The sequence below is a fragment of the Nicotiana sylvestris genome, chromosome 6 (assembly GCF_000393655.2).
Source record: "Nicotiana sylvestris chromosome 6, ASM39365v2, whole genome shotgun sequence".
Lineage (NCBI taxonomy): Eukaryota > Viridiplantae > Streptophyta > Magnoliopsida > Solanales > Solanaceae > Nicotiana > Nicotiana sylvestris.
This window is the reverse complement of record NC_091062.1, coordinates 114,764,785-114,836,298: the sequence shown is the minus strand read 5'-3', so window position 1 is coordinate 114,836,298 and position 71,514 is coordinate 114,764,785. Positions and strand designations below refer to the sequence as shown.

Sequence of the window (71,514 nt, the reverse complement as noted above, 5' to 3'; positions counted from 1 at the left end):
TTCACGTGGCATCGTGATACGTAGGCAATTCTCATCGGATCCGGTCACATTTTTGTAAATAACTCAAATAAGAGAGGGATGTGAAAAAGAGAGCCAAAGAAAAACCAAAAGAAAAACGAAAAAAAGCAAGGAAAGAGAGGAAAGAAAAGAGTGGAAAATAGGAATAAGAGGAGAAGTACAAAAGCCAAAAGTGGAAAGAAAAAGAAAATTGGGGAAAATAAGCAGAGCCGGGATGAAACATGCAACCGTTGCGAAACATGTAGAAACACATTTAACTGTATAGGTGCATCACACCCCAACGAGTGATTACCTATATGTTAATTGCTTCAATCTGACCGGTTTGTTAACTCTGTTAGTTAGGTTCTATAGTAAGGTGGTTGGTTTTCTGGTAGTCTGGCTTCACATTCATACTTCACAAGGTCAAAAGGAAGCATTGAAATGTCTTCGGAAATTCCTCTGCCAACAGTTCCTATTCCAGAGGATAGTCCGATCTCGACCATCCCAACTTCTGAGTCAGCAACTGCTGAGGAAAATAGAATTCTGTGTCTCCGCATGATGGAAATGTGGGACGCATGGGCCAATGGAAAAGAACCACCAAGTGCGATCCCTGGATTCCCTGATCTTTTTCTCAGGGCAAGTGGGACCTCCAACATCCCCATGAGTTATCCAAATACCCCACTAGGGTATCCTACCATTTCAGCCCACTTTGCTGGAACACCTTCTGAGTCTCGCCCCTAGGTGTTAGCTTCAAGTGCAGCTTCAAACATATTCACTGCTCCAGCTTGTTCAGCTATGGCACAACCTGCTTTACCTAGGCCTAACTTTGATTCATCTTCCTTCACATTTCAAGCACCATCTTTCCCACTGGAACCTACCCAGTTTACTACCAATGCTTACCCTCAGCCGCCCCGGTACGAGTTTACCGCAGGGCAGGAAAAAGCCGAAAAAATACCTGAACAAGAGGAAATTACCAAAAAGATGAGAAGCATGGAGCAAAGTCTCAAAAATATACAGGGTCTGAGTGGGCAAAAGAGCGTATCTTACGTTGACCTGTGCGTGTTCCCACACGTACATCTACCCTTGGGTTTCAAAGCCCCAAAATTTGAAAAATATGAAGGGCATGGGGATCCCATTGCCCACCTCAAAAGGTACTGCAACCAGTTGCGGGGAGCGGGCGGAAAAGAAGAGCTTCTTATGGCATACTTTGGAGAGACTTTGGTCGGCATTGCTTCTGAATAGTATATGGATCAGGATATATCTCATTGGCATATCTGGGACGACTTGGCTCGGGATTTTGTCAGGCAGTTTCAATATAACATCGACATTGCCCTTGACAGGAATTCATTATCAAATCTAAAGAAGAATTCCTCGGAGAGCTTTCGAGAGTATGCTGTCAAATGGCGCAAACAAGCGGCCAGAGTCAAGCCTCCAATGGACGAAACAGAAATGGTCAGTGTCTTCCTTCAAGCCCAAGAGGCTGATTATTATCAAAACATGATGTCTGCAATGGGAAAGCCGTTTGCCGAAGCCATCAAAATCGGTGAAATGGTTGAGAATGGGTTGAAAACAGGGCGAATCTTGAGTCAGTCTGCTATAAGGGCTACCTCCTAAGCAATCCAAGGCGGGTCTGGAGGAGTAGCAAACCGAAAGAAGAAGGAAGAAGTATCAATGGCAACTTCGAGTGTAAGAAAACCCCGTTCGGCCAGACTTCATTTCTCTGAAAGAACCCCACAACACTACTACCCCCATCAAGATGCGGCCTATGCTATGGATCTTCAGCCATACGCAGTGATGAATGCACAACCACATGCTAGGCCACAACAAAAATTTCACCAAAACTGAACTCAATTTCCCAGAAATCAACTTCCTCATCAAGCTCAGTATAATCCCCGACCTCCACAAAATAATTTTCCCTACAATGCCCGTACTCGGGAGTCGCCCAAGAAGACGAACTTCACACCTATTGGTGAGTCATATTCTAGCTTTTCCCTAAATTGGTCCAAATGGGTTTGTTACAACCCGTACCCCCAAATAGGCAAAACCCAGAGTCACCCTCTTACCAACCTGGCGCTCGATGTGCATATCATTTTGGGGTGGAAGGGCATGACACTGAGAGCTGTTGGACTTTGAAAAGGGTTGTTGAAAATCTCATAGAACAAAAACGGATAGTGTTAAAGGATGAAGACATTCCTAATGTGACCAACAACCCATTACCGGCTCACAACAATGGACCGGTTATTGGAATGATCTGCGAAGATAAAGAGTTTGATCCTGCCTTGAAAGCCATCATTGCAATCGCCGACGTCGAGAAAAATCCAAAGGCTGATGCAAAGCAAGAAAAAGGGGAGAAGAAGAGTAAACCCACCCCTCAAAATACAGAAAAAACAGTGGAAACCAAAACTGAGGTAGTACCCTCGAAAGATGCCATCCTTTATGTGCCCCGGTGTCCTAGGAAAGGACAAGTGACATTGAGCCCTCCAAGAAGGTTTGAGCTGAACAAAGGATCTAAAATGTATGTGCCAAAAGGGACTTATGTGGTACGAGGGCCAATAATTTCACCAAGGCTGAATGAGCCCGTGGTTATTGGCCGCGCGCCGCAGAGGCCCATGACAGATCCTACTACCATCCCATGGAATTATAACGAGGCGGTAGTAACCTACAAAGAAAAAGAAGTCCTGGGAGAAGTAAATGAAACTAACCCGGCTGAGAAATACCTCAATCTGGAGGAAGTGAATAATGCCACGAAGAAGTGTTTCCCACTCAAGAAGCCAGTTAGTGCTGAAGAAGCAGAGTTCTTCAGGAAAATGAAAACTGCGGACTACGAGATAATTGACCAACTCCGAAAGTCTCATGCTCAGGTCTCTTTGTTGTCTCTATTAATGAATTCAACTGAACATCAGAAAGTGTTGATCAAAACCCTCAATGAAGCTTACATTCCGATTGAAACTACTGTGGAACAACTGGAGAGGATGGCAGAAAGATTCTTCACAATCAATCAGATCTCCTTTAGCAAGAATGACCTGCCCTCGGAGGGGGCCACCCACAACAAAGCCCTCCACATAACAGTTAAATGTGAGGGGTACTATGTGAAGAGAGTCATGGTGGATGGCGGTTCCGGAGTAGATATTTGCCCTCTCTCAACTCTGCAAAAAATGGATATCAAGATTGAGAGAATCAGTCCCAACAACATATGTGTTCGTGCCTTTGATGGCATCAAAAGAGACACCATAGGCGAGATTGATTTGATTTTGACTATTGGACCTGTGGATTTTGAGGTGACCTTTCAATTCCTAGACATGGATACTTCTTATAATTTCCTCTTGGGAAGGCCTTGGATTCACACGGCAGGAGTCGTACCTTCCACTCTCCACCAGATGGTGAAATTGGAATATGAAGATCAGGAGATCATAGTCCACGGAGAGGATGAGCAATCGATCTATCGGGTCCCGTCGGTCCCATGCCTCGAAGCTAGGGAAGGTAGTGAACATATAGTCTATCAAGTTTTCGAGGTTGTGGTCGCAGACCAATATAAAGAAGGAAGCCCTTGCCCTCAGCCTTTTCTCTCAAAAGCGTCAATTATGGTTGCCAAGGAAATGATCAGGCATGGTTATAAACCCGGGAAGGGGCTCAGGGCATCATTGCAAGGTATCACCGAACCTATCACCTTACTTGCCACCAAGAAGTTCTTCGGTGTGGGTTTTCATGCCACAGAAGCTGATGTGATGTGGGCAAATCAACGAAAGAGCAATGGTTGGGTTTTATCTCAGCCAATTCCGCATCTCTACAGAACATTTGTCAGGCCCAAGTACAATGAAGAAGAAGAAGATGAGGCCTTCATGGCCGAGGAAATTGAAGAAATCTGTGGGGCTATGAGGCAAATGCTGTATGAAACCCACATAGTTCAGCCGGGAGAAGGCTCAAGCACCGTTGAGGTGCTGTATATGGGGCCCAATACCAAGTTGCAAAACTGGAAGGCTACTCCGTTCCCAATCAGGCGGGAATCCCGATAGTCTAGTCCTGCCACCTTTTCTGCATCAGGAGTTATTTCAGGGTGTAACTCGGATGTTTTTCTTTTAGTTTCCTGTCTTTAAATGCTAATGTAAACCCTGTTATCTTCAAAATTCAATGAAATGAAATTAATATTTCATTGTTCATCTCTCTTTATTCTTTCTGATTTTGTTACTTTTTCTTATTTCTTCTTTTAGTTCTAATAATGCGGCTTTAAATAACATGACATGCTTGCGGACTTCATGCCCAGATCCAAACATGCTGTCTAATTGTGAAATAATGAATCAAGAAATGGAATATGATGAAGAAGAGGCTTTTAAGGAAATAAATCGAGAATTGGAACAATTTGAGAATAAACCTAAGTCGAACTTAAATGAAACCGAGCCGGTTAATCTGGGTAGCTCTGAAGAAATCAAAGAAACCAAGATAAGCATTCACACAGATGAAAGAACTAGGGACGCATTGATCCAACTTTTGTTTGAATTCAAAGATGTGTTTTCTTGGTCATACGATGACATACCAGGATTAAATGTCGATTTAGTGGTCCATAAGTTGCCAACCTACCCCGATTATTCCCCTGTCCAGCAAAAACATAGGAAGTTCAAAATTGATATCAGTGACAAGATTAAATAAGAGGTCACAAAACAGTTAAAGGCGGGAGTGATCCGTGTGGTCCGGTACACCACATGGCTGGCTAACATAGTTCCCAAGCCAAAGAAAGATGGGAAAATTCGGGTGTGCATTGACTATCGAGATCTGAACAAAGCAAGCCCTAAGGACAATTTCCCTCTACCAAACATCCACATCCTTGTTGATAACTGCGCCAAACATGAAATACAGTCTTTTGTGGATTGTTATGCAGGATATCACTAGGTGTTGATGGATGAAGAATATGCGGAAAAGACAGCTTTCACCACACCCTGGGGCACCTACTGTTACAGGGTCATGCCTTTTGGTTTGAAAAATGCCGGGGCAACTTACATGAGGGCCATGACTGTCATATTTCATGACATGATGCATCAAGAGATAGAGGTGTATGTGGACGATGTGATCATCAAATCCAGAACCCAGGACGACCATGTTCGGGACCTAAGAAAATTCTTTGAGCGGCTACGTAAATATGAGTTGAAGCTAAATCCGGCGAAATGTGCATTCGGAGTTCCGTCTGGCAAACTCTTGGGATTTATAGTCAGTCGGAGAGGCATCGAGCTAGACCCAACAAAGATAAAGTCTATTCGGGATTTGCCTTCTCCAAGAACCAAGAAAGAGGTTATGAGCCTGTTGGGAAGGTTGAATTACATTAGCCGATTCATTGCTCAGTTGACTTCAACATGTGAACCCATCTTCAAGCTGTTAAAGAAAGATGCAGCGATTAAATGGACGGATGAGTGTCAAGAAGCCTTTGACAAAATCAAAGAATATTTGTCGAACCCGCCAGTCTTGGTCCCACCTGAACCGGGAAGGCCTCTGTTCTTGTATCTGACAGTCTTGGAAAATTCCTTTGGCTGCGTCCTCGGGCAACATGATGTGACCGGAAAGAGAGAGCAGGCCATCTACTATCTGAGCAAGAAGTTTACCAGCTATGAAGCCAAATACACTTTGTTGGAAAGAACTTGCTGCACTCTAACTTGGGTCGCTCAGAAGCTTAGGCATTACTTGTTGGCCTATACCACTTACCTCATTACCAGGTTGGACCCTTTGAAGTACATATTCCAGAAGCCGATGCCCACAGGGAGGTTAGCAAAATGGCAGATCCTGCTCATTGAGTTTGACATATTCTATGTCACCCGCACGACAATAAAGGCCCAGGCTTTAGCAGATCACCTAGCTGAAAACCTTGTGGATGATGAATATCAACCTCTGAGTACTTACTTTCCAGATGAGGAGGTGAATTCAATCGAGATGACATCATAAGACACCGGTGCTTGGAAAATGTTCTTCGATGGAGTTGTGAACGCAAAAGGCGTTGGAATTGGGGCAATCCTGATCTCACCCACTGGTCAGCACTATCCAGCCACATCCCGACTTCGATTTCTCTGCACAAACAATACTGCCGAGTATGAAGCCTGCATTATGGGTATGAACATGGCAATCGACCAAGATGTCGAAGAATTGTTAATCATGGGAGATTCAGATCTGATTATCCGACAAGCTCAGGGATAATGGGAGACTCGAGATGTCAAATTTATTCCCTACAGGCAACATGTGGAAGATCTTAGCAGGCGATTCAAGTCAATAGAGTTCAGGTACATCCCTCATTGTCACAATGAACTGGCCGATGCACTTGCTACTTTGGCCTCGATGCTGCCATACCCAGGAAATGCCCACATTGATCCCTTGGAAATCCAAATCCGGGAAAGGCACATTTACTGTAATACGGCTGAGGTAGAACCAAGTATTCAGCCATGGTATCATAATATCAAAATATTTCTGAAAACTAAAGAGTACCCCGAGCAAGCCAGTGGGGACCAAAAGAGAACCATCAGACGGTACGCAAGTGGTTTCTTCCTGAGCGGTGATGTTTTGTACAAAAGGACTCCGGACCTCAACTTGTTAAGATGTGTTGATGTCAAAGAAGTCGGAAGAATCATGTATGATGTACACGCAGGAGTGTGCGGACCCCACATGAACGGGTATGTTTTAGCAAAGAAAATCCTGCGAGCGGGCTATTACTGGATGACTATGGAAAAGGACTGCTTCAGTTTCGTCCGAAAATGTCACCAATGTTAGGTGCACGGTGATTTTATTCATGCACCGCCTACAGAACTGCATCCCATGTCAGCACCTTGGCCATTTGTTGCCTGGGGTATGGACGTCATTGGGCCGATTGAGTCGAAAGCTTCAAATGGGCATAGATTCATATTGGTCGCTATCGACTACTTCACAAAGTGGGTTGAAGCAATTACCCTCAAATATGTCACCAAGAAAATTGTAGTAGACTTCGTGCATTCCAACCTCATCTGCCGTTTTGGTATTCCTGCAACTATCATTACGGATAATGCTCCAAATTTGAATAGTCATTTGATGAGAGAGATATGTGAACAATTTAAGATAACGCATCGGAACTCTACTCCTTATCGTCCCAAAGCCAATGGTGTCGTCGAAGCAGCAAACAAGAACATCAAAAAGATTTTGAGAAAGATGATTCAAAGTTCCAGGAAGTGGCATGAAAAGTTGCCGTTTGCATTATTGGGGTATCGCACTACTGTGCGCACATCGGTCGGAGCAACCCCGTACCTTTTGGTTTATGGCACGGAAGCCGTAATACCCGCGGAAGTTGAAATCCCTTCTCTCCGGATCATTGCTGAAGCTGAAATTGAAGACAATGAGTGGGTCAAAACCCATTTGGAACAGTTAACCCTGATCGATGAAAAGCGAATGGCTGCAGTCTGCCACGAGCAGTTGTATCAACAAAGAATGGCTCGTGCCTACAACAAGAAAGTGCAGCCTAGAAACTTTGAAGTGGGGAAACTCGTCTTAAGGCGTATTCTCCCCCATCATCATGAAGCCAAAGGAAAATTTGCTCCTAACTAGAAAGGCCCATACATCATCAGAAAAGTGTTGCCAAAAGGGGCATTGTATCTGGGAGACATTGAAGGAAATTACTCTGAAACAGCTATAAATGCAGATGCGGTCAAAAGGTACTATGTCTAATCCTTCTGTAGCAATAACATTATCCGATTGGGATGACGAAGACTTTCATTCTCGCTACCCCAAAAACTCCAATCCTTTGCTAACCCTTTGAGCCGTTTACCTTTCTTTCATTACCCTCTTTGGAACCTGAAAGTGTCATTAAAAAAAAGAGAGAAAACAAAACAAAACAGAAAAACAAAAGAAAAATAAAAAACAAAGTTTCCTGAACTACATTCGACTTGATTCCGAAAGGATACGTAGGAAGCCTCTCCCTGGGGTTCAGTCACACCAAAACAAAAATCCAAATTTCCCCAAAAGTGAAATTGGGGCAGACGTTATAATAATTCGGCGATGATCCCGCCCGAACGGTTCCAAAGTTGTAATTCGATCCAAGTTCTTTTTACCCAAACCTGTTTCAAGTCCTTTCGATCAATCGGCAAAAGGTTTTTCAAAATTAAAGAACGTAGTTGCATGGATCTGATGCAATCAAGATGAGAGAAATAAAATGAGAGAGTCTTATTGGTGAAAACCTACGGGCACCATAAGGCAATGGCGAGCAGAGAAATCGAAAATGAGAGAGTCTTGTTAGTGAAAACCCGTAACGAGCACTATAAGGCGATGGTAAGAAGAGAAATGAGAGAGATCGATTGGTGAAAACCCACAAAGGGCGTCATCGATCGAAAAGAAGAAACCCCTCACCACCATTGGTATTGAAAGAGTCCTGGCAAGGTTTCTCGGTTTTGAAACACGGGTCGCAATGGGTTTATGAGAAGATAGGATATTTGTGCGGATCGGTTGTCTAGTCCAAGAAGTATGTCATGTCTATTTGAAGTCTGCATGCACCTCAGATAAGTCCGTCCTTCCTCCCCGAAAGGGATGCTTCTCTTTTAAATTCATTTTCTTGTCCTTTGTTTACTTTTCCTTGAACCTCTTTCGGTCTAACTTTGTTCCGTAACTAATACAAAGAAAATGTGGCAAGATTGGTTTTACAGAGTTCTGCTTGATAAAAACCAAGTCCAAAGAAAAGTACCCCAGCCTCAACGGGTGCATCAAGTCGATCCCGACTGGCCATAATAGCCGATGCTCTAAAACCAAAGTTATTGAAAATGAAAAGAAATTCGAAGTCAAAGACCTAGAGGTGGATTAAAGTGAAAGGGCTAAAGCCCCGCACGGTTGAACCGCCGTTAAGAACGTTTTAAAAGTTGAGTTCCTCGGTTTTAGGAGAGAGATCAATCTTCAGCAAGCAGCAGAGGTTCTCACCAAAAGATCTAGGCCGAGATTAAGTGATCAAAAACAATGAAGGCCACAAAATCGACCACCGTTTCAAACTAACAGTTGTTCTTTGTTTGAAAAATTGAAACAGGTGCAATCCAAAGCAACCATGCAAAAAGCAGGTGCAACCAAAAGGAAATGCGCAAGGGTTAGAAATAGTTATGCTGCAATAATCAACCCAAAAGGGAAGTCTCCTCCTAATTCTTTCCTGCATTTTTTACTCATTTTCTTAAACTCAAAAATAAAAAAAATAAAAAAATAAAAATAAAATGAAGATTGATAAAAAATAAAAATAAAAAGAATAAGAAGATAAATTCAAAATCATGGTAGCATAGGGTCTCCAATCTCTAGCTACGTCCTTTCCAACATAGGATCTCATTCCCTAGTCGACGCCAGCATAACCTGGTAATCTTTTCCCACCTAGGGTCTCATTCCCTAGTCACTGCCAGCATAACCTGGTAATCTCTTTTAGTATTGAGTTCCACTCTCTAGTTGATCCCCGACATAACCCGAGGACCTTTTCCTTTCTCCGGCATAACCCAATGACTTTCCCGGCATAACCCGTGGATCTCCCCGACATAACCCGAGGACCCTTTTTCTTTTCCTGCATAACCCGATGAACTTTTCCGGTATAACTCGTGGACCTCCCTGTCATAACCCGAGGACTTTTTTTTTCTTTCGCGGCATAACCCGTGGACCTCCCCGGCATAACCCGATGACCTTTTTCTTTTCCGGCATAACCCGATGACTCTCCCGGCATAACCTGTGGACCTCCCTAGCATAACCCAAGGACCTTTTTCTTTTCCTCCCGGCATAACCCGTGGACTTCCCTGGCATAACCCAGGGACTTTTTTCTTTTTCTCCCGGCATAACCCGTGGACCTCCCTAGCATAACCCAGGGACCTTTTTTTTTCTTTTCTCCCGGCATAACTCGTGGACCTCCCCAGCATAACCCGAGGACCTTTTTCTTTTCCGGCATAACCCGATGAATTTTCCGGCATAACCCGAGGACCTTTCCTTTTTCCGGCATAACCCGATGAATTTCCCGGCATAAACCGTGGACCTCCCCGGCATAACCCGATGACCTTTTTTATTTCCGGCATAATCCGATAACTTTCCCGGCATAACCCGATGACTTTCCCGGCATAACCAGTGGTCTTACCCGGCATAACCCGAAGACATTTTTCTTTTCCGGCATAACCCGAAGACTTTCCGGCATAACCCGATCATTTTTTCCAGCATAACCTGGTAATATTTCCAACTTGGGGCCTCCGATCCCCATTTGATATCATTTTAGATATAGGGTCTCCATTCCTTAATCTCTTTTTCTCTGGGATACACAATCCCGATTTTATTGCTTTCAATAAAAGAAATAATTTAGATTTTGTTGCAATAACTCACAAAATTTTCCTAGTGAAAACTGGGGCTGAAAAATTTCGTTCGTTTGTTTGTTTTGGTGCCTAAGCAGGTTTTTACCTTGAGGGACAAGTTTCGAGGCGACCAAAAAAAGAAGTCTCTTTTCAAATAAAAGAAAAGAAAAACAAGAAAAATGAAGTGAGCTCTAAAGTGCAGAAGCGGAGAAAAGATGCGGACTGCTCAAGATAGGATTGAAGTCACAAGCTTCGCATGTCCTGCCTTGATCCAAAAGCTGAAGAATGAACCAGCGATTGCAGCTAACGAGCATCAAGATTCAGATCGGAGTCCAACAGCAAGAACCAGCTAAGACTCAAGATCAAGCTTCAAGAGACTTATAGATGAGAATCTTGTAACTCATAGTTGATAGACTTAGCTAGTTTAGCTTTTTATTTTTCCATTTTTTTTGTGTAATAAGGAGCTCAGCAAGCAGAAACAGCAGCAACAGCAGTGAAACCATAGTTTCCCGGTAATCCCAGCTACAAAAACTTTCAGAACTACACCGACATGATTCCTTTATAGCCAAGGATATGTAGGCAACCTCCGAAGCAAGGTTCGGTCAAACTTTTTCAAAATGCTTCCAAATTGAGTTTCAAACGGACAAAAATTGCTTGTAGTTGCTCACTTTATCTTTGCCCGAAAACTCTTCATGTTTTTGAGCAAAGAGGGGCAGCTGTGAGCAACTTATTTTTGACCATGTTTGAATTTATTCCTACTTTTCTCTACTCACTACCAACTTTCCCCACTTTCTCCACTCACTACCCACTTTTCCCATTTTTCCCACTCATGTTCCACACTTTCCCCACTTTCTCCACTCACTACCCACTTTTCCCACTTTCTCCACTCACTACCCACTTTCCCCATTTTCCTCATTCTTGTTCCCAACTCTCCCCACTTTCCCCACTTTCTCCACTCACTCACCACTTTCCCCACTGTCCCCACTTTCTCCACTCACTACCCATTTTCCCCATTTTCTCCACTCACTACCCACTTTCCCCACTTTCTCCACTCACTACCAACTTTCTCCATTTTCCCCACTCATGTTCCCCACTCTCCCCACTTTCCCCACTCACTACCCACTTTCCCCACTCACTACCCACTTTCCCCATTTTCCCCACTCATGTTCCCCACTCTCCCCAAAAAATATTTCCTCCACCACTCTTCATCATTCTCTCTACCTATAACACACACATAAAGACCTCACCTTAAAAAAAATTATATATAGAAAAGGACGCATTTTACAAGAGAGCTCTCTTCTTCTTCTTGGAGTTTTTTTCCAAGCAACAGACAAATACAAAAGATCTCATCCTTTCTTCCCAAGAAAAACGGCCGCACACACTCATTTTACCACGGAAGCTTCTCTGAAAATGCACACCTGAATTCACACCCAACATTTGAGAGACTCACTTTGAAAGTTCTTCACACTCAAAAGAGCTGAAAGCAAAGGCTTCAAAATTTAAAATTTTCAGCTGGATTCGGGTAAAAGTTTGCTGCTTTGTTGCTACTGTTGAAATTGCTTCTTGAGCTCCTCATGTGATTTGGATTCTGCTTTTCTTTGGCTTATCTATTGGTGTCCGCTTAACTCTATTAGGTCAGTCCCAAATCCTTTGTATTATGTTTTGCTGAATGGCTATATAAAGTTCTTGAATTCCTTTTAGATTTTTGGATTTGCTCAAAAATACGATTTCTGCTATTCTAGTGTGTCATGGATGAATATTTGGTTTCCATTTGAATAAAGTAGTGTAATGAATCGAAAATGTTAAACTTTAGATTAAATGTTGACGAAGTAAATGCTGTAAAGATTTTGGAATCTATTATTTGCTTTGGGAGTCTTTACTCTTTTTCTTTAATTTCCACTTCTTGTCATCGAGGAAGAGAGTAAAATCCAAGCAAATTTGCTCTTAAATCGAGGATCTGATGGCCAGCAATGGTTATCTTTTAATAGCAAACAAGCCGTAAATTATATTCTATACTCCACTTTCAGAAATAAGATAAGCGGCATCATGAGGTATATAGTTTTTTTTAGTAGCAAAAATATAAAGATATATAGTATCACATGTTTCAAATCGTAGGCATAATGATTCCTCAATAGTTTGTTAATGAGTTGTTTGTGCACTCCAGCTTTTACAACCACAATCTACTTTATTTATTTGATTAGTTTAACGTCAAAATTTGCCCCCTATCCTCACTGCCTCACGTTTTCTGGTTCTTGGACTTTTTGCCTCCTGATTTATCCAATCCCTTTTTTACTAGTCTATGTATTTTCATGACTTGTACATTAAGTTACATAAGTCGAGCAAATTTAAATATATATCTTCCTTTTTTACAAAAACTTTTGAAGTATTTATATGTTCGTGTATGTATAAAAGAGATAGAAAACGCAAGCTAAAAAATTAGAAATTGGTTTGAACTTTCGTAGTTTACTTTAGGTGCGTTAATTGAATAATTATCATAGCTACGGGTACGGTTCCCGTAACGTAGTTTGTGACACCTAGTTACTAAAATTCGGGGGTACAGTTATGTGACCCGACCACAATTTAATCTTTAAAAAAAAATTTAAACATATTGTAGATCGAGACTATGGTTCTCGTGACATAATTCGCAATATATAACAATAATTAAATAAAAGCGGTTATAAGGTAAAAATGCACAATAGTTTAAAACATGTATTAAAATCAGATAATATGCCAATTATAATAGTTTAAGCGACCGTGCTAGAACCACGGAATCCGGGGATGCCTAACACCTTCCCCCGGGTTAACAGAGTTCCTTATTCAGAATTTCTGGTTCGCAGACTTCAAAAAGGAAAGTCGAAATTTTCCTCGATTTGGGATTTAAAATAAATCGGTGACTTGGGATACCAAATAAACTATCCCAAGTGGCGACTCTGAACAAAATTGAATAAATTAATCCCATTTCGAATAATGTCACTTTAATTGGAAAAACTCCCTTGTACTACCTTCGGGTCTGTAAAAAGGAGGTGTGACAACTATATCAATGAAATTTAAATAATACTCAATATATACTAAAACCTTACATCTTAAAAATCACATTAAATTAAGTAAAATATTATATAATTTTTTTTTGAAACTTTCTTACTATCTCTTCTTTTCTTTTCTTTTCGTTTTGTAAAATAAAATGCCAAGACTATTTTTGTATCTTTTAATTTTATGAAAACTAAGAAAAATTAAAAGTTGATAGTAAAAACCAATTAACTAAAATAATTGAAAATATTTTTTTTAGTTTTTATTTTTAAGATAAAATAAAGCAAAAGGTTTTAAAATAATCAAAATAGCGATATTAGGCCTAAAACCAATATCGAAGTACTAAAATGTATAAAATTTTGGGGAGAGTCAAAAATTACATGTCTACAGCTGCCCCTCTTTGACTGGAAACACGAAGAGATTTCAGACAAAAAATGACGAGATAGGTTTTTGACTCGACCCTTATTTGGAGAGACCAAAAACTAAAAGAAAGAAGAATGTAACCGAGCCCTAGTATTTGAGTTGCCTACATATCCTTGGCTATAAATGAATCAAGCCACGTATAGCTCAGAAGTGAGAAGAGCGATGAAGTATACCAAGGTGGAGAGCCGGTTGAGGTGCCGTCGAGGTTCTAGTCCTCGGTTCCTGCCATTACATCAAAATTAAAAGGAAAAATTACAGAAAAAATAAAAGAAAAATACAAGGTCCTATCAACTTCTTGTCTTGAATCTTCCTTGAATCCCCATTTGATCCTTAAACATGAAATTGAAAATTCAGCCTATTCTTTAGGTGTGCATCCTGCTGACATGAATTTGAAGAAAACTGGAAGTTGACCCTGTTCTTGAGGCGGGCTCCTGATGCCTCTTGTATTTGAGAATTGAAAGTAAATCTGAAATGAATTTCCTCGTTTTTCTAGGTGGGCGCATGCGGCTGACTTAAAACTGAAATGAATTCTCTCATTCTCCAGGTGGGCACCTGCGATCGACTTAAACTTGAAATGAATTCCCTCGTTCTCCAGGTGGGTGCCTGCCACTGACATAAAACTTTGAAATGAATTCCCTCGTTCTCCAGGTGGGTGCCTGTGACTTGCTTAAAACTTGAAATGAATTCCCTCATACTCCAGGTGGGCGCCTGCTGCTGATTTGAAACTTGAAACGAAATTCCCTCATTCTTCAGGTGGGCGCCTGCCACTAACTTATAAACTTGAAGTGGATTCCCTTGTTCTCTAGGTGGGCGCCTATAACTAACTTAAAATTTGAAATAAATTCCCTCATTCTCCAGGTGGGCGCCTGCAATCACAACAATATAGACAAAACAAAGAAAATTTTGTGCCCTAGTTTGTACCAGGAACATTTGTGAGTGTTAGTTGAATCCCATTTTTCGGGAGGGTACTGAAAATTTAAATCAAATCCCATTATCCATGAGGGTCTTGAAAACTTAAAGCCTGATCCTATTATCCAGGAGGGTCCTGAGAACTTAAAACCTAAATCCCATTATCCAGGAGGGTCTTGAAAACTTGAAACTAAGTCTCATTATCCAGGAGGGTCCTGAAAACTTAAAACTGAACTTACCTGGAACAAGCTTTCTTCATGGAGGATTCTTGTAAAGCAAACAAAAATTCTTGCCCCTGTTTCAAACAAAGAAAATCTCGCTAGTTTAAAAATGTGGCGGTTAGTTTGTGGCATCCTTGCTGAAGGTGTTTGCTTTTGCCACTACCATGCTTCATTCTGATTGGCTGCTTCGGGCTAACAAAGAATTTTTGACCTTTTGATTAAAAATGGACCACAAAATCTCTGAATGGTCTGAATCTATTGCACTCTCTTGTTGCATTGTGTTTTCATTCTGAAAGTTGCTAAACCTTTGTATTTTCTCAAAATTCCAAAATCACCTTACCGCCTGAACTTCAGTTATCACCATACTGCTCATTTTAAATCATGTCACTTGTGATGTGCTTGGCCGAACTCCGCTTTGTGCAATTTAAAAGCTGGTAGTAGGCTTTGGGATCCTTTCATGCTTGTTCAACAAGGGAGGACTTGAAAAAGACTCATAAAGACAGACTCAAAGGGCACAGTGAAGTGATTTTTGACAAAAGGAACGAAGGAAAATTTTGAACAAAGATGATTGTGTGAAGAAGAATGAGAGAAAAAGACTTATCTGTGTGAGGCGGCTAGCTCCAATGATCATGACATGCATTTCGGATTGATCAGCCTAATTTGTCCAACCAATCATATTTTCAGTTCATGTCATACCTTCATACTTCAAAATCGGGCTTTCAATGATTCAATTTCTCTATAACATCACGAGCCTCATTCGACTTGTAGTGCCCCGAAAGGTTTTCACTAACAAGCCTCTCTCATTTGTTCATCTCTCAACTCATCATTGCCTTACGGTGCCCGCGAGGGTTTTAACCAATAATACTCTCTCATTTTAAATTTTCTCTCAGCTCACCATCGCCTTACGATGCCCGTAAGGGTTTTCACAAATAAGACTCTCTCATTTTATTCATTTTTCATTTGTGCCCATGAACAAAATGTTACCCATGATGTAAATCATACCTCTATCTCACCTGACTTGACATCCTCAAAGATTGATTGGAAGGTCTTCCTTTGGACTGTTATGTAGGCTTTTGGGCAAGGCTAGGAAGAAAGGGTGGCATGAAGGCTCAAAATAACTTAAAATGAAAAGGGTTCAAAATTATAACTTTCGGAATTAGATCTTTTGCAAAACCAAAACTTCTGCCCCAGTTTATTTGGGTCTGGGGAATTTTAGATTTTTATTTTGAGGGGACCGAACCGTGTAAGGTTGCCTACGTATCCTTGAAAGAAATCAGGTCGAACGTAGTTCAAACAAAAGTTGTTTGTTTTTGTTGCTTTTCTTTCTTTTTTTCTTTTTCTTTATTTCTTTTCTATTTTTTCCTTTTCTTTTCTTTTCTCTTTTTTTCATTTTTCTATTTTTTATTTTTTCATTTTGTTTTTTATTTTTTTTAATTCTACTCCTGATTCCAAAAGAGGGGTATGAAAGCAAATAAATAAGGCTCAAAAGGGATAACAAAGGATAAAAGTGTTTGGGTAGCGGAACAAAATGCCTTCGTCATTTCAACTTTGAACATGCCAAGTATAAAATGCGAATGGAAATAAGCAAAGAATTCATACATAGTACCTCTTGACTGCATCATAATTGACAATCATATCTACACATTTGTCTTCTATATCTGTTAAATACAAAGCACCATTGGGCAACACTCTTGTCACCATGAATGGCCCCTGCCAGTTTGGAGCAAACTTGCCTTTAGCTTCAGCCTAATGAGGAAGGATGCGTTTTAATATCAGCTGACCCACTTCGAATTTCCGAGGACGCACTTTCTTGTTGTATGCTCTTGCCATTATCTTCTGATACAATTGACCATGACATACTGCAGCCAACCTTTTCTCATCAATCAAACTCAACTGCTCTAGCCGGGTTTGACCCACTCATCATCATCAATTTTAGCTTCTGCAATGATCCGAAGGGATGGAATCTCAACTTCCGCAGGTATAACTGCCTCAGTTCCATAGACCAGCAAATAAGGAGTTGCACCCACTGAAGTGCGAACAGTAGTGCGATAACCCAGTAAGGCAAAAGGCAACTTTTCATGCTATTGCCTAGAACCTTGCACTATCTTACAAAGTATCTTTTTTATGTTCTTGTTAGCAGCCTCAACAGCTCCACTCGCCTTGGGACGGTACGGAGTGGAGTTTCGATGCATAATCTTGAACTGTTAGCATACCTCTTTCATCAAATGACTGTTGAGGTTGGCAGCATTGTCTATGATGATCACCTTGGGAATTCTAAACCGATAAATGATATTTGAATGAACAAAATCCACCACTGTCTTCTTGGTAATGGACTTGAAAGTTACAACTTCGACCCACTTGGTAAAGTAATCAATGGCCACTAGAATAAACCTATGCCCGTTCGATGCTGCCGGCTCAATTGGTCCAATGACATCCATGCCCCAAGCAATAAATGCCCAAAGTGCAGACATTGTGTGTAACTCAGATAGGGGAGAATGAATCAAATCACCGTGTACCTGGCATTGATGACATTTGCGAACAAAACTAATACAATCTCGTTTCATGTGAGCCAATAATAACCTGCTCAAAGTATCTTCTTTGCCAAGACATACCCATTCATATGTGGCCCGCAAACTCCAGAATGTACTTCGGCCATGATAGTTCAAGCTCCTTTAGCATCTATGCACCTCAACAGTCATAAATCTGGAGTCCTCTTGTATAAGATTCCCCCACTCAAGAAAAATCCACTAGTCAGACGCCGGATGGTTCTCTTTTGATCACTTGTGGCATATGTTGGATATGCCCCTGACTTTATGTATTCCTTGATATCATGGAACCAAGGTTCGCCATCGATTTCCTCTTCAACCATATTACAATAATCATGTTGATCACAAACTTGGATATACACGGGGTCGACATAAGCCTTGTCCGGATGATGTAACATCGATGACAGAGTAGCCAAAGCATCGGCAATCTCATTATGAATCCTGGGAATATGTCTAAATTCTACCGACCTGAATCTTTGACAAAGATCATGCAGGCACTGTCGATACAGTATGAGTTTCAAGTCCCAAGTCTCCTATTCGCCTTGAATCTGGTGAACCAACAAATCTGAATCTCCTAGAACAAGTATTTCCTGGACTCCCATGTCTATAGATAACCTCAAACTCAGAATGCATGCTTCATACTCAGCCATGCTGTTGGTGCAATAAAATCGAAGTTGGGCTGTTACAGGGTAGTATTGCCCTATTTCAGAGATGAGTACAGTCCATATTCTGACACTTTTCATGTTAGCAGCTCCATCAAAGAAGGTTTCCAACCTGGCTTTTCCTTACAGTCAACCTCATAAACACACATGACTTCTTCATCAGGAAAATAAGTCTTCAGTGGCTCATATTCTTCATCCACCGGATTCTCGGCCAAATGGTCAACCAAGGCTTGGGCTTTTATCGTGGTCCGAGTCACATAAATAATGTCAAACTCTGTGAGTAAAATCTGCCACTTTGCAAGTCTTCCTGTGGGCATAGGCTTCTGAAAGATATACTTTAGAGGATCCATACGAGAAATGAGGCAAGTAGTGTAGGACGAAAGATAATGCTTCAACTTTGGTGCCACCCAAGTCAAGGCGCAACATGTCCTCTCAAGCAGAGTGTACTTAACCTCATAGGGAGTGAACTTCTTACTGAGATAATAGATTGTTTGCTCTTTCTTTCCCGTGATGTCATGTTGACCCAATACACAGCCAAAAGAATTATCCAAGATTGTCAAGTAGAGAATTAAAGGTCTCCCAGGCTCTGGTGGGGCCAACACAGGTGGGTTTGACAAGTACCTCTTAATCTTATCAAATGCTTCTTGACACTCGTCAGTCCACGTGACTGCAGCATTCTTCTTCAGCAGCTTAAAGATGGGCTCACAGGTTGTCGTGAGCTGAGCAATAAACATGCTGATGTAATTTAACCTTCCAAGCAAACTCATCACTTCAGTTTTGTTCTTTTGGCGACGATAACTCTCGGATGGCTTTGATCTTCGATGGATCCAGCTCAATACCGCGTCTACTAACCGCGAATCCCTGCAGTTTCCCAGAGGGGACACCAAATGCACATTTTGTTGGATTGAGCTAGAGGTTGTATCTGCGGAGCTTTTGGAAAAACTTCCTCAAGTCCTTGACATGGTCAGACTGATTCTTTGACTTTATGATCACATCATCTACATAAACCTCAATCTCCTTATGTATCATATCATGAAATATGGTAGCCATCATCTTCATGCAAGTTGCCCCATCATTCTTCAAACAAAATGGCATTACCTAGTAGCAATAGGTTCCCCATGGCATGATGAACGCAGTCTTTTCTGTATCTTCCTCATCCATCAAAATCTGGTGATATCCCACGTAGCAATCCACAAAAGACCCAATCTCATGCTTGGCACAATTATCGATCAGAATGGGAATGTTCGGCAATGGAAAATCATCATTTGGGCTCGCTTTGTTAAGATCATGGTAATCGACACATACCTTGGTCTTACCATCCTTCTTTGATACTGGCACAACATTAGCTAACCAAGTGGGATATCGAGTGACCCGAATGACCTTTGTATCAAGTTGTTTTGTGATTTCTTCTTTGATCTTCACACTCATATCAGTCTTGAACTTTCTTAACTTTTGCTTGACAGGAGGGAATGCTGGATCAGTTGGCAATTTATGAACTACCAAATCAGTGCTCAAACTCGGCATATCGTCATACGACCATGCAAAGACATCTTTGTACTCAAACAATGCTTTGATTATTTCTTCCTTAACTTGTGGTTCCAGATGCACACTTATCTTGGTTTCCCTAACATTATCCTAGTCTCCTAAATTGATTGCTTCAGTTTCATTCAAATTAGGCTTTGGTTTTTCTTCAAATTATTTTAACTCTTTACTGATTTTCTCAGATGATGCTTCTTCATCATATTTTGTTTCATCATCATACTCCACTTCTTGGATTATTATTTCAGAATTAGATTGGCTTTTTAGACTTGGCTGAAAATTCCTCATGCATGTCATGTCATTAGAACCAGCATAAAAAGAACTGTACAAAACAAAATGAAACCCTATTAGGAATAACGTAGAACAGAAAGTTGTTTTTCATTGAAAATAAAAGGATAGAAGGGTTTGAACATCAAAACAAGCAAAAAATAAAAATTTAGATTACAATCCTGGAATAACCAAAATAACATAAAGGAAAACAAAGCAAACTACCAAAACTCCTTCCGGGTGGGGAGAGGAGTAGTTTCCCAATTGCTAAGCTTCACATTTGGCCCAACGAGCTGCACATCTGCATTACTAGAACTTTCCCCAATTTCTACCATATTAACCTCATCGAACAGACTCTGGAACCTCTTGATCATCTCTTCATCAACATCGACTATAGGTTTCGGAACTAATGATATTGGACGTTTTGCGGCCCCTGGCTTGACAAAAGACTTGGAGATGTGTGGAATAGGTTTGGGTAGTGACCATACCTACTGTTTCTATTTTTTAGCCATTTTCACGTCCCTTTACTTAGGCGTGAATCCCAAACCAAATGTGCCAAAATTTTCATGTGGGCACACTGGATGCACAATACCTTGTAGAGATGAACCCAAACCTTTAACCGGCATAAAACCATTCTTCAACATTTCATTTGCAAATATGAGGGATGCTGAGGATAGCCCCGGACCTGGAATGCATTCACCCTCAGAAATCTTCTCAACAGACATTGTTTTGAAAGTTTGGTAGGCCCAAGGTCCTTTATCATCTTCAGCTTCATTAAAGGGAATAGACAGGTCATTATAAGCAGATATGTCATCGTCACCGTGCACTACTATTTCTTGCCCGTCTTATTCGAACTTTACCATTTGATACAGAGAAGACGGGACTGCCTTAGCCGTGTGTATCCAAGGTCTACCAAACAACAAATTGTAGGAAACATCCACATCTAACACTTGAAACTCCATAGTGAACTTGACTGGCCCTATCAACAATTCGATCATTATATCGCCAACAGAATCTTTTCCTCCCCCATCAAAGCCTCGAACACCTAAAATGTTCATGCGGATTCTTTCAGTACCGATTTTTAACTTTTGTAAAGTAGACAAAGGACAAATATTTGCACTAGAACCGTTATCAACCAGTACCCTCGAGACAACTGACTCCTCGCACTTCACCGTGAGATAAAGAGCTCGATTGTGTTCTGTACCCTCCATAGGAAGCTCATCATCTGATAAGGTGATCCTATTTGCTTCGAAGATCTTGTTAGTAATTTTTTCCAAGTGATTCACTGTGATCTTATCAGGAATACATGCCTTATTCAGAATCATCATTAGGGCTTTGAAGTGGTCATCTGAATGTATTAGTAAAGACAAAAGAGATATCTGAGCCGGTGTTTTCCTTAATTGCTCCACAATGGAATAGTCTTGTACTTTCATCTTTTTAGGAACTCTCAACCTCTTCTTCAGTGATCGGCTTCTTCACTGGCATTTGACTATCCTTGAATGGCTTGGCCTTCCTTAATTCTTCCATGGTAAAACACCTCCCAGAAAGAGTCAGTCCTTCAGTTTTATTGACTTCTTCCCCTACTTATTTCCCTTTATATGTCACTATCACCCGTTTGTAATTCCATGGGACAGATTTTGTATCAACCATTGGCAACTGGGTCACTGGTTTAATAACGACAGGGGTAATACGGGCCCCTTCCACGACTATGATAGGCTTTTTTTGGATCCTTGGCATGACCACCTTCGGCTTTTCTTGACTTGCTCCCACATCATTCGGAAGCCCTTTCACTACCAATATAGGTGGCTTCACGTTGAGCGTGCTTAGTTTCTTTATCACCCCTTCAACTGTCAAGGGAGTCACTTTTGTAGAATCTGGAGCCTTAACTGGATTACTTTCACTAGCACGAATCATCATGACGGACTTAGAAGAATTCTTAGGTTCTCCATCTTTACGAACTATTTCGATCATATGTGTCTCTGCATGGGCTGGCAAAGGATTTTGGTTGATATTTGGCGCTTTTGGGTTCTGGACTACAATTTTATTTGTATCAATAAGCTCTTGGACTGCTCTTTTTAAATGCCAACACTTCTCTGTGTCGTGCCCTGGGGTATCAGAACAGTATGCGCATCTGAGTGAATAATCAAGGTTCTTTAGAGGGGAATTTGGTATCTTTGACTCAATCGGCCTCAAGACGTCCAACTTCCTCAACCTTTGAAACAAACTGGTATAGGACTCTCCAAGCGGGGTGAAAGTTTGTTTCTGTTGCTGCCTTTCTCTTCTGTAATCTGGCCTTGGACGAAAGCTTGAACTAGTAGGGTTTCGGTATGGTTGTGTAGGTGGATAAGGATTTTGTGGAGTTGGAGCACGCCATTGCGGATAAAGAGGGGGTTTAGCATATGACAACGCATGGTAGACATGATATTGGTATGGTCTGACTGAGTATTGAGGTTCTTGTGGTGGGAAATAATGTTGGGGTGGATTATATGGAGCTTGAGTGTAGGCTCGAGGTTGGGATCGAGGCTGAGTGTACTGGTGAGGTGAAACCCTTGGTCCACGCCATGGTTCAAATTCAACTATAGCGACATCATCTTTTTTCTTCTTCCCCGACAAACTTCCTGTGCCATTCTGGATTGCATGTGTAGTTGCTTTTATGGCGGAATAGCTCATGATCTTGCTTGATTTTAGTCTTTCTTCCACCATCTCTCCCATCTTCACCACATCATTAAAAGGCTTGCTCATAGCTGATATCAAGTGGCCAAAGTAAGTAGGCTCTTGTGCTTGAAGAAAGTACTTGACCATTTCTTCTTCTTCCATCGGAGGATTGACCCGGACAGCTTGTTCTCTCCATCTGAATCTGTATTCCCTAAAGCTTTCATTAGACTTCTTTTCTCTCTTGGTCAAAGATAGGAAATCCGGGATAATATTGATATTATACTGAAAATGTCGAGCAAAGGCCTGAGCCATATCGTCCCATGTATACCACCTACTAGCATCTTGACGTGTATATCATTCGAGGGTTTCCCCATTCAAACTCTGACTGAAATAGGCCATTAAAAGCTTATCCTTCCTACCAGCACCTCTCATCTTACTGCAATAACTTCTAAAATGGGCCACGGGATCTCCATGTCCATCATATAAATCAAATTTTGGCATCTTGAACCCAGCGGGCAGTTGGATATCAGGGAACAAGCACAAGTCCTTGTAAGACACACTTACTTGGTTTCCTATCCCTTGCATGTTCCTTAAAGATTGCTCTAAACTCTTCACCTTCCTGAATATGTCATCTTTCTCCATATTCTTAGTGGGCTTCTCAGTTTCAACAGGACGCTCAAAGTGACGGGTATAGCTATAAGGATCCAAGACCTTGAAAGTTGGTTCAGGAGCATAGGATTGGGCATCAGGGATTTTGAATTTGGGTTCACTAGAAGATCGATGGATAGCAGTTTGTGGAGGGGCTACAAGAACAGGAGTGGATTTTGGAGTGGGATATGAGGTTGTTTTGGTTGGTGGAGCAGGGAAAGGTTGGGAAGAGGTGCCAGGGTAGTTGTGATAAGGGGTAAAGCCTGGATCATATTGTGGGAAAAATCAGCAGTGGTGGGAATCTGGCCTTGTGATAGTGGTGGGATGGTAACAGGGTTTTCAGTGTAGTTAGTGGGAAATGAGGGTGGAGGATGCCCATTGATCCAAGCTTGATACATATCTGACATTTGCTGTTTCAACCTTTTAACCTCTTCATTCAACTCAGATTCTGATTCCATAATCTCTCTTGATGGGTCAACAACACATGTATCCAATTCTTTGCTAGTCATGGCTGTCTTGCTTTTTGACCTAGTGTTGTATGGATAACTTGCCAGAGTGCAAACGAACTAACCACCTTCTTGTTGTTGATAGTGAAACAAAGCCAAAAGGAGCAAAACAAAGCCAACATGTTAGTGTTAGGGCATTTATTAGATAATAATATCATATTATGTGCAATGCACCTAGCAACAATTAACGGTTCTAAAATAGCTTCGAGGGTCATAAGGTCATATGGCATCATCCCAATTTGCTCATTTCAATTTTCTCCACCTTTTTCTTTTGCTTAAGCACTCTCTCCTTGCACCCCATAAATCCTTCTCTTTTTCTTTAACTTTTAAAATGATTCGATCGAACCCGATGTAGGTTGCATATGTATTCATGTTCCACATGAATCAGACAAAACGTAGTTCCAGAAAATTGGTGAGAAGGTAAACTAAACAAAAATCTTTTTGGAATTTTCAGGAAAAAAAAGAAATTTCGCTTTTCAAAATACAAAATGGGAAGTACGATAATATAAGACTAATAGACTTGACTACACTACGACGGACTTTGACACTATCTACAGGACTCAGTACTACCAGACTAGAAGATAACAACAATATAAACAAACTCAAAACATATAAAAGAATCCTCAAGTAGCTCCTGGATATGATGCCCCCGCTTGGGATGGTCCCGGGTTGTCCGTCACGCTCAAACTCTGCAACATGCTTTGTAAAGATACACCAATGATGGGAATAAAGACCCTGGCATGTTCCCCCGCCTCCTGAAGGCCGACCCTAAACAAATACTGGCTATGCTGCTCCATGTTTGCTGCCAATCCCCCTAACTGAGACCTTATCAACTCAAGCTTACCCCAAGGATCCTGATCCGAAGTCTCCTCAAAATCATATGTCTGAACTGCCTGACCCCTAAGCTGTGCCGGCAATGGGGTGCTGACCCTTGGTGGGATGGACTGCAACCAAATCAAATACTCCTGAGTACACTCGGGCCAGCTAATGTCCTCTACTAATGTATTTTTCTTCATCCTCTTTGCATTGTTCCAGTATAGCACGTACTTAATTTCGTCAGGCGCCTTTCTGCTAAAATTCATGATGTGCCTCCGAAGATTCAGAGTTGGCTGCTCCTCTTATCTCCTGCCCAACTGTCGCATCGCCCTAATGGGAGTGTACAGCCTGGCACACTTAAGTCCTATCAACACAAAGAAAGGCTGCATGTGATATCCTACCAAAATCTCATCTAAAAGTAGCCAAAGGTAAGCCCACAAAATATTCCCATTTGTCCTCAACCCAAGGAACTCAATCCAAGCTGTGACGCTACTGGGTATGTAAACTTAGAAGATTTCATTCTACGCTCGATGCATACCACCTGATCCCTCAAGGCACGGTCGATGGGACAAAGTAAGGAAGTGGTATGCAAATGCTCCATCATCCACAATTGTAGAAAAAGGTTACTTCCCTCAAAATACCTGACACCTCCTCTAACCTCACTTAGGGCTTGATACAACTCTGCTAAGATCATCGGCACAACGGTAACGATTTTGCATTGCTTCTCATGAAATAGTGTCATCATCACTGACTGTAGACGGGTGCTAATGTGCCTCTCATCTAATGGAAAAACCAATAATCCCAACAAAGCAAGGCTGAAAGCTTCGAGGTGATGGCTTTGCCACTTTGCTTTGGTTGTGCAAAACTCATCCCAAAAGACGTCAAAACTATCCTGTGGTCCAAATCTAGCAAACAAATAATCCAAGGATATCCAAGACTGCTCGAGGCATCTTAAATTCTTGTTGTCTTTCAGGCCCAGGTCGCTGAGGAATCTTGTCCTAGAATGGTCTCGGGGAAGTATCATGTCCTTGCATATATAGCTTAAACGAGTGAGACCAGACATTTCTGCCAAGGTAGGAGTCATCTCACACTCCCCAAATCTGAAAATAAATGTTTTGCGGGTCCCAATAGGTCAACATCGCCTCCGCTAAATCCGAGCGAGGTATGATATCAAGAAGCGAAATGAGGGTGCCCAACTTACTCATTAGCTCGTGTTGTTCTAACAATGAAAATATTTTCCACCACCTGACCAACTTCCTCGGAATTTTCACTACCATTAATACTTTGGATCGAATTAGTGGGTCCATACCTGAATGAAGAAAACACATTTAGTGACTTAAGACACTATGCAACGCCACAACACTTCCTAGTGGACAGATGCAAGACACGATTGGACTATTTTTTACAAAATGTCCTAAGTGGCCGAGGGTGGCTATTAGTGAAAACTCGACAAAGTGGACCCCCTAATGCATGAAAAATACCCCATTTACGGCTTACACATCTTCAAACTCCCAACAATCATGGCCTTAAAAATTACTTTGCATAAATAACCCATTTTGCAAAAGTGGCCGGTATGGCCAAATGTGGCTAGGGACGCAAACATGACAAGGACGAGCCTTAAAGGAATGGGACACTTAGTTGTATACTAAAATTCTAAGAAATGGATCACTGAACCACTTTTGCGAAAATGACCCCATTTTGCAATAATGGCCGACGTGGCCAAAGTGGCTAGACATGCAAGATTTGGCTATGACCCCCGAAGCCAAGAACCTAAGACTCACTAGGAAGATCGGACCCTATGTGGGTTGCCTACGTATCCTGCCCCGAAAGACGAGAATTAGGTTCGCATAGTTCGAGAAGATTGGACATGGGAGAAAGCTTTAAAAAAATGCAACTAATTTGGAAAAACTATATGTCTTTTTGAAAAAATGATGAAAAATGTAAAATCTTTTTGGATTTTCCTTTTTTTCTCTTTTCTTTTTCGATTTTTGGAAAACTATGATAGAAAAAAATGAGTGAACCCTACTTGCTTCATTTTATATTTCACCTTTTTTTTTCTTTTCATTTGCCCTCAAATATCATTGGTCCGCTAAATGATCTTTCTACCCTCAAAGATGCAACATGTATCACATAGGGATGATTGATTGTCCTTTTGGGCCATGGACTAGTTTTGATATAATTTGGATAGGCCTCCTATAAAGGGTCGCGGTGCCTGGGACCGAACCCTGCTAGGTAAATGACATGATGCAAATAAACATGATCTAAAGGCTGACCTACATTTGGGATTCACTAACAAGGCAATTCGAGGGAGTGTATGGTCGATAGTGGCTGCTCAAGCTTTGCACCCACTCCATATGTCCGACGACCCCCCTCTTAAAATAAAGGTGAATCAACAAAGAGTTCATGTACGCGATGCGTACTCCGATATTTGCTACAGAAAGAATTGACTCGAGGTTATGTAAATGATGACAGTTATAAAGAAGTAACACATAAAGAAAAACTGTAAACACACAAACAACTAGTAAATAATAAAATAACACAAAAATAAAAATCAAATACCGCAAATACTAAAAAAAACCTCAACCAAATATTCTAAAAAGCCAACAAGATCACAGTATCAGTTCGAACCTGCAAGCTACCCAGTAGAGTCGCCAGAGCTGTCACACCCCTTTTTTTTAACCAACTTAACCCTCTTAACAAAAAAGATTTGTAAAGCTCAAAAGGGTTTTTAATTAAAAAGTGACAAAATTGTGTTCAAAAGGAAATAACTCAGAGTCGCCTCCTGACTTTGATTTCAGTGTGCCAGGTCACCGTTTTTTTTAAAAATAATTTTTCCTTTTCAAATATTTTAGACTCTAAAACCAAGTATGCACCAGAGATTCGGGTAAGGGGGTTTATTTGACTCTGGGAGAAGGTTATAGGCACTCCCCAAGTCCCTTAACTAGTACGGTTGCATACTTGATCTAGTCGACTTTTAAAATATTCGAATTGAGGTAGAAAACACAGAAAAAGGAAAATAAACACACAGGAGGCTCGAGGTCGTCCCCACCTAAATAGATGAAAATGAATATAAAAATAAAAATAAAAATACTACAAGTTCTACTTTCAGCCTCCAAATACAAGATACTACGGGGCATACCCCGAAATAAAATATATACAAATTCTTCGGGGCATTCCCCGGATAAATTTAGCTAAGGGAACGAACTCTCGTCTCAAAACTAACAAAATCCTAAGCCTTGCCTACCCAAGTATGGTCGGCCTAAAACATGTTCCTAGCGAATAATGTAATAAAAGTAAAATAAATAAAACTAAAAGAAATAAAAATTAATTTCATGCTCACTTTCTTTTAACTTCTTATTTTTTGCACTTGACCAGACCCGGAACTAAAATATGAGAACCAATTAATTGCTAATGGGCCTCGGTCTTTCCCATTGTCACAACCCGACAATCATTCAAATAACTCTAAATTCAACCAGAAGCCAATCAATGAAACAATACAACGAATGAACAATCCGGTACTTTAAAAACTGAACGATACTAGAATATTAGTAAAATAAAAAACATGTGAATTAAAGCCATTAGGAAGAGCCAACTAAAGATTTTGCCACTAACTAGAACTTAGCATAAAAGCCAAATACTGCGCCATGTTTATATATCTCATACCTCAATCTCACAAGTCAAATTCCAACCCAATATGTCAAACCATAACTATGCCAAACCAATGCCTATCTAAGGACTTAATTAACACATGAGGGCAATTAAAAGACCATGAGACACAGGAGCATCAGACAAATAATGGGAATGCGCAATCAACCCACAAAAGCTTATGAAGTATTTTTGCACCAAATTCAAGAGCTAAAAGGGGGCATGAGAAACACACAGCATATGGTATGTGAATTGTTAAACAAATTAACTCAACTTCATTAGCTCATTCTAGTTCAACTAAATGCTCTTTTCTTTTTTAAAAAAATTTCCCAAGGTCATCACATTAAGTAACCCATAATCAAATTGAGCTTACAAATGTTGTCGAACAGTCAATCATGCTTAGAGCTCCATAGAAACAGACAAGAAAAGTTTGATAGGCAAGAATTTGTCCATAAGCCAAACCCCAGTAGAAAGAACAAGAAAAAATCCAATTAAACTAAAATATACATTGAAAACTTACTTTAATAATTTTACTACTCAACATCTCATTTTGAGAGAGAATTAAGTTAATCCATTAATATAATGACAGTGAGCAGCTTATTTTTGACCATGTTTGAATTTATTCCTACTTTTCTCGACTCACTACCCACTTTCTCCACTCACTACCCACTTTCCCCATTTTCCCCACTCATGTTCCCCACTCTCCCCACTTTCTCCACTCACTACCCACTTTCTCCACTCACTACCCACTTTCCCCATTTTTCCCACTCATGTTCCCCACTCTCCCCACTTTCCCCACTTTCTCCATTCACTACCCACTTTTCCCATTTTCCCCACTCATGTTTCCCACTCTCCCCACTTTCCCCACTCATGTTCCCCACTCTCCCCAAAAAAATATTTCCTCCACCCACTCTTCATCATTCTCTATACCTTTAACACACACATCAAGACCCCACCTTAAAAAAAATTATATATAGAAAAGGGCGCATTTTACAAGAGAGATCTCTTCTTCTTCTTGGATGTTTTTCTCCAAGCAACAGACAAATACAATAGATCTCACCCTTTCTTCCCAAGAAAAACGGCCGCACACACTCATTTTACCACGGAAGCTTCTCTGAAAATGCACACCTGAATTCACACCCAACATTTAAGAGACTCACTTTGAAAATTTCTTCACACTCAAAAGAGCTGAAAGCAAAGGCTTCAAAATTCAAAATTTTCAGCTGGATTCGGGTAAAAGTTTGCTGCTCTGTTACTACTGTTGAAAATTGCTTCTTGAGCTCCTCATGTGATTTGGATTCTGCTTTTCTTTGGCTTATCTCTTGGTGCCCGCTTAACTCTGTTAGGTTAGTCCCAAATCCTTTGTATTATATTTTGCTGAATGGCTATATAAAGTTATTGAATTCCTTTTAGATTTTTGGATTTGCTCAAAAATACGATTTCTGCTATTCTAGTGTGTCATGGATGAATGTTTGGTTTCCATTTGAATAAAGTAGTGTAATGAATCGAAAATGTTAAACTTTAGATTAAATGTTGACGAAGTAAATGCTGTAAAGATTTTGGAATCTGTTATTTACTTTGGGAGTCTTTACTCATTTTCTTTAATTTCCACTTCTTGTCATCGAGGAAGAGAGTAAAATCCAAGCAAATTTGCTCTTAAATCGAGGATCTGATAGCCAGCAAGGGTTATCTTTTAATATCAAACAAGCCGTAAATTATATTCTATACTCCACTTTCAGAAATAAGATAAGCGACATAATGAGGTATATAGTTTTTTTAGTAGCAAAAATACAAAGATATATAGTATCACATGTTTCAACTCGTAGGCATAATGATTCCTCAATAGTTTGTTAATGAGTTGTTTGTGCACTCCAGCTTTTACAACCACAATCTACTTTATTTATTTGATTAGTTTAACGTCAAAATTTTCCCCCCTATCCTCTCTGCCTCACGTTTTCTGGTTCTTGGACTTTTTGCCTCCTGATTTATCCAATCCTTTTTTTACTAGTCTATGTATTTTCATGACTTGTACATTAAGTTACATAAGTCGAGCAAATTTAAATATATATCTTCCTTTTTTACAAAAACTTTTGAAGTATGCATATGTTCGTGTATGTATAAAAGAGATAGAAAACGCAAGCTAAAAAAATAGAAATTGGTTTGAACTTTCTTAGTTTACTTTAGGTGCGTTAATTGAATAATTGTCATAGCTACGGGTACGGTTCCCGTAACGTAGTTTGTGACACCTAGTTACTAAAATCCGGGGGTACAGTTTTGTGACCCGGCTACAATTTAATCTTTAAAAAAAATTAAACATGTTGTAGATCGTGAGTACGGTTCTCGTGACATAATTCGCAATATGTAACAATAATTAAATAAAAGCGGTTATAAGGTAAAAATGCACAATAGTTTAAAACATGTATTAAAATCAGATAATATGCCAGTTATAATAGTTTAAGCGATCGTGCTAGACCCACGGAATCCGTGGATGCCTAACACCTTCCCCCGAGTTAACAGAGTTCCTTATTCAGAATTTCTGGTTCGCAGACTTCAATAAGGAAAGTCGAAATTTTCCTCGATTTGGGATTTAAAATAAATCGGTGACTTGGGACACCAAATAAACTATCCCAAGTGGCGACTCTGAACAAAATTGAATAAATTAATCCCATTTCGAATAATGTCACTTTAATTGGAAAAACTCCCTTGTACTACCTTCGGGTGTGTAAAAAGGAGGTGTGACAGCTTTGGCGACTCTGCTGGGGAACGAACCCAGAATCTCTGGTTCAGGGTTCAAGAATTTGAGCTTAGAATAACTGTTATAGTTGGCTTGTTTTATCTGATTTTTACATGTTGAGCCTAATGTGCTAAATGCCGCTTTTACCGCTTTGATATTGTTTGGACTGTATATAAATTGCTACGAAACCCTCCTCTCTCTGAGTCTTCTAAATCATCTGGGAAGTGTGCACTTCGTGTGACTTCTTTTCTGTTAGAGTCTTATCCCAATTTTAGAACGAGGTTCGGACAAGTTGCAAAGCCGGTGAAGCTTCTATATTCCCGGTACGCTGCCCCCCCTCGGCTCGAGCTGTCTACTCGGGTAATCCAGGTCTAGAACAATAAACCCAGGTTTTTAAACCTAGTATAACAAGCCTCATGTCGGATCCCTAGTTGGAACGTTTGTTTGCATCACGTGCATTTGACCTTGGAGACTCAACACAGGGGTTGGGTCTGTCTAGGACAGGTGTACTCAAATGAAAAAGACCATTCTGATGCATCTTATGTGCTACTTGCGCGTCTATTTGTTTCGGCTTACATGTTGACCGGCTTCTAGAACAGAGGAAGAAAATAAAAAAAACAAAAAAAAATAAATAATAATAATAATATAGGAGTGAGAGGTAGGTATTTAGAAAATTCTGAAACTCTATTTTCAACTGCCATGTTTCCCCTGTTCTGTCAAAACTGGCGAACTACGCGGGTCTGATTCTCACCGGATGTGAGATACGTAGACAAACCTCATCGGTTCCGGCCCATAATTTTCAAAAAAAAAATCCAAAAATATTTTCCTTTACTTCCTCTCTAAAAAAGTCTTTTTATAGACTCCAATTTTCAAAAAAACAAAAAAATAAATACTTTCCATTACTTGCTTCTTTAGAAACTAATTGTTTATTTAAAAGCAATATATACAAAAATATTTTCTTTTACTGCTTCTTTAGACCCTAATTGTTTTTTAAAAAATAAATATATATACAAAAATATTTTCTTTTAATTTCTTCCAAAAATCCAAAAATATTTTCATTCTTCTTTCAAAATTGAAAAGAAAATTCAAAATTCAAAAATATTTCATTTTTTTAGAAGCATTTCTTTCATAAATTCTTTAGAAGTTTTTTCTATCGAAATTCCAAAAAAAAAAACAATAAAAGTCTAAATTAAAAAAAAAATCTCTTTCTTCTTTCGAAATTCCCAAAAAAAAAAGAGTTAGTTTATTTACCTTATTTCTGGTCTTCCCGAACTACGCCAGTTTGATTCTCACCAGATGTGAGATACGTAGGCAACCCCCATCGGGTCCAACTTCATTTTTGTAAAAATAGCCCAAAAAGAACAAAAAATTTTGTTTTGATTGTAAATAAGTAAGGTGATGTCATTCTTGTCTAAAATAGTTGAATGTCCCCAAAAGGGCGCCGGAAGGCCGTTTTTGCAAGAACAGCCACCTTTAGTAGTTTTTTTAAGGTTTTGGCCGTTTAGCAAATACAACGTTAAAATCTTGTTCCCCAAAGTACTAAAAGGCAATATTTGCAAAGCCGGATTTTTATGAAAATTTAAAAAAAATAGTGATAACCTTTTCTTGAGTCAAAATGAGTCATAACCTTTTAAATTAAATCACCCTAATAAATGTGCAGGATGAGCACAGATGAAAACGAACCCTTCGCAGCTCTTGAAGAGATCCCCTTACGGCTCCACATGTGGTGGAATGACCTAGGAAAAGGTAGCCGAGGAACTGTGATAAAAGTTTTGGGTGGTCTTGTCGGACTTTTGAACATCAAGTCAAGATTGGACGTGATTGAAGCCTTGATACCTTTTTGGGATCCGACTCGCAATGTGTTTCGCTTTTCTGATTTTGAGCTCACACCCACGCTAGAGGAAATTACGGGTTACGCCGGCCTTAGCGGAAACTTTAGAAGTCGGTACCCAGTGTCACCGAGACCAGTATCTCCTCACAAGTTTCTGGATATGTTGAGTATTAGCCGGGATATTCAGGATGGGAATTTATCTGAAGGGTTTTGTACTTTCCAGTTCCTGTACCAACGCTATGGCAATCTCCAAAGTTTTAAAGCACCGAATACTGGTCTGACCCATGCCGGAAATAAAGATAAATGGGAGGCAAGGCGGGGTTTGGTTTTTATAGTAGCATTCTTGGGTGTTATAATATGTCCGCGAAAAGACGGCAACATAGAATTGGGCCTCGTGGGAATGGTTGATGTCACAATCAAGAAAGCTAATGGCACTTTGGTTCCCCTGATCTTATCTGAGATTTACCGAGCTTTGACCATCTGTTGAGAAGGGGGAAAATTCTTCCAAGGCTGCAACTTACTACTACAATTGTGGATACTGGAACATCTCTGCCACCGTGTCGGGTATATGAACTACGGCATGACCGATTTAGATTGCATCGAAGAATTTGGAAGCCGAGTGGTGGGGGTTGAATTTCCAGAGGGTACCGAAGCTTGGTTTGCACACTTGAGTTCTTTAACTTCGGATAAAATTGAGTGGACGTTCGGATGGCTCCCTGCCACCGAAGTCGTATACATGTCAGCTAAAGTGTGCTACTTTCTCCTAATGGGCATCCGGAGCATCCAGCCATATACTCCTCACAGGGTTTTGCGCCAACTGGGAAGATTTCAAACCGTCCCCCATGACGAAGATTTGAGTGTACATGTCGTTGAATTGGGCCCAAAGGCTGTATTTCCAGAAGTAAGAGTTCGCCAAGTTTGGAATGAATGCAGATTTCTCGAACCCAAGAATATGGTGTGGGATCTAGCTAGAGGTGAAGTGGACCCCAATTATATGGTTTTGTTTGGCAAAAGGTTTCAAATTCCTCGAGAACCCGAGAGACCTGCTAAGAGACCCCATGTCCAACAATTCACTAACGACTCACAGGAACAGTGGGGCTGGTTGGCAAAAGAAGAAAGCTATATGGCCAAGATAAGTAAATTAGAGGGACAAATCAGGGACCTCAAATTTGGCCACAGTATCCAAGCTGCCGCAGATGAAGGGGAAAAGAAAAAGCTAACTCAGGAAAATGAAGCTCTCAAAGCTCAAATCCATAAAATGAGAATAATTGCTAGAAACCTGGAAAGAAGCCGGGTTGATGAAATGCTTATAAGCGGTATGAGAAAGAAAGTACTTGAGTGTCAAGATGACCTAGAAAAATCTGAGGCTAGTCTAGCAAAATTCTGTGCACAATTGGCAGAGAATGCAGAAGGGCGGGCAGAGTTTGTGCGACAAATGAAAAGAAAATATGAGGGGACAATCGCCAATTTAAAGAGAAAGCTAACCACCCTTGAAAATGAGGCGGACAAACAGGCCAGGAATTTTAAAGCCGATAGAGAACATTGTTATGCTCTGATGGCCCAAATGGACGAAGATATGCAACAATTGCGGAATCAAAATCATCATGACACTCAAGTGTTGGAAGCTCGGAATCAGCAAATCGGGCGTTTACTTCAGGAAATTGTATTGTCCGAGAGAGGGTTAGAGCCATTGCCTACTATATCGTCATGAAATGCCACGCATGTGAGGATATGACTCAGACCACTTTCTTCGTTGTTGTAATGACATTTGTCCGCCAGATAATGAATGATTTGGAGCAGCTTCAAGGGTATCTCGCACGTAGGCCCGTGAGACCGGATGATGTCCCACGGGCCCCAAGAGTCAAAGCATTGATGTATTCATGATTTTTCATTTATTGAGTCTGTATTTTGGAAATTATTTTTGAGTTTGTTGGTAGTGTTTAAAATTCCAAGAAAATGAGTAGTTGGAAGTCTTTTGTAATAGAAAGTTTAGGAGTTTTATTAATGAAAATTTGAAAATTCCCAAAAATTATTTCTTTATTTTTCGCATTTGTTTTTCTTGAACTACGTAATGATCTGATTCACGCGGCATCGTGATACGTAGGCAATCCTCATCGGATCCGGTCACATTTTTGTAAATAACCCAAATAAGAGAGGGATGTGAAAAAGAGAGCCAAAGAAAAACCAAAAGAAAAACGGAAAAAAAAAAAAGCAAGGAAAAGAGGAAAGAAAAGAGTGGAAAATAGGAATAAGAGGAGAAGTACAAAATCCAAAAGTGGAAAGAAAAAGAAAATTGGGGAAAATAAGCAGAGTCGGGATGAAACATGCAACCGTTGCGAAACATGTAGAAACACATTTAACTGTATAGGTGCATCACACCCCAACGTGCGATTACCTATGTGTTAATTGCTTCAAACTGACCGGTTTGTTAACTCTGTTAGTTAGGTTCTATAGTAAAGTGGTTGGTTTTGTGGTAGCCTGGCTTCTCATTCATACTTCACAAGGTCAAAAAGGAAGCATTGAAATGTCTTCGGAAATTCCTCTTCCAACAGTTCCTATTCCAGAAGATAGTCCGATCTCGACCATCCCAACTTCTGAGTCAGCAATTGCTGAGGAAAATAGAATTCTGCGTCTCCGCATGATGGAAATGTGGGCCGCATGGGCCAATGGAAAAGAACCACGAAGTGCGATCCCTGGATTCCCTGAGCTTTTTCCCAGGGCAAGTGGGACCTCCAACATCCCCATGAGTTATCCAAATACCCCACTGGGATATCCTACCATTTCAGCCCACTTTGCTGGAACACCTTCTGAGTCTCGCCCCCAGGTGTTAGCTTTAGGTACAGCTTCAAACATATTCACCGCTCCAGCTTGTTCAGCTATGGCACAACCTGCTTTACCAGGCCTAACTTCGATTCATCTTCCTTCACATTTCAAGCACCATCTTTCCCACTGGAACCTACCCAGTTTACTACCAATGCTTACCATCAGCCGCCCCGGTACGAGTTTACCGCAGGGCAGGAAAAAGTTGAAAAAATACCTGAACAAGAGGAAATTACAAGAAAGATGAGATACATTGAGCAAAGTCTCAAAAATATACAGGGTCTGAGTGGGCAAAAGAGTGTATCTTACGCTGACCTGTGTATGTTCCCGCACGTACATCTACCCTTGGGTTTCAAAACCCCAAAGTTTGAAAAATATGACGGGCATGGGGATCCCATTGCCCACCTCAAAAGGTACTGCAACCAGTTGTGAGGAGCGGGCGGAAAAGAAGAGCTTCTTATGGACTACTTTGGAGAGACTTTGGTCGGCATTGCTTCTGAATGGTATATGGATCAGGATATATCTTGTTGGCATATCTGGGACGACTTGGCTCGAGATTTTGTCAGGCAGTTTCAATATAACATCGACATTGCCCCTGATAGGAATTCATTATCAAATCTAAAGAAGAAGTCCTCGGAGAGCTTTCGAGAGTATATTGTCAAATGGCACGAACAAGCGGCCAGAGTCAAGCCTCCAATGGACGAAACAGAAATGGTCAGTGTCTTCCTTCAAGCCCAAGAGGCTGATTATTATCAAAACATGATATATGCAATGGGAAAGTCGTTTGCCGAAGCCATCAAAATCGGTGAAATGGTTGAGAATGGATTGAAAACAGGGCGAATCTTGAGTCAGTCTGCTATAAGGGCGACCTCCCAATCAATCCAAGGCGGGTCTGGAGGAGTAGCAAACCGAAAGAAGAAGGAAGAAGTAGCAATGGCAACTTCGAGTGTAAGAAAACCCCGTTCGGCCAGACTTCATTTCTCTGAAAGAACCCCACAACACTACTACCCCCATCAAGATGTGGCCTATGCTATGGATCTTCAGCCATATGCAGTGATGAATGCACAACCATACGCTAGGCCACAACAACAATTTCACCAAAATCGAGCTCGATTTCCCAGAAATCAACTTCCTCACCAAGCTCAGTATAATCCCCGACCTCCAAAAAATAATTTCCCCTACAATGCCCGTGCTCGGGAGCTACCCAGGAAGACAAACTTCACACCTATTGGTGAGTCATATTCTAGCCTTTTCCCTAAATTGGTCCAAATGGGTTTGTTACAACTCGTACCCCCAAATAGGCAAAACCCAGAGTCACCCTCTTACCAACCTGGCGCCCGATGTGCCTATCATTCTGGGGTGGAAGGGCATGACACTGAGAGCTGTTGGACTTTGAAAAGGGTTGTTGAAAATCTCATAGAACAAAAGCGAATAGTGTTAAAGGATGAAGACATTCGTAATGTGACCAACAACCCGTTACCGGCTCACAACAATGGACCGGTTATTGGAATGATCTGCGAAGATAAAGAGTTTGATCCTGCCTTGAAAGCCATCATTACAATCGCTGACGTCGAGAAAAAGCCAAAGGCTGATGCAAAGCAAGAAAAAAGGGAGAAGAAGAGTAAACCCACCCCTCAAAACACAGAAAAAACAGTGGAAACCAAAACTGAGGTAGTACCCTCAAAAGATGCCATCCTTTATGTGCCCCGGGGTCCTAGGAAAGGACAAGTGACATTGAGCCCTCCAAGAAGGTTTGAGCTGAACAAAGGATCTAAAATGTATGTGCCAAAAGGGACCTATGTGGTACTGGGGCCAATAATTTCACCAAGGCTGAATGAGCCCGTGGTTATTGTTCGCGCACCGCAGAGGCCCATGAGAGATCCTAATGCCATCCCATGGAATTATAACGAGGTAGTAGTAACCTACAAAGGAAAAGAAGTCCTGGGAGAAGTAAATGAAACTAACCCGGCTGAGAAATACCTCAATCTGGAGGAAGTGAATAATGCCACGAAGAAGCATTTCCCACTCAAGAAGCCAATTAGTGCCGAAGAAGCAGATGAGTTCTTCAGGAAAATGAAAACTGCGGACTACGAGATAATTGACCAACTCCGAAAGTCTCCTGCTCAGGTCTCTTTGTTGTCTCTATTAATGAATTCAACTGAACATCAGAAAGTGTTGATCAAAACCCTCAATGAAGCTTACGTTCCGATTGAAACTACTGTGGAACAACTGGAGAGGATGGCAGAAAGATTCTTCACAATCAATCAGATCTCCTTTAGCAAGAATGACCTGCCCCCGGAGAGGGCCACCCACAACAAAGCCCTCCACCTAACAGTTAAATGTGAGGGGTACTATGTGAAGAGAGTCATGTTGGATGGCGGTTCCGGAGTAGATATCTGCCCTCTCTCAACTCTGCAAAGAATGGATATCGAGACTGAGAGAATCAGGCCCAACAACGTCTGTGTTCGTGCCTTTGATGGCATCAAAAGAGACACCATAGGCGAGATCGATTTGATTTTGACTATTGGACCTGTGGATTTTGAGGTGACCTTTCAAGTCCTAGACATGGATACTTCTTATAATTTCCTCTTGGGAAGGCCTTGGATTCACGCGGCAGGAGCCGTTCCTTCCACTCTCCACCAGATGGTGAAATTGGAATATGAAGATCAGGAAATCATAGTCCACGGAGAGGATGAGAAATCGATCTATCGGGACCCGTCGGTCCCATGCCTCGAAGTTAGGGAAGGTAGTGAACATATAGTCTATCAAGTTTTCGAGGTTGTGGTCGCAGACCAATATGAAGAAGGAAGCCCTTGCCCTTAGCCTTTTCTCTCAAAAGCGCCAGTTATGGTTGCCAAGGAAATGATCAGGCATGGTTATAAACCCGGGAAGGGGCTCGAGGCATCATTGCAAGGTATCACTGAACCTATAACCTTACTTGCCACCAAGAAGTTCTTCGGTGTGGGTTTTCACGCCAAAGAAACTGATGTGACATAGGCAAATCAACGAAAGAGCAATGGTTGGGTTTATCTCAGCAATTCTCCATCTCTACAAAACATTTGTCAGGCCCAAGTACAATGAAGAAGAAGAAGTTGAGGCCTTCACGGTCAAGGAAATTGAAGAAATCTGTGGGGCTATGAGGCAAATGTTGTATGAAACCCACATGGTTCAGCCGGGAGAAGGCTCGAGCACCGCTAAGGTGTTGTATATGGGGCCCAATGCCAAGCTGCAAAACTGGAAGGCTACTCTGTTCCCAATCAAGCGGTAATCCCGGTAGTCTAGTCCTACCACATTTTCTGCATCATGAGTTATTTCAGGGTGTAACTCGGATGTTTTTCTTTTAGTTTCCTGTCTTTAAATGCTAATGTAAACCCTGTTATCTTCAAAATTCAATGAAATGAAATTAATATTTCATCGTTCATCTCTCTTTATTCTTTCTGATTTTGTTACTTTTTCTTATTTCTTCTTTTAGTTCTAATAATGCAGCTTTAAATAACATGACATGCTTGCGAACTTCATTCCCAGATCCAAACATGTTGTCTAATTGTGAAATAATAAATCAAGAAATGGAATATGATGAAGAAGAGGCTTTTAAGGAAATAAATCGAGAATTGGAATAATTTGAGAATAAACCTAAGCCAAACTTAAATGAAACCGAGTCGGTTAATCTGGGTAGCTCTGAAGAAGTCAAAGAAACCAAGATAAGCATTCACACAGATGAAAGAACAAGGGACGCATTGATCCAACTTTTGTTTAAATTCAAAGATGTGTTTGTTTGGTCATACGATGACATGCCAGGATTAAGTGTCGATTTAGTGGTCCATAAGTTGCCAACCTACCCCGATTATTCCCCTGTCCAGCAAAAACAGAGGAAGTTTAACATTGATATCAGTGACAAGATTAAAGAAGAGGTCACAAAACAGTTAAAGGCGGGAGTGATCCGAGTGGTCCGATACACCACATGGCTGGCTAATATAGTTCCCGTGCCAAAGAAAGATGGGAAAATTCGGGTGTGTGTTGACTACCGAAATCTGAACAAAGCAAGCCCCAAGGACAATTTCCCTCTGCCAAACATCCACATCCTTGTTGATAACTGCGCCAAACATGAAATACAATCTTTTGTGGATTGTTATGCAGGATATCACCAGGTGTTGATGGATGAAGAAGATGCGGAAAAGACAGCTCTCACCACACCCTGGGGCACCTACTGTTACAGGGTCATGCCTTTTGGTTTGAAAAATGTTGGGGCAACTTACATGAGGGCCATGACTGCCATATTTCATGACATGATGCATCAAGAGATAGATGTGTATGTGGACGATGTGATCATCAAATCCAGAACACAGGACGACCATGTTCGGGACGTAAGAAAATTCTTTGAGCGGCTACGTAAATATGATTTGAAGCTAAATCCGACGAAATGTGCATTCGGAGTTCCGTCTGCAAACTCTTGGGATTTATAGTCAGTTGGAGAGGCATCGAGCTAGACCCAACAAAGATAAAGTCTATTCGGGATTTGCCTTCTCCAAGAACCAAGAAAGAGGTTATGAGCCAGCTGGGAAGGTTGAATTACATTAGCCGATTCATTGCTCAGTTGACTTCAACATGTGAACCCATCTTCAAGTTGTTAAAGAAAGATGCAGCGATTAAATGGACGGATGAGTGTCAAGAAGCCTTTGACAAAATCAAAGAATATTTGTCGAACCCGCCAGTCTTGGTCCCACCTGAACCGGAAAGGCCTCTGTTCTTGTATCTGACAGTCTTGGAAAATTCCTTTGGCTGCGTCCTCGGGCAACATGATGTGACCGGAAAGAGAGAGCAGGCCATATACTATCTGAGCAAGAAGTTTAACAGCTATGAAGCCAAATACACTTTATTGGAAAGAACTTGTTGCGCTATAACTTGGGTCACTCAGAAGCTTAGGCATTACTTGTTGGCCTATACCACTTACCTCATTACTAGGTTGGACCCTTTGAAGTACATATTCCAGAAGCCGATGCCCACAGGGAGGTTAGCAAAATGGAAGATCCTGCTCACTGAGTTTGACATAGTCTATGTCACTCGCACGGCAATAAAGGCCCACGCTTTAGCAGATCACCTAGCTGAAAACCCTGTGGATGATGAATATCAACCTCTGAGTACTTACTTTCCAGATGAGGAGGTGAATTCAATCGAGATGACATCAGAAGACACCAGTGCTTGGAAAATGTTCTTCGATGGAGTTGTGAACGCAAAAGGCGTTAGAATTGGGGCAATCCTGATCTCACCCATTGGTCAGAACTATCCAGCCACAGCCCGACTTCGATTTTTCTGCACAAACAATACTGCCGAGTATGAAGCCTGCATTATGGGTATGAACATGGCAATCGACCAAGATGTCGAAGAATTGTTAACCATGGGAGACTCAGATCTGATTATCCAACAAGCTCAAGGAGAATGGGAGACTCGAGATGTCAAACTTATTCCCTACAGGCAACATGTGGAAGATCTTAGCAGGCGATTCAAGTCAATAGAGTTCAGGTACATCCCTCGTTGTCACAATGAACTGGCCGATGCACTTGCTACTTTGGCCTCGATGCTATCATACCCAGGAAATGCCCACATTGATCCCTTGGAAATCCAAATCTGGGAAAGGAATGGTTACTGTAATACGGTTGAGGCAGAACCAAGTATTCAGCCATGGTATCATTATATCAAAAGATTTCAGAAAACTAAAGAGTACCCCGAACAAGCCAGTGGGGACCAAAAGAGAACCATCAGATGGTACGCAAGTGGTTTCTTCCTGAGCGGTGATGTTTTGTACAAAAGGACTCCGGACCTCAACTTGTTAAGATGTGTTGATGTCAAAGAAGCTGGAAGAATCATGTATGATGTACACGTAGGAGTGTGTGGACCCCACATGAACGAGTATGTTTTGGCAAAGAAAATCCTGCGAGCGGGCTATTACTGGATGACTATGGAAAAGGAGTGCTTCAGTTTCGTCCGAATATGTCACCAATATCAGGTGCACGGTGATTTGATTCATGCACCGCCTACAGAACTGCATCTCATGTCAGCACCTTTGCCATTTGTTGCCTGGGGTATGGACGTCATTGGGCTGATTGAGCAGAAAGCTTCAAATAGGCATAGATTCATATTGGTCACTATCGACTACTTCACAAAGTGGGTTGAAGCAATTACCCTCAAATTTGTCACCAAGAAAACTGTAGTAGACTTCGTGCATTCCAACCTCATCTGCCGTTTTGGTATTCCTGCAACTATCATTACAGATAATGCTCCAAATTTGAATAGTCATTTGATGAGAGAGATATGTGAACAATTCAAGATAACGCATCGGAACTCTACTCCTTATCGTCCCAAAGCCAATGGTGTCGTCGAAGCAGCAAACAAGAACATCAAAAAGATTTGAGAAAGATGATTCAAAGTTCCAGGCAGTGGCATGAAAAGTTGTCGTTTGCATTATTGGGGTATCACACTACTGTGCGCACATCGGTCGGAGCAACCCCGTACCTTCTGGTTTATGGCACGGAAGCCGTAATACCCGCGGAAGTTGAAATCCCTTCTCTTCGGATCATTGTTGAAGCTGAAATTGAAGACTGTGAGTGGGTCAAAACCCGTTTGGAATAGTTAACCCTGATCGATGAAAAGTGAATGGCTGCAGTCTGCCACGGGCAGTTGTATCAACAAAGAATGGCTCGTGCCTACAACAAGAAAGTGCGGCCTAGAAACTTTGAAGTGGGGCAACTCGTCTTAAGGCGTATTCTCCCCCATCACCAAGAAGCCAAAGGAAAATTTGTTCCTAACTGGAAAGGCCCATACATCATCAGAAAATTATTGCCAAAAGGGGCATTGTATCTGGGAGACATTGAAGGAAATGACTCTGAAACAACTGTAAATGCAGATGCGGTCAAAAGGTACTATGTTTAATCCTTCTGCAGCAATAACATTATCCGATTGGGATGACGAAGGCTTTCATTCTCGCTACCCCAAACACTCCAATCCTTTGCTAACCCTTTGAGTCGTTTACCTTTCTTTCATTACCCTCTTTGGAACTTGAAAGTGTCATTAAAAAAAAAGAAAACAAAACAAAACAGAAAATCAAAAGAAAAATCAAAAACAAAGTTTCCTGAACTACGTTCAACTTGATTCCGAAAGGATACGTAGGCAGCCTCTCCCTGGGGTTCAGTCACACCAAAACAAAAATCCAAATTTCCCCAAAAGTGAAACTGGGGCAGACGTTATAATAATTCGGCGATGATCCCGCCCGAACGGTTCCAAATTTGTAATTCGATCCAAGTTCTTTTTACCCAAACCTGTTTCAAGTCCTTTCGATCAATTGGCAAAAGGTTTTTCAAAATCAAAGAACGCAGTTGCTTGGATCTGATGCAATCAAGATGAGAGAAATAAAATGAGAGAGTCTTATTGGTGAAAACCTACGGGCACCATAAGGCAATGGCGAGCAGAGAAATCGAAAATGAGAAAGTCTTGTTAGTGAAAACTCGTAACGAGCACTATAATGCGACGGTAAGAAGAGAAATGAGAGAGATCGATTGGTGAAAACCCATAAAGGGCGTCATCGATCGAAAAGAAGAAACCCCTCACCACCATTGGTATTGAAAGAGTCCTGGCAAGGTTTCTTGGTTTTGAAACACGGGTCGCAATGGGTTTATGAGAATATAGGATATTTGTGCGGATCGGTTGTCTAGTCCAAGAAGTATGTCATGTTTATTTGAAGTCTGCATGCACCTCAGATAAGTCCGTCCTTCCTCCCCGAAAGGGATGCTTCTCTTTTAAATTCATTTTCTTGTCCTTTGTTTAATTTTCCTTGAACCTCTTTCGGTCTAACTCTGTTCCGTAACTAATACAAAGAAAAGGTGGCAAGATTGGTTTTACAGAGTTCTACTTGATAAAAACCAAGTCCAAAGAAAAGTACCCCAGCCTCAGCGGGTGCATCAAGTCGATCCCGACTGGCCATAATAGCCGATGCTCTAAAACCATAGTTATTAAAAATGAAAAGAAATTCGAAATCAAAGCCCTAGAGGTGGATTAAAGTGAAAGGGACAAAGCCCCGCACGGTTGAACCGCCATTTGGAAAGTTTGAAAAGTTGAGTTCCTCGGTTTTAGGAGAGAGATCAATCTTCAGCAAGCAGCACAGGTTCTCACCAAAAGAGCTAGGCCGAGATTAAGTGATCAAAAACAATGAAGGCCACAAAACCGACCACCGTTTCAAACTAGCAGTTGTTCTTTGTTTGAAAAATTGAAACATGTGCAATCCAAAGCAACCATGCAAAAAGCAGGTGCAACCAAAAGGAAATGTGCAAGGGTTAGAAATAGCTATGCTGCAATAATCAACCCAAAAGGGAAGTCTCTTCCCAATTCTTTCCTGCATTTTTTACTCATTTTCTTAAACTCAAAAAAAAAATGGAGATTGATAAAAAATAAAAATAAAAAGAAGAAGAGGAGAAATTCAAAATCATGGTAGCATAGGGTCTCCAATCTCTAGCTACGTCCTTTCCAACATAGGATCTCATTCTCTAGTCGATGCCAGCATAACCTGGTAATCTTTTCCCACCTAGGGTCTCATTCCCTAGTCACTACCAGCATAACCTGGTAGTCTCTTTTAGTATTGAGTTTCACTCTCTAGTTGATCCCCGGCATAACCCAAGGACCTTTTCCTTTCTCCAGCATAACTCGATGACTTTCCCGGCATAACCCGTGGATCTCCCCGGCATAATCCGAGGACCCTTTTTCTTTTCCGGCATAACCCGATGAACTTTTCTGGTATAACCCGTGGACCTCCCCGGCATAACCCGAGGACTTTTTTTTTCTTTCGCGGCATAACCCGTGGACCTCCCCGGTATAACCTGAGGACCTTTTTCTTTTCCGGCATAACCCGATGACTCTCCCGGCATAACCTGTGGACTTCCCTGGCATAACCCAAGGACCTTTTTCTTTTTCTCCCGGCATAACCCGTGGACCTCCCTGGCATAACCCAGGGACCTTTTTTTTTCTTTTCTCCCGGCATAACTCGTGGACCTCCCCGGCATAACCCAAGGACCTTTTTCTTTTCCAGCATAACCCGATGAATTTTCCGGCATAACCCGAGGACCTTTCCTTTTTCCGGCATAACCCGATGAATTTACCGGCATAAACCGTGGACCTCCCCGGCATAACCCGAGGACCTTTTTTATTTCTGGCATAATCCGATGACTTTCCCGGCATAACCCGATGACTTTCCCGGCATAACCCGTGGTCTTCCCCAGCATAACCCGAGGACCTTTTTCTTTTCTGGCATAACCCGAGGACCTTTCCGGCATAACCCGATCATTTTTCCAGCATAACCTGGTAATCTTTCCAACTTGGGGCCTCCGATCCCCATTTGATTTTATTTTAGATATAGGGTCTCCATTCCCTAATCTCTTTTTCTCTGGGATACAGAATCCCGATTTTATTGCTTTCAATAAAGAAATAATACAGATTTTGCTGCAATAACTCACAAAATTTTCCTAGTGAAAACTGGGGCAGAAAAATTTTGTTCGTTTGTTTGTTTTGGTGACTAAGCAGGTTTTTACCTTGAGGGACAAGTTTCGAGGTGACCAAAAGAAGAAGTCTCTTTTCAAATAAAAGAAAAGAAAAACAAGAAAAAAGAAGTGAGCTCTAAAGTGCAGAAGCGGAGAAAAGATGCGGACTGCTCAAGATAGGATTGAAGTCACAAGCTTCGCATGTCCTGCCTTGATCCAAAAGCTGAAGAATGAACCAGCGATTGCAGCTAACGAGCATCAAGATTCAGATCGGAGTCCAACAGCAAGAACCAGCTAAGACTCAAGATCAAGCTTCAAGAGACTTATAGATGGGAATCTTGTAACTCATAGTTGATAGGCTTAGCTAGTTTAGCTTTTTATGTTTCCATTTTTTTTTGTGTAATAAGGAGCTCAGCAAGAAGAAACAGCAGCAACAGCAGTGAAACCACAGTTTTCCGGTAATCCCAGCTACCAAAACTTTCAGAACTACACCGACCTGATTCCTTTATAGCCAAGGATATGTAGGCAACCTCCGAAGCAAGGTTCGGTCAAACTTTTTCAAAATGCTTCCAAATGAAGTTTCAAACGGGCAAAAATTGCTTGTAGTTGCTCACTTTATCTTTGCCCGAAAACTCTTCATGTTTTCGAGCAAAGAGGGGCAGCTGTGAGCAGCTTATTTTTGACCATGTTTGAATTTATTCCTACTTTTCTCTACTCACTACCCACTTTCCCCACTTTCTCCACTCACTACCCACTTTCCCCATTTTCCCCACTCATTTTCACCACTCTCCCCACTTTCTTCACTCACTACCCACTTTTTCCACTTTCTCCACTCACTACCCACTTTCCCCATTTTTCCCTCTCATGTTCCCCACTCTCCCCACTTTCTCCACTTTCTCCACTCACTACCCACTTTCCCCACTTTCTCCACTCACTACCCACTTCCCCATTTTCCCCACTCATGTTCCCCAATCTCCCCACTTTCCCCACTCATGTTCCCCACTCTCCCCAGAAATATATTTCCTCCACCCACTTTTCATCATTCTCTCTACCTATAACACACACATCAAGACCTCACCTTAAAAAAAATTATATATAGAAAATGGCGCATTTTACAAGAGAGCTCTTTTCTTCTTCTTGGATTTTTTTCTCCAAGCAACAGACAAATACAACAGATCTCACCCTTTCTTCCCAAGAAAAATGGCCGCACACACTCATTTTACTACGGAAGCTTCTCTGAAAATGCACACCTGAATTCACACCCAACATTTGAGACACTCACTTTGAAAATTTCTTCACACTCAAAAGAGCTGAAAGCAAAGGCTTCAAAATTCAAAATTTTCAGCTGGATTCGGGTAAAAGTTTGTTGCTCTGTTGCTACTGTTGAAAATTGCTTCTTGAGCTCCTCATGTGATTTGGATTTTTCTTTTCTTTGGCTTATCTCTTGGTGCCCGCTTAACTCTATTAGGTCAGTCCCAAATCCTTTGTATTATGTTTTGCTGAACGACTATATAAAGTTATTGAATTCCTTTTAGATTTTTGGATTTGCTCAAAAATACGATTTCTGCTATTCTAGTGTATCATGGATGAATGTTTGGTTTCCATTTGAATAAAGTAGTGTAATGAATCGAAAATGTTAAACTTTAGATTAAATGTTGACGAAGTAAATGCCGTAAAGATTTTGGAATCTGTTATTTGCTTTGGGAGTCTTTACTCATTTTCTTTAATTTCCACTTCTTGTCATCGAGGAAGAGAGTAAAATCCAAGCAAATTTGCTCTTAAATCGAGGATCTGATAGCCAGCAATGGTTATCTTTTAATAGCAAACAAGCCGTAAATGATATTCTATACTCCACTTTCAGAAATAAGATAAGCGGCATCATGAGGTATATAGTTTTTTTTAGTAGCAAAAATATAAAGATATATAGTATCACATGTTTCAACTCGTAGGCATAATGATTCCTCAATAGTTTGTTAATGAGTTGTTTGTGCACTCCAGCTTTTACAACCACAATCTACTTTATTTATTTGATTAGTTTAACGTCAAAATTTGCCCCCCCCCCCTATCCTCTCTGCCTCACGTTTTCTGGTTCTTGGACTTTTTGCCTCCTGATTTATCCAATCCTTTTTTTACTAGTCTATGTATTTTCATGACTTGTACATTAAGTTACATAAGTCGAGCAAATTTAAATATATATCTTCCTTTTTTACAAAAACTTTTGAAGTATGTATATGTTCATGTATGTATAAAAGAGATAGAAAACGCAAGCTAAAAAAATAGAAATTGGTTTGAACTTTCGTACTTTACTTTAGGTGCGTTAATTGAATAATTGTCATAGCTACGGGTACGGTTCCCGTAACGTAGTTTGTGACACCTAGTTACTAAAATTCGGGGGTACAGTTATGTGACCCGACCACAATTTAATCTTTAAAAAAAATTAAACATGTTGTAGATCGTGAGTACGGTTCTCGTGACATAATTCGCAATATATAACAATAATTAAATAAAAGTGGTTATAAGGTAAAAATGCACAATAGTTTAAAACATGTATTAAAATCAGATAATATGCCAATTATAATAGTTTAAGCGACCGTGCTAGAACCACGGAATCCGGGGATGCCTAACACCTTCCCCTGGGTTAACAGAGTTCCTTATTCAAAATTTCTGGTTCGCAGACTTCAAAAAGGAAAGTCGAAATTTTCCTCGATTTGGGATTTAAAATAAATCGGTGACTTGGGACACCAAATAAACTATCCCAAGTGGCGACTCTGAACAAAATTGAATAAATTAATCTCATTTCGAATAATGTCACTTTAATTGGAAAAACTCTCTTGTACTACCTTCGGGTCTGTAAAAAGGAGGTGTGACAATGACAAAATCCCTTCAGATCTTCAATTCTTCCTTAGTAAGAAAAGATTAAATATCCTAACATCAAAGACAGGAAAATAACAATGCATATTATAACTCTTAAAGATCCAGCCTAGGGTTCTATACTAATCAATACATGGAAATCAACGAACCAAAATGTATCACGGCGATTCCAGAAATACTCAAAGAAATATGCTTCATCTTAAAACCCCAAATGAACAGTTTTAATTAAATAACTAAATGCAAAGTTAGCCTTCCTAAATGGCTCTTCCCATGCTTAATTCACCACAAAAGCAATGAGCAAATAGAATGAGAAAAGAGATAACCAGAAAATGCAAAACTCTTCAATTAAGTTCGTTTGGAATTGAATACAAATGAATCCGGCAATGAGTATTTGAAATAAACAACGTCAGATAAACAGGAACTGAACCAGCAACCAAAAACTCGAACAGCAAACCCGATTTCGGCTCAATCGATCTCCATGTTGAAACCAAAATTACAAAAAAAACGGAACAATTTTCTCTTCTTCTTTTGTTTTGAACTTTCAGATTTTTAAGTAAATTGAGGACATGAAAGAACTGAATTTTTTTATATATATATATCTTCTTTGTGGAATCGAAAAGAAAACCGAAAAAGAAAAGCTAAGAACAAACTCTAATCCTCTCATCTCCAAGACCGTCCCCCCTTTTCAATGGAGAAGAAGGTGTATATATTTAATTTTGTTGGAGGTAAAGTTGTATATCTCCCCGTTCCTCCTCCATTCTTTTGCCTAAAAATAATGTTCAACTTTTCCTATTGTGTCCCACTCCCTCTCTCTCTTCCCCAAAATTCTCTCCTCTTCTCGAAGTGATGTCCCCACTCAAACTTTTCTCCTAAAAATCTCTCTTTCACTCAATGATGTCCTCCACTTCCTCTCTCTTGATTTTTATGTACATGAGGCTAGATTAATTGTGTGTTTGCTTAATTATAAGCTTGCATAGTGCTCTTCTTATTTGTTTTCTCGTCTTTCTTCTGCCGAACCGACTTGTGAGTGTGTGCATTGTGAGGAATCTTTTTTGAGTATTTAAACTTACTTGGTAAAAGAAAGAAAAGGAATCTTAAGAATAAAATAGGGGAAGGTCACACGTGAATATGGGTGAGAATGGAAAAATGGGATCACTACCAACTTCATTTGTTTCCTTTCACTTTGCCTTTCGCGTCATTTTCTTTCCGGTTTTTCCTTTCTTTTTGATTTTTTTATCTTTTAATATAAAAATAAATTAAAAATAGCTTTATAAAGATACTAATATATTTGAGATAATATAAAATATTAAGAGGAGACATATAGTTACTATATTAATTAAATTTAAATAATACTCAATATATACTAAAATCTTACAACTTAAAAATCACATTAAACTAAGTAAAATATTATATATATATTTTTGAAACTTTCTTACTATCTCTTCTTTTCTTTTGATGCCAAGACTATTTTTGTATCTTTTAATTTTATGAAAAGTAAGAAAAATTAAAAGTTGATAGTAAAAACCAATTACCTAAAATAATTGAAAATATTTTTTGTAGTTTTCATTTTTAAGATAAAATAAAGCAAATTTTTAAAATAATCAAAATAGCGATATTAGGCCTAAAAGTATTCACAACAGCCATTGACAAATTAAGACCTCCGGTATGTGATGATGGCTCCAGTGCCTGTAAAAACCCATCAACAACTCAATATGCTGTCTTATATATTGCTCTTGCAGTAGCATCTCTAGGGGCTGCAGGTACACGTTTTACTATTGGATCCATGGGAGCATATCAGTTTGACCAGTCTTTAACTGGTACACATTCACCTTATACACATCCATTGTTGTAAGCTCCACAGCCCTTGTCTACATTGAGGACAATATTAGTTGGACCTGGGGTTTTGCCATCTCTTTAGGTCTTAATATCCTCGCCTTAGCCATTTTTCTATCTGGGATACGTTCGTATCGCCATGTTAAGGAACAAGAAGGCAGCCCTTTTATCAATATGGCTCGTGTTGTTGTTGCAGCCATTCAGAAACGGAAAATCCCCCTGTTTGAGCAAAGTCACCATTACTATCATGATCCAAGTGATAAACAAAAAAATATGGCTTCCCCTACTCCTACCTTCAAGTAAAACCTCTATATTAATTCTTTCTTGTGTTTGAGCTACTACTCATGCTCAAGGGCGGATCTAGGACAAGTTATGTGGATTCAACTGAACTTATTACTTTTGATTCAAACTATGTTTACATATAATAAGATCACAATCATCCACTGACTCTGGCTCTTAGATTCGCCTCTGCTCATACTAGTTTGCTAATGAAGCTCTCTTATATAGGTTCCTCAACCGAGCAGCCTTCATCACTGTGGGAGACATTAAATCAGATGGCTCCATTGAGAATACCTGGAGACCATGTACAATCCAACAAGTAGGAGATTTGAAAAGCTTGATTAAGCTTGCTCCTTTGTGGGGTAGTGGATTATTTTTATCCACTCCTCTGATCATTCAGTCAAGCCTGCTAGTACTCCAGGCTCAGAAGATGGATCGTCAAGTGGGACACCATTTCAAAATCTCAGCAGGTTCTATGTCAGTCTTTGTGTTTATATGGTCCGTATATCAATACCCTTCATTGACAGATTGCTCTACCCTTTTCTAGCTAAATGCTCCCAATTTTCTCTCACACCTCTTCGGCGCATTGGAATAGGCCATGTACTAACGATACTTGGCATGGCCATCTCTGCCTTGGTGGAGTCAAGGCGGCTGAGGCTCATGAGATCCCACCATCTCCAAGGCCAAAATGGTGCCATTGTTCCAATGTCAGTCCTCTGGCTAGTGCCACAGCTAGCTTTTAATGGTATTGGAGAAGGATTCCATATTCCCGGACATCTCAGGTTTTACTACCAAGAGTTTCCTGCATCCTTGAAAAGCACCTCAACTGCAGTAGTTGCAATGTTCATTGGTATCGGATTCTACATGGGGAATACTCTGATTGATCTGGTTCAGAGAACAACGAGATGGTTGCCAGACAATATCAATGATGGAAGAATGGATAACATCTTCTGGCTCTGTTGTTTCCTGGGATCAGCAAATTTCATGTATTACCTCGTGTTTGCCACCTTCTACAAATATAGAAATATAGGTGACAAACCAAATGATGCGCCCAGTAAATGATACTTATTAGTACAATTCAAGAAGCATGGATTGGATAAGCTCCGCGGCGGATTTCCAAGCTTAGCTTTGTCTTCAACAAAGATCAACTTTTCATGAATGAGATATTGCTCTTTACATAAAATAAATAACAAAGGAATCTTTTAATTAAAAAAAAAAAGGAATCTTTTAAAGTCGGTGTGCAAAGAATTAAATATAAAGGGTGTAAATCGTGTATTTGGAGAAATGTATCAGTTAGCAACTTTTCTTGCTAAGCAGTGTTAAGCTAAATCAGAAACATGTTAGTGGTGAATGAAAGAATTTGGATGAGACCAAGTTTAGCCAAACAGGAATCAGGACTCCGGAGGCATATTGTGATTGAACTTTGTACAGTCAAAAGGTCCAAGTTGATTGTTTTTCTTTTTCACCTGCAAATCAAAGAAAGATAACAGCTTAAGAAACTAAAATGAAAGCTGCACAACATGCAAGATAATGATATGCAACAGCCTATTTTACCATTTCTACCAGTCAATGGCCCTAGCAATAACTCAGAGCCCGTTTGGCCAAGCTGCCAAAATACTTATTTTGAGAACTGCTTTTCAAAAAAGTACTTTTGAAAAATTACAGTTTGTGTTTGGCCAGTTCATTTGAGAAGTACTTTAGTAAGCAAATTCTGTTTGAACAATCTTTTCGAAAAGTATTTTTAAGTGTCAAATTACGGAAAAAGACAGTACATATTCAATTTACAAGTGCGTAGTATATTATTTAAAAGAGAAATGAATTTAAATATTTATTATTAAAAAAATTAATTAATTTTTCTTTTTATTTAATGGGAATATAAAATATAAAGTAAAAATATATATTAAAGATTTTAATCAATATATATTAGTTATCCAAAGCAACAATATTAGGTATCCGGTATTACTTATTGTTTACATTAATGATTTAAATATATCAAAATATAGTCATTCCGTATAAATTTAGAATCCACTTCATTAATCCTATATAAAAAAAAGAGATCTATTTATGGTGGAGAGACTATTTTAAAGAAGAATAGGAGAAGGAGAATAAAATACAATAGAAATAAAATAAATAAAAAGAAAGGGATGGTAGAAACAAAAAAGATAAAGGAAAAAATAAAAATTTTGAAGGATAATTTGAAAAATATAAATTTATAGTAAGTATACTTTTGTCTTAAAAAATTTAATTTTCTGCTTCTGCTTCTACTTTTTGAAAGAAGCTAATTTGAAGCTTCTTCCCAAAAGTAGAAAAAATGCTTCTGTTGCTGCTCAAAAGCACTTCTCCATCTTGGCCAAACACATCAAATCTCTAAAAAAGTACTTGTTCTGACCCAAAAAAAAATACATTTGGCCTCCCAAATGCTTGGCCAAACAAGCTCTTATACTCCTAGTAATCAAAATATAAACATAGTTGGGAAAGTCCTAGTAAAAGCTACCATCTTTTACCGGTGGAACTTCAAGCGATGAATTTAGGACATAAATAATGATGGAGACAGGATTTTCGCTAAGGGGGTCCAAAAAAGAAAAAGTTATAAAATTAAAATAGACTGTGGCCAGTAGGAATTGTACCAGCAACCTCACAAAGGTTTTGAACCCCTTTAACCACTGAGCTATGCTTTAGGGTTACGTCAAGGAGATTTAAAATAAAATATATAGATGCACAAATGTATTTTGCCTTATATGTACAGTGTAATTTTCCGGCAAAGGGGAACCCCTTCCGCCCCCTAAATCCGCCTCTGATGATGGTTTCTAGTATACACATACCTTCCTAAATCTCTACTCTTGGAACATCCAGAAATAATTAATTTGGTTTTAACATTTTTACAAGATTAAAAAGAATAAATACCACCTAAATAATATTGTTAAAGTTGCAATCAGGATCACAAGTAAAACAAGATATTCCTGATGTCCTCTCAGCATCCGGCTTTTTTTTAAATTAAATCTTTAACACTAATGACAAACCCCAGCATTTTTATTAGTTCGGGAACAATATGAACAACATTATAGCACATAAACCCCATTTATTTTTCTAATATCTTTTTTCATGTCAGCTTTGCCAATCATTTTAAAGGCCGAAATAGTGTAGTTCTTTTTTTCTTTTTTCCTTTTTTGCTACTGGCATTTACTGTCAAAAGATGTGTTGAATTGTATAGAAATCTGTACAAATTAATACGTTATATCAAACTTTTAGAGGCAACTTAGTGTGATTTTATTATTTTGTTGTTACTTTTATAGATTTCCCATCGGAGACTACTGCATCACGTCGAGGCTTTGTTTAGTGTAACATTCAGCTATCAAAATATTTTTAGCTGATGACAAATCACTGTGTGATAAGTGTTGTGAAAGGTTAATCGTAGTTTTCAAGATCCTACAATCCTATGATTGAGCCCTAACCGGTTATAAGGTTTATCACTTACATGAAAATATACTGAACAAACGATTATACAATCTATCACTTAGAATTAAGATGCATTTTACTATAGTCATCAAAAAACTTTCTAACAAAAACTTAAAGTGAATAAAACTTCTTCCATAAAGTACCAAAACGCATTTCTGTGGGACAGTATGGTGCACTAAGCTCCTAGTATGCATGAGTTCAAGGAATGGCCAAACCACATAGGGTTTATCGTACCTAACCTTACCAAAAGATATTTCTAATTTTGTAAAATGATTCTCAGCACCATTATCAATTACAAGGTTAAGATTAACTGTTCTCACCCTAATTTGTAGCATATCCCAGTGAAATATGTTTATCTATAATGAGACAGAATAAAGTTGAATGCATTCTCATTCTAGCTAGTAGAATACATGTTAGATATGGCATAGGCAACCTCAAACAAGAAAACAAGAATCTATAAATAGTGACATACCGGAGACCATGGGCTTGGCTCAGGCAAGGATTTCTCTTGGGGTGAATTTTGTACAGCACCACCTTTCATGGTTAAGATATCCTGTAAAATCAGAATACAAGAGTCGATTACATAACCTACAGGTATTTGATCACCACTGAACGAAGCTCAATCATTTTTCCGATAGATATTCACAGCAGTGGAGCTTGACACTCAAGCCAAGTTTGTCCCACTGCCTAACCTAAGATTCGGAACTAAACTTTAACTACGTAGCTTTTAGGGAGGTCAAGCTAGCTGACTTCTCTGGACCTATTAATGGATGATTTAGGCTTTCATTTTATGAATACAGAGGTATGCTCACTAGAGAATATGATGAACAGCTAATATCTAGTCAGTTGTTCTTTAACAGCACCAGCTAAAAGTGAAGGTTCTAGATAAATGTGTGGAAACAAACTGCTCAGGAAAGTGAAGATTTTGTCCTGGAACTAATAAAAGTATGCTTCAAATAATTTGGAGATCACAACAGATTCAGGAAATCAAAGCTTAATTATATTTGGCTTCTTTTAGACAGATCACAGCATACAGTTCATTTTCCAGAAAGAAATTACCTCCCCAGCAGCTTCCATTGCTGCCAACCATTCATCAGAAAATGGAACTGCATCCCGTGGGGGTAATATCAAAAGATTGCCTTCCTTCAGACAGTTCTCTGTATTCTTGCTGCCATCAATAAATAGCAATTCTCTAAAAGATTGTAATTTGTGAAAGTCCAAGTCTAGAAAAACCAAAGGAGTTCTTTGGGATTAGAAAAATCTTTGAAATACTTACACTGGCAAATTGGTGTTATCATTTCTGCACTGCTCAGTATCTTGCAGTCCATGGAAAAGTTCATTGTGAGAATTCTCACTTCCACTAGGCTTCCCAGTTTCAGATTCCTTCACCACAATATCTTGATTCAATATGTCAACTACCTTTCTTTTGATTCTTGATGAGGTCTGTTCCCCTTCAACAAGTTCTATGCAATCAATTGTCACACTTGCTGTATGGATTTTACTTGTCGATGAATTAAGTTTCAAAGATAAAGATTCAATTGTCGCCGGATATGATAGTCGATCCTCAACACCGTGGATAACATCCAGTTCATCAGCAACGTTGCTGCTCCCATGAATCAAAAGTGACTCCTTGTTCAGAACGCTTGGGCTTTCTAATGCACCTTTATCAAAACTTCTTTGTGCTGGAAGAGCATCTTGAAAATTCTCCAAGGCATTGCTGCTTTCGCGTTTGATAGGACCTTTTCCAGGCAACAGCTGAGCATCGTTGGCGTGTAACTCCAGATGTGTATCCTCCATCTGTAAGATATTCGTGAGTGCATTTGTTGTCTTTCCAACTTCATTAGCTTGCCTTTTATCTCCAAGCTGTGGTGGAGTAATTAGAATCTCTAATACAACCTTGTGATACCCCAGTTCTGTTGGACTAGAAGGAATGAAATCCGCATGGCGGCACTTTTGCGACTCTTCAACATTCAAGCTTAATGGAGACAGCATACCATGCTTCATCTTGATTATCTGATTACCATCATTAGGCTTGTTAGGTGAATCTCGAATTTCAAATTCATCCATTTCTTCCAAGAGAAAAACGTCTTTGATCAGTTTGTTACCTTCACCCATTGGACCAAGTATACCTAATCCAGTTACATCTGGCGTTCCCCTGGAAGATGAACCAAATTCCACAGAGGAAGTTAAATTACCCTCATTTTGACAGTTTGATGAATCGCGAATTTCAGCTTCATCCACTGCTTCCAAGACAGACTCTTTAATTGGTTTTCTACATTCGCCAATGGAACCAGTTACAGCTGATACCATTTCGTTTGTTGTTACACTAGATGATGAACCAAACTCCAGACAGGAAGTTAAATTACCAAGAAATTTATTATGATTAAACTCTTCATCTGTTGGATGATTACAATTTTCAGCAAGAGTAACTTTGCTAGAACCAAAATATAAGATATCTGCAGGATCTTCTCCTGCTGTAATGTTATTACTCTCCAATTCTGACTGAGCACTTTTTACATCAAATCTATCAAAACCACATTCATCTTGTCGATATGGCGGCGCAGATAAACCAGTTTCAGCAATCTGTCCATCTTGGCTTTGATCTATACTCACATGCTTACTAAGGGACTGATCACCTGAATGCAATACATTCCTACCCTGGGACTTATGTTCTGAGTAAATTGAAACCCCACCAGGATTAGTCTTGCAATTTTCATCGGATAAAGTTTCACTTGAGACCTCTACTACTAAACCTCCTGTTTGTGCTCTATCAGTGATCTGCTTGGTAAAATCTTGTTTCAGATTCTGACAATCTTCATGCTGAGATGCAACTTCTGAATTCTCCATCTTTTCTTCACTAAAGTCCGAACATGTGAGATTCAAGGACTCACAATTTCCACTTCCATTATACCTTGGTTCTCGATGTGCTTCATTCAAATTGCTCTTCATCTTCATAATCTGCTCATCGTTATCGAAGATCCATTCATCTTCAGCTGCAAAGGACTTGACCTTTTCAAATTCTTTACCAGGTAAATTATTACAGCTTCCTATATAACCTTCCTCCCTCACCTCCCCACTAAAGTTAATCATGTTCCCATACTGTGAACTACAAATTGAACCATCAGTTACTGAACAAATGCCAGATTCTTCTGCTTCATTTGGATTGCTAGTGGCACCTTCCAATCCACATAGAACTAGAGATTGCGCATTGTATCTAGCTTGTGTAAAATAAGCCTCTCTAAAATCTGATCCGGCAGAGCTTTTGTTTTCTTTAAAACCAGGGATGGAGTTCATGAGATCATCATCTTTGTTAATATGTTCATGTTTTCCAGTTTGTGGTGGATGCTGCTTGCCATTCATCAGCAATTCTGCATCCTGAAGTTTCTTCTCTTCGTGCTCGATGTGATGCGGTAATTTTTCGTCAACATTATCAGCAGGATTTCTGAGCTTATCACTGACTGGATCAAGCTTCATTATAACACTTGATATATTCGATCTTTCCACACGGTCTCCTTCCAAGCCTGTTTTGATTACTTTGCAGGATGCTGTTGAGCTTTCTGATTCCAATCCTAGGATCCTACAGTTTAGATTTGCTAAGTTGACCTTGCTTTCTTGTGTTTCTAGTGCCTCTGGTGGCCTCCGATCACCAGACCTTTCCGACGGGCACATACTAGACTCGGCTTTCAACAGGCGACGTGTATCTGAAGCTTTTGTCTGCAATCACCATATTGGTTGGTTATGTCTTAAACAAAATGCTATGTTGTGAGCATCAAGCAGCCTATGCACCTTAAGTAAAAAACCTAATGCTTTGCCAGAATAGTGCTGGTAATACCTGACAAAAATATCCTAATGAAGGTGAAGGCATCCGCAGACCCGATGGTTTCATGGCTTGTGCAGGCAGGTATTGCATACTGCTAACAGCAGTAGGAGTGCTTTGAGGAAGACGAAGTGCAAATGGTGTACATCCATCGTGACTTTGAGATGAATGTGCTCGGCTAGATGAAACTGTGGCATCTGGATTCATCTCCAGAGCAGTACTGGTAGCTTTATTAACTGGTGGAGAAGATTCAGTTGATGCATGTAATTTCGATGTTGATTTCTTCTGCACAAATTAGAATTGAGCAAAAAGGAGGGGGCAAGATTGTATGATTCTGTTGGTTAACTACCAAATATATTGAATGTAATCCAAGCTAAATTCTTTAGTATTGTGTTGCGTGAACTTTGAACAGTTCTTTTGAGTTCTTAATCACACGGAATTCCTCTAAAATTTTGAGTTCAAATTTTAATTTTTACGCCATTTCCCCTTAAAAGATGTGATAGAAATTAAACCTTGAGCTTAAACTTGAACTGATGCTTACATCATTTCCTCTGAAAATGCATGATGAAGATTTATCCTTTAAAGGTTCAGCATCAGGCTTTGCTTTCTCTCGGCTATTTCTCACTTTTCTAGAAGAGCTCCTTAATCCCGCATTCTTCCGAGTACTAACAGCTGCATGAGAAAGGAAAATGAAAATATAAAGATGATGCTCTTATCTGTGGCGCAAATACAAAAAGTATTTTTGCATAGCAGATTGTTATGCCTTCTAAAAGTTTGACAAGGGTATAACTTGCTTGAGTTATTACAACACACTTTGAAACATCCAGTTTCTATGATTGAAACGGAAACAATTACGCTCAGCAGAAGCCAGATGGATAGACAATAAATATTAAAGAGATTACCAGAATCAGTCACTTGATGCTTCAAATGACTTGTTCTTGGTATAGTACTCTTAGAACTTGTGGGCAACGAACAAGAACTTGGCTTTGAAACTTGAAACTTCGGTAACTTGGAATCCTTGGTTGCAGATTTTCCATGATTCATGTTTGCAGGCCTTTTTAGTCTAAAATGATATTAAGGCTCATCATCTGTAAACCTCCATATAAAGCAACAAAAGAAAAAACTAACCACTTCTTGGAAAATAGTTGAATCTCAAATATATCTAACATGTGCAAGGATACGAAGGTGAAGCCAAAGGTCGAGAACAGCCACTAGATTTGGAGACATTTCTACCATTACGGGACGCTAGCATTTTACTTGAGGCCTGAAACCATTCAAGAAAAAACTAAGTAAACAACAAACTGAAATAGGATGCACATCATCACAAGTCACCGCCAAAGTTTATGAGCCGAAAAGTTACTGCTAGTCATAAGCTGAGATCTGACCTTCCGCTTATCTTCTTTTAAAGCTACAGATCGAATTCCTTTAAGCGTACTCTTTTTGTTCGAGTTCAAATAAGCTGAACTAGCATCATGTAAGGAGTCATTGGAAGTTGGATTTTGCTCTTCTTCATTGATGGTGAACAAGGGCTCTCCGCATGTGTTAACTAATGTTCCGCTAAGCAGAGAAAGTTCTATTGGATCCAAAACACCTAAACAGAAGAAAGAATAAAGTAGGTTTTTTCTGTAATCAATCCCCTGCAGTATTTAACAAATTTTTCTACATTGACAAAAAGAGATACTAATTGTACTGTAATCATATATACCTTCTTCAGTAGAAAAGGCTCGATCCCATGCTAAACTTTTCCGCAAATTGTAACCACCACCCCTTTTCTTCCTCTTCATATGCAGTGGTTCAATGCTCAGTTTAGGCACTTCTGCTTTGTCCGTATTGATATTCTCTTTATTGCTGCAACCTCTACGATAGGAAGAGGAACAGCCAGGTTTTACTGGATCAACACGACCCTCTAGCCCTCCTGCAACGTGATGAAATCTGTAAATAATTACTACTACCAATTATACTACTCTACGTATCAATGCAGACAGGGATGGCAATGGGGCGGGGTGGGCCCGGGGGGCGGTTTTCTGCTTAATTTTTTTCTAAAACAAACTAGTTTGACATTTTATTATTTATAAAATGGAGAGTTTAATAGAATCACATAAACATAAAAGTGAGAGATCGCTGATCTTCCAAAATAAATGGGTTACTATCATCCTATTACTAATACGATATGTTGACTTATGTAATATCATTTTGGTGAAACTTATGCAAATTGGTTAATTATAAATCAAAATAGTATTCGTGCTAGCGAAGAAGAATGTGAAATTGCAGTTGAAATGATTGCTTTATTTCAAAAAAGATAAAATTCAAAGTTGCCGGCATTAAACCCGCAACCCGCCCCGTTTAAAAATTTTAAAAAATATTTTAACCCGCCCCGGCCCATTGCCATCCCTAAATGCAAAAAAAAAAATTGTATTCAGAAACAAACTATACTTGATGGAAGTAATTTAAACAGGCTAAAAATGCGGAACCTAATTAACCCTACGAACTCATTATGACCTATTTTTCATAAAATGGAAAAATCCAGATATATCTAAACAAGATGAAACTTCTAGAAAGAAAAAAAAATTAGTGAATCTCAATTGAAACTTGAAAGACAGAAAAATAGAAGAGAAAAAGTGGAAGAACTGACTCAATGGGGAAATGAAATTCGAAAAGGGAGTGAACTCGTTGGGATTGGTATCCTCCATATGAGGGAGTGGGGTGAGTAGAGAATCATCTTCACCGGAGATTTCAAGGAGGCGTAGATCCGACTCCATTTTTCGACCTTTAATTCGATGCTCAAAATAGTTGAATTTGCTTTATCCCGTACTGAAGAAATCATCAAATTGTGTATTATTATTACTATTATGTATACTACTTGTTACGAAGGAGGTAAATTGTGTATGGTCAAGGGGAATGGGGATTTTATTCTTTGGTTTTGAAATTGGGGCAAGCGGGAGGAAGGGGTCCCAAATGTAGGACAACTGACACGTGCCAATGCCAAATCTAGAAAGTTGGGTAAATCATTTATAGCAAAGACACTTAAAATGATCAGAACTATTATTTGAAAGTCAAACACTTTTTATTAAGAAAATAATATATTTTTTACTGATTTCAATTGTGAACTGCAGTAACTTATAATAGTACTACTTTTTTATATAGTCTCAAAGTATGAAAAGTTTATTTTAAAAGAATTAGACAATTGTTATTCAAATTAAGACAAAATTAATTAGTTTGACTTTCATACTCTTAACCTAGGCTATAATTTATTTTTAAAAAGATTATATCTTGGTTTGGTCGAAATTTGGAAAATCCCTTATCAATTTCCTTTCTAATACAGGATTTTTATTGAATGTGGAATTATAGAGTACGAGTGACAGTTTTAAGCAATGAATGTTGCTGGTTCACTCTTTACTGCCCAAGCTCACGTGTTTTTTGGAATCCCGGAAAATTCGCAGTTGCTACAGTCTTTACCTTTTGAGTGAGCATTCTGCGCACGCTGGGTAAACTCTCCACTGTGTAATAACCTGCAAACCACACAGATTGGGGCAGATCTGCACATTAAATTCGAGTGCTCGAGCACTCATTAACCTTGACGCACAGTATATATAATTGTGTGGAAAATTTGAGGAAACGAATATAAAACATTACAAAAGCACCTATGAGACAAGAAATCTTATGGGTGCTTTGGTTGTGGAAGAGCGCTAGAACTTTATGAAAGTTGAAGGGCGAGGGTTTGATTCTGTCTCCCACCAAGTCTTTTAAAACTGGCCAATTATTTCTGATTTTTTTCTTATATTATCAAGCTATTTTCTCCTTTTCTTTCTTTTCAATTTTCACCGACCACCTTTCCTATCCAATACTGCTTTTTAAATTTCTTTTTGCTGAATTTGTTTTATCTTTTCTTATTTTACAAAATTTAATTCACTATAAAGAAAGAAAAAGAAAAAGGACTCAAAAGTTCGCCCCTCCTGAAGATGAGCAATTCCTCCCAAAGGGAGAAATCCACAAATTCTTTTCCTCGTCAGTTGCATTATCCATCACAATTTTATGACGTTCTTAATATTAATACTATGTGTTCTCTTGTTAACTTTTTTCATCATCATGTTCAAATAGTTATGTTTTTATATGATGTGATTGATAATAATTTTATGCCAAAAAAAGTTCAACACCTGTCACGATCACGGTTCGACCTCCATGAACCATCGTGACGGCACCTAGTCTCTACGGCTAGGTAAGCCTAAAACGCGGAAGATAAATCAATTTGCGGAAGAATACAATTTAAAACATAAATAATGTAATAAAACATCGTTTTAAAAGTGTTGCTCGGCATACAAAATATAACTCTCAAATCCAATATATATCTCTCCCAAAACCCGAAAACACATGAATTACAAGCTAAGGATATTACATAGTGCTCTAACTCCAGAATAGTCTAAAACAAGTAAATACAGAAGGGTTATAACTACAATAGAGAATAGAGAGAGACTCCTCGGTCTGCGGACACGGCAGATATACCTCGAAGTCTCCGAAGGGTCGCCTCGCCTCAAGGATGGTAAGTCTGAGTCAAGGTACCTGGATCTGTACATAAAAAACATGCGCAGAAAGGATATGAGTACACCACAGTGGTACTCAGTAAGTGTCAAGCCTAACCTCGGTCGGATAGTGACGAGGAAGGTCAGGGCCCTACTGAGATAAAATAATATATATATATATATATATATATATATATATATATATATATATATATATATATATATATATATATATGAAAGTATAAGATAAGCAGTACAGTCGAAAACTAACACTAAGAATTAATACAGGAAGACAATGAATTCAATAACTGAAACAAAGGCAAAAACAATCAAAAGGAAATAACCGGGGATCTCTCAGTATCCCGAGGATCTCTTAGTACGCTCAATATATGTCAGGGATCTCTTGGTATCCCGAGGATTTCTCCATATCCTCCATATATGCTAGGGATCTCTTGGTATCCCGAGGATCTTTCAGTATCCTCAATATACGTGCCAGGGATCTCTCGGTATCCTGCACCTCAGTTCAAATCATAAATACGTACAAGGGATCTCCCGGGATGTTGTCCCGTAGTCCCAAAGTAAAACACACAGCAGCAACACAAGAATACTCAATTAAGTTCAATTTCGTATCAAGTAAACAGGTAAATCTAATCTAACATGCTTCACATAATTCAATTAAGGCAGTTTAATCAAATAAACAGTTAAGTCAATTAGACATGCTTTTTCTAAGCTAACAGCAGGTTTAAATTGCAAGTAAAATGAAACAGGAAAAGGAACACAATTGAAATTACTTAAAGAAAGTCGGATTTTCAAAAATTAACTCAAGTACGCACTCGTCACCTCACGTACAAGGCATTTCAAATATCAAATATACCAAATCCTAAGGGGAAGGTCCCCCACACAAGGTTAGACAAGCCACTTACCTCGAACCGGCTCAATAATCAACTCGAGACCACGTTCTTGCCATGAGAACTCGACTCCAAATAGCCCAAATCTATTCAATTCAATTGCATAATGTAAATAACACTTCGAGTAACTGATTCTACAAAGAATTTCTAAGCTAATACACGAAATTAAGTAAAATGACCAAAATGCCCTTTGGGCCCACATCTCGGAATCGGGTAAAATTTATATTTTTAGAATCCTCATACTCTCACGAGTTCATGCATACCAAAATTATCCAAATCTAAAGTCAAATTCCCAATCAAAAGTCGAATTCTAGGTCTAAGAACTTTCTTCCAACTTTTCCCCAATTTTCATCTCCAATCCGAAATTAAATGATGAAACTAACTATAGATTGATGGAATATAACTAGAAAGGGTTAAAGAATTGTTACTCAATGATCTCCTCTTCATTTTCCTCTCAAAATCGCCCTCTCCCGAGCTCCAAATTGAATTTCCAACTTTTGAAACCAAACCCTCGAAATTTTATATTTCTGCCCAGCTATTACCACATCTGCGGTCCCGCTTTTGCGGAACACGGGTCGCATCTGCGACTTCTCACTTAAACCAATCTTTCGCATCTGCGACTCCCCATTCGCAGATGTGGTACCGCTCCTGTGAAAATCCTGCCGCTTCTATAGTCCCTGCTGAACTTCCCCATTTCCGCTTCTGCGATAGATCCACCGCTTCTGCTGCTCCGCACCTGCGGTCCCACACTCGCAGGTGCGGTTATGACAGAAGAACAACTGAAGCTGCAGCTCCAAAATTCCAAAAATCTTTCCGTCAACCATTCGAAATCATCCCGAGGCCCCCGGGACCTCAATCAAACCCTACCAACATATCCCATAACTTCATTCAAACTTGTTCCAACATTCGGAACGCTCGAAACGACATCAAAACACCTATTTTTCATCGGATTCAAGCCCAAGAATTCCAAAACTCTAAAAATACGCTTTCGATCAAAAAGTTTATCAAACCTCATCTGAATGACCTGAAATTTTGCACACACGTCACACTCAACACTACGGAGCTATTCCAACTTCCGGAATTCCATTCCGACCCTCAGATCAAAATCTCACTATCGAACCGAAAAACTTCAAAATTCAACTTTTGGCATTTCAAGCCTAAATTAGCTACGGACCTTCAAAACACAATCGAACACGCCCCTAAGCCCAAAATCACCCAACGGAGCTAACGGAACTATTGGATTTCCATTCCGAGGCCATCTTCACACTGTTCCGATTACGGTCAACTTTCCAATACCTAAGCTCTCATTTAGGGACTAAGTGTCCCAAAACTCTCCGAAACTCAAAACCGAACATCCCGGCAAATCAAAATAATAAAAATAAACTTGGAAAAAGCAGTTAATAGGGGATCAGGGCTTAAATTCTTAGGACGACCCGCCGGGTCGTCACAAGCACTCATGAACTTAAATTCCTGTATCATGAAAATGGGAGAGATAATCAGCTTTCAAGTAGCCCACCAAAGGAACCAAACAACAACATTGATTCAAGTTCTCCTAAGAAAAAGTTGAGTCCACTTGCACCTGCTTTTGTGCCTTCAAACAAGGCTATGATTTCAATCTATGACCGGGCACTTTTGGATGCTTTGGACAGTCCAAAACCTCATAAAGGTGCATACTCGGCTAGCTCAAAAACGACTGCACAGGTGCTGAAATATTCAGGTAAGAACATTAACACAAATGCCTAATTTCAAGCTTCCGTAGTTAAATCTATTAGTAGAGTGGCTAAGAAACATGAACCAGGTGGTGTAGTTGAACAAGAGCTTGCAAACCAACACCAAAAGGGCAACTTTGGTGTTGATATCTATGAAGAAGGTGAAGAAGAAGAGGTATTAGCTCAATGTAGAGCAGAGGCGGCTAGAGGTGGAGATTTATCTCTAATGCATAATGGCAAAACGAAGAAGTCACACACAAGGAAGAAGAGTTGGGAAGGCAATATGAATGAAGCGGTAAATACTAGGCTACCCCCAATGAGAGTTGCAAAGCAAAAAGTGGCTGCCCCAACCACATTAACGAGGTTCAATCAATCCAAAAAGAAATGATGAATTTTGAATACATTTTGAAGAGGTTTGATGAAGAAGACAAAGAGCTGCAAGTTGAAGAACTCACAAGTTTAGAGAAGAAGGGGCAAGACTCTAATTTCTACTTTATTTTATTTTATCATTTTATTAGCATCGTCATGTTTAATATCATCATAGAGTGTGTTATAAAACTACTAGAAAATCAAGAATTTCCGACTGACAAATTTTATCGGAAATTTCCAATGGAATCCGCCTGAATTGTAAAAAAGATATCACCTATATATTTTAAAAAAAATTCTGACCACATTTCCGACCAAATCGGTCGCAACTTTTGGCGGAAAAATTTAGTTTGACCAGTTTGACTTCAATTCCGACCGATTTGGTCGGTACTTTAAAAAATATTTAAAATGACAATTCCGACCGAATCGGTCGGAATTGTTTTTAAAAACCCTACCCGACCTCGTCCCCAAAAAATAGAACCTCTTTTTTTGTCCTCCTTCTTCTCTCATCTTCCTCCTCTCGTCCTTCTCCCCTAATTTAAATGTATTTTCTCTTTCTCTCTCTCTCCTCCCTTCTCCCTCTCCCTCCTCTTCCCTTTTCCCCTTAATTTATTAATTTTTTTTACTCATTTTGCAGCAGTGGCGCGGCGGCGGTTCAGTTGACTTCTTCGGCATTTTTTCCGTCGAGGTAAGTACTTTGTTGACACACACACACACGCACGCGCGCGCGCACACACACACACACACACACACACACACACACACACATATATATATATATATATATATATATATATATATATATATATATATATATATATATATATCTTATTTTCATTGTTAACTTTATAGTAAATTCTATGTATGAACATCTTAGCTAGTTGAAGTAGGCATGGTTAAATTTTTAGAGATTTTAGTTTTTTAATGATACATAATATAAAACAAAAAGAGAGAAGAATATGTTGAATTAGGTATGGTTGGAATTTTGGGTTAAACAAGAATATGTTAAGAAATTCTAAATCTAATTTTGAATTTCTTAAGAATATGTTGAATTAGTGTTTGGTTAACTTAATTATTTTCGAAATAAAAAAGATTACATGTTGGTATAAAGTAACTGATAAAACAACGATAGGAAAGAAGGAAAACGAACTTTCACTTTCACTTCCAACGATAATTATATTAACTAGTTATAGTTTAAAGCTTTGGTGTAAAGTTTGTTGTACTAGGTTCATTGTTGCTTGTTAGTTTTATTATTAGAATGATATTAAATTTAAATTTTTTTTCAATTTCAACATTAAGATTAATTTATAAATTCGAGAAATCATTAGTTAATTTGGATTATATGAACATTTAAGAAGTTATTCAAATTTAATTATTATAATTAAAGACTAATATTATTTAGAATAGGGAGTAGTGTGAGATTTCGAGTGTTAAAAAAATATTAATTTAAAAAATAAAATATATCAATTAAAGTGCTTTGATACAATGATATGTATATATCTAAAACGAACCTTTGAAAGAGTATAACTTTGTAACCAGTTTAAATAAATCAAATTATTTTAAATATCTCATTTCTAGATTTCTATTTGTATAGATGGAATTTGTGTGTCGTAGATGGATGTATAATAGGAATCATCCTAATCGTGCGGGGTTGAGGGATGAATTTATTGAAGGGGTTGTTGAATTTATTGCTAAGGCTCAAACACTTGATGATTTTCTTATTTGAGGAAGGATTAAGTGCCCTTGTATGAAATGTAAGTGTGTTAAATTATTGAAAACAGACGAAGTTAAAATTCATCTCTACAAGAAAGGGTTTGTAGAAAATTATTATATATGGATTGTTTACGAGGAGAATCATGCTAGTTTAGATGATGTTAACTTTCATAATTCTTTTGGTGGTGAAGGTAGCCCTATTGCGGAGTATAATGTTGAAAATTCTCGATACAATGAAATGATGAGGAATTCTTTGGGATGTTTTCTGGGGTTCAAGCCGAACCAAATGATGAAGCTAAGCATTTCTATGAACAATTAGACGAAGCTAGTCATACATTGTATTAAGGCTCGATGCATTTCAAGTTGTCTGTTGCGGTTAGATTTCTAAGTATCAAATCGGATAATTCTATTTCCCAAGCGAGCATGGATTCTATTATTGGGTTTATGAATGAACTTAATTCGAGTAACACTGACTTACCAAAAGATTTTTACACTGCTAAGAAATTGGTTTCTAAGTTGAATCTTTCATCAGAGAGAATTGGTTGTTGTGAGAAAGGTTGCATATTATTCTATAAGGATGACGCATCTCTAGAGAACTATAAATTTTGTAATCAACCTCGTTTTAAGGAAGTCACAAATGCCAATACAAAAAAGAAAATTCCAGTTAAAGCGATGCATTACTTACCTCTTATACCTAGGTTAAATAGGTTGCATGCATCAATGATCTCTACTTGTCATGTGAGATAGAACTATGGACATAGAAGGCCACCCGGTATTCTACACCATCTGTTAGATAGAGAAGCGTGGAAGCATTTTGATAGGGCATTCCCCGAGTTTGCTAGTGAACCAAGAAACATTAGGTTAGGATTATGCACAGATGAATTTACTCCATTTGTTGTCTTTGCTACACCATATTCATTTTGGCCAGTGTTTGTTACCCCGTATAATCTTCCGCCCGAGTTGCGTATGACAAGTCCATATCTGTTCTTAACTTGTATTGTTCCAGGTCCACGCATTCTGAAAAGTTTGATTGATGTATACTTGCATCCTTTGATTGACGAGTCACAATTATTATGGTATCAAGGTGTGAAAATATATGATATATCAACTAAACAAAACTTCAGATTGCATGTTGCTTTGATGTGGACTATAAATAATTTTCCTATTTATGGAATATTGTCCGGGTGGTCGACTGCTGAAAAGTTAGCTTGCATTTATTGTATGGAAGATACAAAAGCATTTACTTTGAAACATGGAGGTAAAAATACATGGTTCGACTGCCACCGTGGATTCTTGCCAGTGAATCATGAATTTAGGCGAAATAAAATTGCATTTATGAAGAACCGAACTGATTTTGAGGAGCCACCGGCCTGCTTCTGTTCAGAAGAAATTTGGAACAGAATAAGGGATCTGCCTAAAGTAACAGAGTCTCCACCATCTAAGATACAATATATATTTTAACTTTAATGTAGGTTTTTGTCGTCCTTTCAGTCTACACATTTGGTTTGTGGACTCTATGAAGCCATTTTATCATGAGCCGTGGAATTCTTGGAGACAGATACCGTACAGTATCAGAGAGCAAATGTGGAATCAATTTAGGGTAAAAATTGATTACATTTATTTAATAATTATCGTCTTCATATAATGTTACTTTTTTATATTGTAGACAAAGTGTACACGACATACTCAACATTAAAATAAAATAAATAATACTTTCGAGAAAAAGGCTGCTAAGCCGATTAAAGATACTCTGTTTGCTGCTCGAAATACTGGTAAAATGCCAGATAATTAAGAGAAGATGTTTGGGATAAACTTCTTGAGAAATGGAATACCGTAGAATGGAATAAGAAGAGTCAACAAGCAAAGGCAAATCATGCCTCCAGTAAAGTCTCGTTGTACATAGGAGATTCGATTAGTTTTTAGGCCCATAAACTAAGAATGGTAATTACTTATAAAAAATTTCTTAGTTTTACATATAGAATTTTACGATTGTAATATATAACTCATACATTTTGTTATAAAGGAAAAGGAAATAGGGTAAGATATGAGTCATGTTGAGGTCTTCGAGAAGACACATAAGAATAAGAAGAAGGATGGTACAAGAGAACACTGAGTGGAGAAGCGTGCATCAGATACATATATAAAATACTAACTTCATAATTATTTATAGTTTATTAATATTACCTTGTTTACATAATAGTTATGTTTCCATTTCATGAAGATTATCAAAAAATGGTGAAAGAATGGCAACAAACTCAACCTCCTTCAACTCAACCAACACCTGATGATATGACTTCATTATGGACAGAGGCAACGGGTGGAGTAAATAAAGGCAGAGTCTACGGACTTGGAATACGTCGACCTACAAGTCATCCAAACCCACTCTTAGCCAATTCTTCTTCTTCTTCTTCTCAAAATCAAGAACAGATGGAAGATATGAAAAAAGAAATTCGTGATTTGAAGCAACAGTTGGACTCCCAATTCGGAACATTTATTAAGAGGCAAAAATTCATGAGAAAACATGGGCATGATCTATCTGATGATGAGGATGAACAAACTGAATCTAATGTGTAACAGTTTAGGTGTGGTGTTTTGGTTGATTGGTAAACTTGAAAGCGAGAGACAACTTTATGTTTTGTCCTTAAACTTGAATGTGGGCTACTATTTGGATGTTTTTATGCCCAAAATGTCACGACCTCGGTTTGCCCTCCGTAAACCATCGTGACGTCACCTAGTCTCACGACTAGGTAAGCCTAAAATGCAGAAGATAAACCAATTTGCGGAAGAATACAATTTAAAATAGAAATAATTTAATAAAACAGCGTTTTAAAAGTGCCGCTCGACATACAAAATATAACTCTCAAAACCAATACACTTTCCCAAAACCCGGAAACCCATGAATCACAAAGAAATATAAATAACACTTCAAGTAACCGATTCTACAAAGAAATTCAAGCTAATGCGCAAAATTAGGTAAAATGACCAAAATGCCCCTCGGGCCCACGTCTCAGAATCGGGTAAAATTTACATTTTCAGAACCTCGTACCCTCACAAGTCTATATATAACAAGAACACTTAAATTGGAGTTCATTTGGCCCTTCAAATACCCATGTTAAGGTCTCTTAATATCAAGCCCTAATTTACCATTTTCCCCAAATTTCTCACCACCAATTAGGTCCTTAATCACATATAAATGAGCTATGAAGTCAAAAATATTACCTCCAAGTGATTCCCCTTAAATCCCTCTTCAATCCTCTTCAAAGAGCTCCAAAATCGCTCAAAAATGGTGGAAGATAACCCCAAAATCGCGGACCAAATGACTATTTAAACATTCTGCCCATATATCAAATCCTTCTTCGTGAACGCGGTCAAAGCCTCGCGTTCGCGAAGCACAAATTGACGTTGACCATTTTTCCTTCTTCGCAAACGCGAAGGCTCAGCTTCCCAGCCCATCACGAATGCGACTCCCTTCTCGTGAACGCGTAGTTCAAAGACCCCAGCCCTTCGCGAATGCGAGACCTCCCTCGCGAACGCGAAGGCCAAACCTTCAGCTCCACATCCTGACCCTTCGCAAATGCGAGGGTCCACTCACGAACGCGAAGAACAACTGGTCTGCAACATACAGAGCAGTTTTCTACAACTTCAAACATCATGAAATAGTTTGATTGACCACCCGAAACTCACCCGAGGCTCTCGGGACCTCAACCAAATATACCAACATATCCCATATCCTCATTCAAACTTGTTCCAGCCTTCCGAACGCTCAAAACAACATTAAAACACCAAATTCGCATCGGATTCAAGCCTAAGAATTCCAAAATCTTCTAAATTACGCTTTTGATCAAAAAGTCTATCAAACCTCGTCCGCATGACCTAAAATTTTGCACACACGTTACATTAAACACTACAGAGCTACTTCAACTTCCGAAATTCCATTCCGACCCTCGGATCAAAATCTCACTATCGAACCGGAAACTTCAAAAATTCAACTTTCGGCATTTCAAGCCTAAATTAGCTACGAACCTTCAAAACACAATCTGAACACGCGCCTAAGCCCAAAATCACCCAACGGAGCTAAAAGAACCATCAGATTTCCATTCCGAGACCGTCTTCATACTGTTCCGACTACAGTCAACTTTCCAACACTTAAGCTCTCATTTAGGGACTAAGTATCCCAAAACTCTCCGAAAGTCAAAACCGAACATCCCGGCTAATCAAAATAGAAGAAATAAACTTGGGGAAGGCAGTTAATAGGGGATCGGGCCATTAATTCTTAAGACGACTGGCCGGGTAGTCCCATCCTCATACACTTAAACATTCGTTCGTCATCGAACGAGCATAGAGACATACCTGAAGTAGTGAAAAGATGAGGGTAACAGCTGCGCATATCCTGCTCGGTCTCCCAAGTCGCCTCCTCGACTAGTTGGCCCCACCACTAAACCTTTACCGAAGCAATGTTCTTTGACCTCAGCTTTCTAACCCGCCTGTCCAATATTGTCACTGGATCCTCAACATAAGATAGATCCTTGTCCAACTAGACTGAACTGAAATCCAACACGTGCGACAAATCACCGTGATACCTCCGGAGCATCGAAATATGAAATACCGGATGAACTCCTGCCAAGCTGGGAGTTAAGGCAAGCTCATAAGCAACCTCCCCAACACGCCTCAATATCTCAAAAGGGCCAATAAACCTCGGACTCAACTTCCCTTTCTTCCAAAATCTCATAACGCCCTTCATAGGCGAAACCCGAAGCAGAACCCGCTCTCCAACCATATAGGAAACATCACGAACCTTCCGGTCCGCGTAACTCTTCTGTATGGACTGGGTTGTACGGAATCTATCCTGAATCACCTTAACCTTCTCCAAAACATCCTGAACTAAGTCTGTGCCCAATAATCTGGCCTCACCCGACTCAAACCAACCCACCGGGGATCTACACCGTGTACCATATAAAACCTTATACGATGCCATCTGAATGCTAGACTATT

The 71,514-nt window shown here is 39.5% G+C and overlaps 6 protein-coding genes across 6 annotated transcripts; 3 read left to right on the top strand and 3 right to left on the bottom strand.

The window, feature by feature from the left end:
• Positions 1–1,242: 1,242 nt before the first annotated feature.
• Positions 1,243–14,539, top strand: LOC138871138 (uncharacterized). Its single transcript, XM_070148997.1, has 3 exons — positions 1,243–1,449; positions 1,983–3,805; positions 14,434–14,539. The coding sequence occupies exons 1-3, from the start codon at positions 1,243–1,245 to the stop codon at positions 14,537–14,539; spliced, it is 2,136 nt and encodes a 711-aa protein (XP_070005098.1).
• A 3,019-nt stretch (positions 14,540–17,558) lies between these two features.
• LOC138871137 (uncharacterized) lies at positions 17,559–18,059 on the bottom strand. The gene is made up of 2 exons (XM_070148996.1): positions 17,971–18,059; positions 17,559–17,877 (listed from the first exon to the last, which is right to left on the bottom strand). Exons 1-2 carry the CDS (start codon positions 18,057–18,059, stop codon positions 17,559–17,561), a joined length of 408 nt encoding a protein of 135 aa, XP_070005097.1.
• A 3,402-nt stretch (positions 18,060–21,461) lies between these two features.
• LOC138871136 (uncharacterized) lies at positions 21,462–22,844 on the bottom strand. Its single transcript, XM_070148995.1, has one exon. It carries the CDS (start codon positions 22,842–22,844, stop codon positions 21,462–21,464), a length of 1,383 nt encoding a protein of 460 aa, XP_070005096.1.
• A 13,147-nt stretch (positions 22,845–35,991) lies between these two features.
• On the top strand, positions 35,992–38,355 carry LOC138871135 (uncharacterized). The gene is made up of 2 exons (XM_070148994.1): positions 35,992–36,763; positions 36,953–38,355. The coding sequence occupies exons 1-2, from the start codon at positions 35,992–35,994 to the stop codon at positions 38,353–38,355; spliced, it is 2,175 nt and encodes a 724-aa protein (XP_070005095.1).
• Positions 38,356–39,323: 968 nt separating this feature from the next.
• LOC104211734 (protein NRT1/ PTR FAMILY 2.4-like) lies at positions 39,324–51,098 on the top strand. Its single transcript, XM_070148993.1, has 7 exons — positions 39,324–39,542; positions 40,610–40,883; positions 45,461–45,511; positions 49,535–49,684; positions 49,786–50,056; positions 50,265–50,513; positions 50,564–51,098. The coding sequence occupies exons 1-7, from the start codon at positions 39,324–39,326 to the stop codon at positions 51,096–51,098; spliced, it is 1,749 nt and encodes a 582-aa protein (XP_070005094.1).
• A 163-nt stretch (positions 51,099–51,261) lies between these two features.
• LOC104211732 (uncharacterized) lies at positions 51,262–60,194 on the bottom strand. Its single transcript, XM_009760829.2, has 11 exons — positions 59,942–60,194; positions 59,015–59,224; positions 58,695–58,900; positions 58,491–58,573; positions 58,212–58,372; positions 57,851–57,981; positions 57,325–57,594; positions 54,769–57,206; positions 54,552–54,660; positions 53,965–54,045; positions 51,262–51,502 (listed from the first exon to the last, which is right to left on the bottom strand). Exons 1-11 carry the CDS (start codon positions 60,066–60,068, stop codon positions 51,428–51,430), a joined length of 3,891 nt encoding a protein of 1,296 aa, XP_009759131.1. The 5' UTR covers positions 60,069–60,194; the 3' UTR covers positions 51,262–51,427.
• Positions 60,195–71,514: the final 11,320 nt, after the last annotated feature.

Bases quoted from the DNA above. Each gene is read 5' to 3' on its own strand.
- LOC138871138 (XM_070148997.1), top strand. From the start codon at position 1,243: ATGGATCAGGATATATCTCATTGGCATATCTGGGACGACTTGGCTCGG. The intron at 1,450-1,982 runs GTCAGTGTCTTC...GTCATATTCTAG, and splicing joins CAATGGACGAAACAGAAATG to CTTTTCCCTAAATTGGTCCA. The intron at 3,806-14,433 runs GTACAATGAAGA...CTCATACTCCAG, and splicing joins AGAACATTTGTCAGGCCCAA to GTGGGCGCCTGCTGCTGATT.
- LOC138871137 (XM_070148996.1), bottom strand. From the start codon at position 18,059: ATGGCTGAGTATGAAGCATGCATTCTGAGTTTGAGGTTATCTATAGAC. The intron at 17,878-17,970 runs GTTGGTTCACCA...TCAAAGATTCAG, and splicing joins GTTCTAGGAGATTCAGATTT to GTCGGTAGAATTTAGACATA.
- LOC138871136 (XM_070148995.1), bottom strand. From the start codon at position 22,844: ATGGCTCAGGCCTTTGCTCGACATTTTCAGTATAATATCAATATTATC.
- LOC138871135 (XM_070148994.1), top strand. From the start codon at position 35,992: ATGGACTACTTTGGAGAGACTTTGGTCGGCATTGCTTCTGAATGGTAT. The intron at 36,764-36,952 runs GTGAGTCATATT...AAAATCTCATAG, and splicing joins GACAAACTTCACACCTATTG to AACAAAAGCGAATAGTGTTA.
- LOC104211734 (XM_070148993.1), top strand. From the start codon at position 39,324: ATGCCAGGATTAAGTGTCGATTTAGTGGTCCATAAGTTGCCAACCTAC. The intron at 39,543-40,609 runs GTGTGTGTTGAC...ACGGCAATAAAG, and splicing joins AGAAAGATGGGAAAATTCGG to GCCCACGCTTTAGCAGATCA. The intron at 40,884-45,460 runs GTATGAACATGG...TTGTGTAATAAG, and splicing joins GTATGAAGCCTGCATTATGG to GAGCTCAGCAAGAAGAAACA.
- LOC104211732 (XM_009760829.2), bottom strand. From the start codon at position 60,068: ATGGAGTCGGATCTACGCCTCCTTGAAATCTCCGGTGAAGATGATTCT. The intron at 57,207-57,324 runs GTATTACCAGCA...TGGTGATTGCAG, and splicing joins CATTAGGATATTTTTGTCAG to ACAAAAGCTTCAGATACACG. The intron at 54,046-54,551 runs GTAATTTCTTTC...CTGATTTTACAG, and splicing joins CAATGGAAGCTGCTGGGGAG to GATATCTTAACCATGAAAGG.